General features: G+C 39.3%; 7 protein-coding genes across 14 annotated transcripts; 3 read left to right on the top strand and 4 right to left on the bottom strand.

Moving 5' to 3' along the window:
• Positions 1-290: 290 nt before the first annotated feature.
• On the bottom strand, positions 291-4,030 carry LOC116257961 (pentatricopeptide repeat-containing protein At3g02650, mitochondrial). Of its 5 annotated transcripts, none has more exons than XR_007573942.1 (4): positions 3,818-4,030; positions 1,651-3,676; positions 798-982; positions 292-650 (listed from the first exon to the last, which is right to left on the bottom strand). XR_007573942.1 is itself a non-coding variant. In XM_050078906.1 (2 exons), the coding sequence occupies exons 1-2, from the start codon at positions 4,013-4,015 to the stop codon at positions 1,709-1,711; spliced, it is 2,166 nt and encodes a 721-aa protein (XP_049934863.1). In that variant the 5' UTR covers positions 4,016-4,030; the 3' UTR covers positions 1,369-1,708. The 5 variants fall into 5 exon arrangements, 1 of the variants encoding a protein (XP_049934863.1); XR_007573943.1 differs by having other exon boundaries at positions 292-641; XR_007573944.1 differs by having other exon boundaries at positions 293-545.
• A 2,228-nt stretch (positions 4,031-6,258) lies between these two features.
• LOC116257161 (uncharacterized) lies at positions 6,259-6,636 on the bottom strand. Its single transcript, XM_031633772.1, has one exon. The coding sequence runs from the start codon at positions 6,634-6,636 to the stop codon at positions 6,259-6,261; it is 378 nt and encodes a 125-aa protein (XP_031489632.1).
• Positions 6,637-14,349: 7,713 nt separating this feature from the next.
• LOC116257160 (vegetative cell wall protein gp1-like) lies at positions 14,350-14,745 on the top strand. Its single transcript, XM_031633771.1, has one exon. It carries the CDS (start codon positions 14,350-14,352, stop codon positions 14,743-14,745), a length of 396 nt encoding a protein of 131 aa, XP_031489631.1.
• A 6,348-nt stretch (positions 14,746-21,093) lies between these two features.
• On the bottom strand, positions 21,094-22,427 carry LOC116258042 (mitogen-activated protein kinase kinase kinase 18-like). Its single transcript, XM_031635114.2, has one exon. The coding sequence runs from the start codon at positions 22,350-22,352 to the stop codon at positions 21,147-21,149; it is 1,206 nt and encodes a 401-aa protein (XP_031490974.1). The 5' UTR covers positions 22,353-22,427; the 3' UTR covers positions 21,094-21,146.
• Positions 22,428-25,445: 3,018 nt separating this feature from the next.
• LOC116258100 (uncharacterized) lies at positions 25,446-48,898 on the top strand. 2 transcript variants are annotated; one of them, XM_050078850.1, is made up of 5 exons: positions 25,446-25,572; positions 43,052-43,194; positions 43,860-43,989; positions 45,821-46,012; positions 48,493-48,898. In XM_050078850.1, the coding sequence occupies exons 1-5, from the start codon at positions 25,516-25,518 to the stop codon at positions 48,700-48,702; spliced, it is 732 nt and encodes a 243-aa protein (XP_049934807.1). In that variant the 5' UTR covers positions 25,446-25,515; the 3' UTR covers positions 48,703-48,898. The 2 variants fall into 2 exon arrangements, with proteins under 2 accessions (XP_049934807.1, XP_031491077.1); XM_031635217.2 differs by lacking the exon at positions 25,446-25,572 and adding an exon at positions 42,348-42,546.
• Positions 37,847-38,644, bottom strand: LOC116258001 (dirigent protein 1-like). Its single transcript, XM_031635057.2, has one exon. It carries the CDS (start codon positions 38,583-38,585, stop codon positions 38,043-38,045), a length of 543 nt encoding a protein of 180 aa, XP_031490917.1. The 5' UTR covers positions 38,586-38,644; the 3' UTR covers positions 37,847-38,042.
• Positions 48,899-50,161: 1,263 nt separating the features above from the next.
• On the top strand, positions 50,162-55,863 carry LOC116257369 (uncharacterized). 3 transcript variants are annotated; one of them, XM_031634022.2, is made up of 4 exons: positions 50,162-50,616; positions 52,096-52,235; positions 52,752-53,564; positions 54,183-55,863. In XM_031634022.2, the coding sequence occupies exons 1-4, from the start codon at positions 50,250-50,252 to the stop codon at positions 55,731-55,733; spliced, it is 2,871 nt and encodes a 956-aa protein (XP_031489882.1). In that variant the 5' UTR covers positions 50,162-50,249; the 3' UTR covers positions 55,734-55,863. The 3 variants fall into 3 exon arrangements, with proteins under 3 accessions (XP_031489882.1, XP_031489883.1, XP_031489887.1); XM_031634023.2 differs by lacking the exon at positions 50,162-50,616 and adding an exon at positions 50,651-51,944; XM_031634027.2 differs by lacking the exons at positions 50,162-50,616; positions 52,096-52,235 and adding an exon at positions 52,288-52,499.
• Positions 55,864-70,722: the final 14,859 nt, after the last annotated feature.

Raw genomic sequence — 70,722 nt, 5'->3', positions numbered from 1 at the left:
TGATCTCTTCTGTTAGCCGAGCTTAATGCCAAACTGATCAAACATTGACCAAATTTGCAAAAAGAACTAATAAATCAAAGTGAAATTGCTCTAGGATGGCCCAAAGAAACCTCTTCTCCCCATAAATCAAACAATTCCATGGTGTAAATTCGCACAAACGGTTCCCCCTCTCAGAAATTGACTAAATCCACTTCACCAAAAAGTCTCCACTTAAATTTTTCAGAGGTTGGTCTCTTCCAAATATCACAGCAACCGAAGATCATGATGATGAATAAACTCTAATTGCAAGGAAGAGACACTAACCAAAATTTATGTCCGCACAAAGGAACATTTTTTTGCAGCGGCACAGCATTACACATAAGAGACATCTATCTCATCCAATTACATATAGTGCTATGAGAAGATCGAATTGTTTCCATCTCAATAAACAAAGAACAAACAAAACCAAAAGATCTCCTCCCAGTAGAAGTTACAAAGATTCAAGCGTCGCATGTGGAATTGATAAAATGCACCATGACCAATTTGTGTGCAATATAGATCCATTGCTGCAAGAAGGTAAAGACAAGATCCGACGCAAGTGAAAATTATTTCCTCAGAACATTGTTAAAAACCAGATGTCCGTCCAGCTTTTAGACGTTGCGCTGACACAGCTAAGAGAGAGAGAGAGAGAGAGAGAGAGAGAATTAGTCACCGGAGGAGCTCAGTGGTGGGTGAGGGAAAGAGATGAGACAGCGGTTTCCCAAAATATCTGACCAGGAAGATAAAGACTAAGTTAAGCATATAGAAGCTTTACTCACGTCAGTGCAAATTCTCTCCCTGGTGCCAATCACGGAGTAGCAACACTCTCCATCCCATTTGCCAGCAGTAACAGTGGAACAATTTCACTTCCTCGTGGATGACCAGTGAAAAGAACCGCAAACAGCCTGAATTACTCCAAAACATGCTTTGAGTGATCTGAAGCCTTCTCTCCAAGGCAATGTCTCTACAATCAGATACAGTTGACTTATGGGACAACACCACACAAGCACATAATTTGATGAATTTTACATGCACAATGTGAGTGTATTTGGCCCACTAAAGCAACAGTGTTCCATTTCTAATCTAGTGACGTATAACAATGGACTATAGTTTGCCTATTTGTAATAAACTATGAAAACAGTCTAGAATATCCTTATGCAAAAGAGATCCATCCACAGAAAGGAAAAAGGAAATCTCATCAAGGAAAACGTAAAATCAGTATAGACTACGCTTGATCTATTTGGAGTAACCTATAAGAGCATCCAATAGTTGCCACTGAACAGTACAAGCCTGTCAGCCTAATTAGGATAGCGAGGGTTCAAATACAGGTAAACGGAATGCATAGAAGAATCGAGAACTTAACTGGAGTACGTAAAACCAAAGATGACAAAACCCCCCATGATAGCAAGGGTTCAAATACAGGTCAACGGAATGCATATAAGATCGAGAACTTAACGGAGTATGTAAAACCAAAGATGACAAAGGCCTCCATAGACGGGCTATTTGCAACCCCCAGTCTACCAAAAGCCATTAGACTTTCCCCACAAAGAAGGGCTAAGTATAAATTAAATATTCAAGCAAAACAGCACAAAATTGCATTTATCCCAGGTAGAAGGATGGAGGGATTATTACCTCATACATGTGAAGAACTCCAAGTCTAAACAAACAAGCAAAATGAAAATTCTTTTAGTTATGATGGAACTTCGATGCTTTCACTTCCAAAATTCACTTCTTCCTCAAACAATTCCTTGACTGCAGCCACAAGGCTGCTAGTCAGCCCATCGAGATGCTGTCCATTCTTTTTCATGTCCTCCAATAGCTTCTCTGCCGTTTTCCAGTCCAGTGCTTTTTTGCAAAGTGACTGGATCAGCTTTGTGTACTCATCAGTAGTTGGGGAAACCCCATACTCCTTCATCTCATTCAAAAGCTCGACTGCCTTGTCATAATTCTCCAGCTTCACGTATCCACGAATCATAGCATGATAAGTAACAGGTGTGAGCTTAGAATGTCTCTGTTTTGCCTCTGAGAAATACTTGCAGGCTTCGTCCATTTGACCGTTCTTTGCAAATCCACCCAAAATAACGGTGTAAGTATAAACATCTGGTCTCAACCCTCTCGTCTCCATCAGTCTCATCATTGCAATTGCCTCTTCCAGCTTCCCAGTTCTAGAAAGCCCATTGATGACGGAATTGAATACTGGGTTACCAGGTGGAGGACCCATATCTACCATCTTAAGCAATAAACTTTTAGCCGAATCAAGATCTTTAATCCTACAAAGTCCCCGACTGACAGATGAGAATGGCTTAATTGCATATTTCCTAGCATCTCCAACAAAATCATTTAGTATCTCCTCGCCTAAATGAACCGTCTTATCATCCCTACAGAGACTACTGACCAAGAAACTAACAACAGACTTTTGCAATTGTATGTTCTTCTCTTTTGCCACCAAGTAAATCAAATGAGCATCCTTTGCTCTGCCTCCCCTGCAGAAATAAACGATCAGCTCGCCGATTTTCTGACCACCTGGAAGCTTTCCTAAATTAAGCATCTCCTCACAAAGCAACCATGCATCATCATACATCTTTCGACAGCATAATGCGTCGATTGTAAAGTAATAAGTGTCCGGGTCCCGGTCATAGCCATAATCATCAAACTTGTTGAACACTTCCAGTGCAGCCCTAGCTTTTCCTAATCTCCTAAACACTGAAATCAACTCCTTGAGAGCTTTGGTACTCACTGAGCTCTTATCTTTCTCCATTGATTCTTTGATAAAATCCCACAAGGAATACGCGTCATTCTTCCTAAGATTTACACCAAGTGCACAAACCAAAAGCTCGATAGCTGTAGCCTTTTCCGTGAGTTCCGTTTTCGTCGAAGCCCATTTGAAGAACGCAACGAGACTCTGAGTCATAATATGGGGTTCTCCTAAAACACGAAGGACAAACTCCTCGCTCAAGTCCACATCTATCCCGTCCAGCGACGATTCAATCGACCCATCCGAAGTGCTCTGGAGAATCGACAGAACGCTCTGAACTTGTTCTTCACTAACCTCTAGTGGACTTTCTAGAGTTCCTTCAATTTGGTTCTCTGCCCCGTCATCCAATGGGCGCTCTATGGGCTCCTCGAATGTGTTGTCTGTGACTCCCTCAGAAGGATTATCTTCTATCTTGTTTCCTAGGGTTTCTGTAGTTGGGTTTTCCTCGGGCAACCTTTCCCTGGCGCCTTCGTCAAATAACAAGCTACTTTTTCGGCCACCCCCATCATTTCTCCCTTCTTCCTCATCGTCGATATTGACGGAATTGCTAACAGCGGTATCTGTAAAGCGTGATTCTTCCGAGTGACAGCTTGGACCTCTGTGATCACCACCGACAGGGGAACTTGCATCTCCGGATGCAACTGATTCGATGCGTTGGCTTTCTAGAGAGAGAAACCGATGACTTGGTACAAAGGGATTAGACTGGGTAGCGTCTCTCAAGGGATCAAGCGATGGAAAAGAAGTTGAAATGAGTGTTGGTCGGATGGTGATTACCTCTGCAGCCCATTTCCTCCTGATTGAAGCCCTCCGCAACAGATCCCTCGCCGACAACCTCCACATCTCTCTCCCCGTCCCCCTCTCCCCCACTCTCTCTCTCCTCTTGCCAAAGGGGTTAGGGTTTTTCTGCAAAAAAATTACAGATACACGCTCACACTGTCAGCATATTATAGAAACGGGCTCAGAACATTTTTGATTGGCATTCAAGCGTCTCGTGATTCATGAAGTCGACGATAGAAGCGACGATTTGGCGTTTATCTTATCAACCTGCTCTTTGTTCTTGACTGCGCTAGGGAGGACACGTTCGTTCAGTCTTCCTGTCAATAGTTTGCTGTTTACTGCATAGTTGTCAATACGTCTGTGACTCGGATCCGCTGATAACCAAGTTGTCAATAGCTTACTTGTATCATCTCTGTCAACAAGTAGAACACAAGGAAACAATGGCAGCTCCCCATTATCTTTCATCTCCACCCTTCGCAACCTCTTTGATTAACTTACTTACAGTGCAACTTCCAGCAGAAAGCTAATCCTATCATCTGAGCGGAGGCTGAAGTCCCGCTCCTTCGCGCTATTTTCGACGTCTCAAAGTGCTCTTTATTTCCAAGCATCATCAGAAATAGTGGAATCACTATGAAGAAACATAAATTATATTAGATCGTGAACTGACATAGATGACTTGAGACCGACCCACTTGCTTAGAAGGAGGATCTAAACATTCTGTTAGTTTGCCTCGATCACCATAACCAATGTAAAGTCAGGGTGGGCATCGAGTTTGGTACCCCTTCTTCGTTGGGCCAAGAAAAACCAGTATTGGTGGGGAGGAGGTTCAATTCCGCTCGATATTTTTTAATATTATTTTTTATTTTAATAATATATATATTAAAATTTTATATTTTAAAAATAATTTTTGTTTTAACTGGGTTAAACCGACCGAAGCTTAAGGTTTCCAGTTGTGACCTGGCGAGAGCCCAACTCTTATCAAGCTGGCGCAGCCTGATGTCTAGGCTTAAGTAAAATTTGAATTTGATTACCGCTGTGTGTCATTTAGTCCGCATACAAGAAAGACTGTTACCAGATTTTGTTTGAATTTGACACTCTAAACATGTTAGAATCCTTTATTGAGGAAGGAGAAATGTGATATCAACTATTATAGAATCGGGTCTATTTTTATATAAAGTAAGAAATAAATGGCTTAAATTGCACAAAAAAAATTGATGGTGAAAAAAAATCAAACTTTTTCATTGAATTAATTTGATTGGAAGTATAACTTGCAGTAATTAATTACAGATGGACATATTTACCGGCATGAATTCAACAAAAATCATTATCTACCATGTTTTTTTCTGGGGCTTTGTACCTTATGATCAGCCAGACAACCCTCTTGATTGATTGCAAGGAGGGTCGAAAGAAAAAGTTGAGACAAAGAACGAGGATGGAAGACTATATATATATATATATATATATATATATATATATATATATATATATATATATATAAAGAAAAGAAAGAGATATAAGAAAACTGAAGTATACAGTACACAGTTAAGCTTCTTAAATATTTGTTAAAAAATATAAACACAAGAATATATTTACGAACACTAATTTAACATAAATATTTCCATACCAATTTTGTCATGTTACAAAAGTCGATGTACGTTATAAGTGCTGTTAGTTATTTTAATTAAAAAATGAGTGTTTTGTGCAATCCCTTCACGAGCACCTCGCAAAGCGAATGGTGGAGTCAAAACTATATTCAAACTAAAAAAATAATTTTGATGATAAGACATATGAGCAGTTTATCGTCCAACTTGTTCAGTTACCAGTAATTCCAAAACCTGGCCCTCACTTATCAATTAATTGAAAATAAAAAAGTACCATTTGATTGGAGTCCATCAATTAAGATGCGCGGGAACCGATGGAGACAGAATCATTAAGTTATTGTCAATGTTGTCCATTGATTTTGAAAATTCACCGTTGTTATATGCCACTTAGGTCCGGCACAAAAACCAAGCCTTTCGTTTTTTTTTTCTTCGTTTCAATCTTATAGATGCAATTTTAAGAGCGTGTTGACAAGGAATAAAAAGAAAATGTAAAAAAGAGATTTGAAGATTCGATAACAATACAACTTGTTAGTCTGTATATACCTGTCATTATGACCAAGGTATACCTCTAAACGGTAATATAACATCCTCGTTTTTTTTTTGTCTCGCTTATAGGTTATCTCTTTATTTTATAAATATTTTATTATCTCATAAACATTATCTCACATTTATGTTTAGTGTTATTTTATACATTTGTCATTATCTCATATTTATTTGTTATCTTATCAGTTTCTTATCTCATACATATATGTTATTTCATGCACATGAACATATAATGTTTGGACATAAAAGTAAATATGCATATTGATACTAGAGTTTACATTCACCTTCACCTGACCCACTCCAATTTTACATCCAAAGGACAGTAGCAGATATGTTTATAGTGATACTTGCAAAGATATGTTTATAGTGATACTTGCAAACAACCCTGTTCTTGCATCCAAGATCGAAACCCTTTCAGGAATATGCAACAGGGTAGCAGATGGTGGCACTGAACTTTATAACAGCATTTAATGACGGGTCGACCTCAACCGTCTCTAATACGGCGTAGCCTCTAGCATACCGGAACTCACCCATTCCCGGCGCCACGGACACCTCCCTTTTCTGCTACAAGTAGCGGTCAGCTCCCTGAATCTCCAGTATGCTCCCCTTGTGCTTTCCCTCAGTGAGGTCGTAGAACCCGAGGTGGAAGTCGGAACTGTCCAACGCAGACGCTATGTAGATGTCCACGACGGCAGATCGCCGGTTAGGACATTTCGTCACTGCATCATCAATGGCTACAATTGTGCCGAACCCCATCGAATTGGCCGCCACAGTCATCGGAACCACGGTCACATTTTTGCTGGTCAACAGATCGTGCATGTAACAGACGATGTTGGTCTCTGGCATTTCTTCATCTGAGACATAGCTGCTGGAACTCAACATCATCAGGAGGGGCAGGATGGCCATCACGGTAGCCTTTGTTCCCCTGAAAGAAGCCGCCATGATCTTTGTGTCAAAGACTGAGAAGTTCTGACCTTTTGGTTGTGTTGTAGAGGCTTTGGGTACTAAATCGAGTATTTATAATATAAGCATCTTAGAACTGTAGTTGGTGCCGTCTAGGTCGGAACATTCATCAAAATTTATTTGTTTGGGATTCTTGCCAAAATAGTTCGCTTCTGTGGGCAATATATAAATTGAAGATCATTCTTATCTTCTACAATGGTCCTCATCTGTTTGTTTTTTCTCATGCAATGTGCTATCGGTGGGTATATCAGTGATATAGCGTATTTTAATATATTAATTCAATATATATATATATATATATATATATATATATATATATATATATATATATATATATATATATATAAAGGAAATGGGTAAATACCATATTATTTGGGTAAGTGAGGAAAATTAGAGCCCCTAAATTTGCGTTTGAAAACATCTTAAACAAAATGTGAACCTCTTAGTATGTCTATAAACATTAATTTTATGTAAATCATGTTTTAGTTCAAGTTGTTATTTTGTTCATTTTTTTTCTATTTTCATGAGGTGTTCATTTCAATTATTAAAAATATTAGTAAAGCAGAAAAAAGATTATCTTAAATAAAATTTCTCACTTTTAAAATCATATCTATAAAATTAGGTGGACCCCTTTCTTGTTCATTAGTGCACATGTTTTGTTGGTAGGCAAGGGATCATCTTGGCATGCAGGGGTTCGGCACATGTGTTCGCCAAACACAAACAACGGTGGGTGGTGGGAAGGGTGTCACTAGAGATTTTTAGCTAAAGAACACTCGTTTAAAAATAAATCTTGTACATAATAAAGTTATTAAAGGACAGTAAGCAAATAACTAAAGAGCACTACTATATGAATAGACAAATTGTTGGACACCACCAAAAACACTACTATATGAATAGGCCAAGTAGTGTTTTCATCAATTCATTCACTACTATATGAATAGATGAATTGTTGGACACCACCAATAACACTACTATATGAATAGACCAAGTAGTGTTTACATCAATTCATTCAGAGTTGCCTACATGGCCAACTAAGTAAGGAGCACTACTATATGAATAGAAGAATTGTTGGACACCACCAATAACACTACTATATTAATAGAGCAATGAAACTGAATGAATTGATGTAAAAACTACTTGGTCTATTCATATAGTAGTGTTATTGGTGGTGTCCAACAATTCGTCTATTCATATAATTGTGCTCCTTACTTATTTAGCCATGTAGGCGACTGCAATGAAGCTGAATGAATTGATGTAAACATTACTTAGTCTATTCATATAGTAGTGCTATTGGTGGTGTCCAACAATTCGTCTATTCATATAGTAGTCCTCCTTACCTATTTGGCCGTGTAGACAACAGCTGAATGAATTGATGTAAACACTACTTGGTCTATTCATATAATAGTGTTATTGGTGGTGTCCAACAATTTGTCTATTCATATAGTAGTGCTCCTTAGTCATTTGCTTACTGTCGGAGGAAGGACAGGATTTCCTCGGGAGGTGTTTCTGCCGGAATCCGTCGGAGAGGTCGACGGCAGAGCAGCTGCTGCAACACCCCTTTGTAAATAAATTGAAAAATAAATTGAAGAGCCAGAAAGTGGAAGGGAAGCCGTTTTCCGACTCGCCGAAGAGCATTTTTTACTGTATTCCTTGGGATTCTCTTGGAGACCGCAGCACCCAAACGGGAACCGAGTCAAGCGGTTCCTCCCCTGTTCTTTACCCCGCTCCCTCTGCCGCCAACCGAATCAAAGCCTTGTTCCCTCTTGCTGCTCGAAAGCCAGAATGGTCATGGGGAGAGAATTGGGTGTGAGGGCCAATGTACCGGATAATTGCATTGGAGAATTAGAGTTTGATTAACCATCAACGGATAATTAATATTGTATGCATGAGGGATCTACACATAAAAACTCATAATAATGCCATTGTAAATAATAGTTAATGTTAATAATTTTATTATCTATGTGCAGCTTGGCTAACATGTAGATGACATTCTTGTTTTTTCCCATGCTACTTTTGAGCAGATGACGCTCATATTGTTCACTTCTTAATTAAGGGCTTTTCTCTTTCATATGGATCCTTCACATCAATGAATTGCCAAATGCTCTATTACTTTGTTCAATGTCATGGAGGATGTTCATTGCAATGTAGACAATTTTTTCAATTGTCTCATCTCAATCCTACCAACCACTTTTTTTCTTTTTAACTTTGAAACTGCAGCCCATCACCTTTGCTGACCAGACTATAAACATGGACGATATTCAAACTCATCTTTTGCCATGATATTGACTGGAAGCTCTAATGCAAGCATATAAAAGTTTCGATGCTGAACAAGAAAGGGAATCCATTGGAAGAGAGGAGAGCAAAGCTGTTGATGAATGCCAAGTAGGACGCAGAAACTGGACAATGAGAATAGAAATATGAAGAACCTTCCCCACTATATAAACTTTAAATTTAATTTAAAGGTTTCATTTAACTTATATGGTTATAAGGATAAAGACTAATTATCAGAAATATTGATTTATTTGAAAAGGATACGAAATATGGCACAGAACATAAAATAGGTACTGTCCATTTATCACCTTCATTCATAATCCTAAATACTGGACAAGAAAATTAAAGGAGATGAGAAATTAGTCATAGATAATCCAAGTAGAACACTGATTTTATTACTTTGGGCCTATCAATATGGTTTACAAAACATCAAAAGAACTAATATAATCAAAACCAATTAGTTGATTCTGAGCTAGTACTTATCAATTGACAAGCTGAGAACAAATAAAGATAACACCAATAGTGAAGGTTAAGAAAACAATAGCAAAAGGAGTTATGGTCATTCTATGAGCCGTGGCCATTAATAGATGGTCACTATTGCTACCAACATAGTATATAACAATCCAGCACGAAAAATAACATGTAACATCGGTATATATAGAGAAGTAATCATAAAAAATATCATCAATTTATAGATATTAATTTACAAATTTAAGTTAGATTCTATGAAAGATGATACAAAAAAAAAATGGAGATTTTCTTTTAAAAACTTGTATACGAATACCATATTCAGCTATATTCTGAAGATTCATCTACATATATTTCCTAACATTGAGGTATGTACTTAATATATTAATTAATTTATATATGTACTCATCAATCTAATCAGAAGGAGAAAGAAAGGTAGTGATCCTTTTATAACCATGGATATGGATGTGGACTCTTCAGATTTAATTACGTATATCTGTAATGTATCCATCTCTCTTCCCATCCTCAAGTTGGTTTCCTACTTCTTTTGGCTTACATAACAAAATCTGCATAATATTTTAATTATAGTAAGCCTTTATTAGCAATCAATAATTTTCAAATCCAACTATCTATTTCATGTTTGCCAGTAGAGAATAAATTGTGATGAATACATGTTAATATCGTAGAGATATAAGTATAAATATATATTGGCCTTTTGTAGAGAAATTTACATGTACATTTAGAAAGAAATTATTTATTGTATATAAAAATTTTGAAAAATTATTTTTCAGCCCATGTTAAAATTCTGAAATTAATTTGGCCCCCTCATGAAAAATTTATGGCTTTGCCCCTAATATCTCCTACCCAGGTTGTAGTATAAAATGAGCCTCCCATACATTAGGAATGATGGACGAGCTGAGTCAACTCGAGCTCGACTCATAAGTTAAACGAGTTGAGTTCGAGCTTAATTGATAACTCAAGTTTGTAAACTAGTCGAGTTCGAGTTGGATGAGCCGGACTCGATTAGACTCATTTTTTTGTAATTTAAAAAACTTAAAATGACCAAATAAAAATGTAAAAATTTTAAGCATAAAATATCTATTATGGGACACGAGCTTAAGCAAGTTGAGCTCAAGCTCAGACTTAGTTAAGCGAGTTAAGCTCAAGTCCACCTTGAGCACCTCATAAAGTTTAACTCAACTTTTGCTGATGGGTAGCAGTAAAAGTTTGATTTTCTTATGATCACTATGTGCACAAGGACCTGTCAGAAAGCATTCACATGACTTGCACCATAACCAGCTGGTTGGTAAGATGGTTGCCTGGTAAGAAATTAGAGAGAAAAGGAAAAGAAACAATAGATTTCATTTCTTTAGTTTGGTGCTCAATGATTTTGCTTGATCCGTTCTTGCAGCTTTATCCTTCTAGGGTTGGTGTTTCACTTTGTTGGTTAACTCAACAAGGCCAGACTCATCCTCACATAGTTAGTATAATTTTTATGTGAAATGTCTCTGCCCCCTGGACCTTTTATGTCAAATGTCTCCATGTTTTAACTAACACATACACATACACACACACATACATAAATGCATATAGGTTGACTCTTTCTCTATTGAAAGGTTTTTAATTTTTAGTCAACTAGAAAGATTCAATATACTGTATTTTGCATTCCCATATATACAATGTATATGTATATGTACGCACTAAAAAGTTGATGCAGCCAACTATCTTAACTTTCAATTGCAAACTATTGCAGAGAGATGGTCTTTCTATGTGAGAGAGAGAGGAGAGAGATAGAGCTAAAATTTTAAAATTTGGCAATAAGTAATAGATATGCAGAGAAGTTTTTTGAATATATATATATATATATGTGTGTGTGTGTGTATTTAATCTACATGCCATGTGCATGCATCATTTTAAGTGCTTGAAGGGTCATATAGAAGGTGTTTGGTATAGGAACATTTTGTTAGTGTTTCGTCTGAACTTATCCATGTCATGTGCATCACCTTAAGTGACTTGAGGAGCCGTTTGAAAAATCGAGGAATGTGTGAGTAATTTCATGAATTTGTTCTATAGATTACGGCAGATTCATGGAATACTAGTTTTAATGTCTAATAAATTTGCTTCAATTTTTAAGGTAAATTTATAAAACACTCACATATTAGCAGTTACTAAACAGCCCTTGAAGGGTAATATGAGCATTTTGTTAGCATTCCAGGAACTTGTTCTAAGATTAGGGCAAATTTATGAACTACTGACAAAGTGTTCTACAAAAGAACATTGCGTTCATGAACTTTTTGAAAATTATTTTAGAATGTGGCCTTCTTATTACTAAACGCCCCCATAGGACACAAAAAATCATTAGAATTTTGCAAAAAGACTCGGTTTTATTTTCAGAAAGTTATAAATCAATCTTTGAAATGACCTAATGCCCTCATCAAGCTTTAACAATCCTTGTTTCAACGGAAAATCCATCTGCATATTTCACTTTAAGTATTTCAAATCAGTCTTTTGATGTTAAGATTCTGAATAAAGATTTATTTTTTTTAATGAAAAAATGGCAAAAGCACCATTAAAATAAAGAAGCAGCAGACTGGTAGAATGATATACAATGACATGGATATTTGTTATCTCATACATATCATATTTGTTACTTCATGCACATAAACATATAATGTTTGGATATGCATATTGATAGTAGAGTCTACATTTGGCATGTACTCGGCATACAAAACTTGGTCTCGATTGGATCGATTGGAGGACCTGACCCACTCCAATTTTACATCCAAATGACAGTAGCAGATATGTATATAGTGATACTTGCAAACAACCCCGTTCTTGCATCCAACTTGTAAACCCTTTTAGTAATCTGCAATGGGGTAGCGGATGGTGACATTGAACTTTATAACAGCATTTAACGGTGGGTCGACCTCAACCATCTCTAATACGGCGTAGCCTCTAGCGTACCGGAACTCAGCCCGTTCCCGACGCCACGGACACCTCCCTTTCCTGCTGCAAGTAGTGGTCGGCTCCCTGTATCTCCAGCGTGCTCCCCTTGTGCTTTCCCTCTCTGAAGACCACCGAGAACACGAGGTGGAAGTCGGAACTGTCCAACGCAGACACTAGTAGATGCCCTAAGCCCTGCCCACGACGGCAGATCGCCGGTCAGGACTTTCCGTCACTGCATCATCAATGGCTACAATTGTGCCGAACCCCGTCGAATTGGCTGCCGCAGTCACTAGAACCGCGGTCACATTCTTGCCGGTCAACAGATTGTGCTTGTAACAGACGATGTTGGTCTCTGCCGTTTCTTCATCCGAGGCAAAGCTGCTGGAACTCAACATCATCAGGAGGCGCAGGATGGCCTTGACGGTTGCCTTTGTTCCCCTGAAAGAAGCCGCCATGATCTTGTCTGGAAGACTGAGAAGTTCTGGCCTTTTGGTTGTGTTGTAGAGGCTCTGGGTTTTGGTGGGTCGAGTATTTAGAATATAAGCATATTAGAACTGTAGTTGGTGCTGTCTAGGTGAGAAAGGTTTGTTCATTCATGGAAATTTATTTGTTAGGGATTCTTGCCAAATAGTTCGCTTCTGTGGGCAATATATAAATTGAAGGCCATTCTTATCTTCTACATTGGTCCTTATCTGTTTGTTTTTTTCTCATGCAATGTGCTATCGGTGTGGTGTGTATATCAGTGGTATAGTGTACTTTAATATATTAAATCAATATATATATATATATATATATATATATATATATATATATATATATATATATATAGGGAAATGGGTAAATACCATATTATTTGGGTAAGGGAGGAAAATTAGACACCCTAAATATGTGTTTAAAAACATCTTAAACAAAATGTGAACCTCTTAGTATGTCTATAAACATTAATTTTATGTAAATCATGTTTTAGTTCAAGTTGTTTTTTTATTAATTTTTTTTTATTATCAATAGGTGTTCATTTCAATTATTAAAAAATATTAGTAAAGTAGCCAAGGATCCTCCTGGCATGCAGGGGTTCGGCACATATGTTCGCCAAACATGAACAACAGTGGGTGGTGGGAAGGGTGGAGCTAGAGATTTTTAGCTAAAGGACACTCATTTAAAAAGAAATCTTGTACATAATAAAGTTATTAAAGGACAGTAAGCAAATAACTAAGGAGCACTACTATATGAATAGACAAATTGTTGGACAACACCAATGTGCCATGTAGGCAACTGCCCACACATGGAAGGTGGGACACGTAATGCTTCTTTTCTACAAAATGGAAATGGTTGCAGGCCTGCGTATGGAGCTGAAAGAGCTAGTTTTTTGTGTGGATGCAAGTCTTTAGGGTCACTGGGTTGGACACCGTTCAGAGTAGCCGAGTTTTCCACCTCAACCGGGCATTCATCGACCTGCTCGATTGTAATCGATTCAATCACCACTCCTCGCCCGAAATGCAAGGCGACGGCAAATTCTCCGGTGCATTGGCCCTCACAGACAACCCATTCTTTCACAGCTTCATTGCTTAAGTAGCACTACTTGGCCAATGTACATGGCATGTAGATGAAACTCTTTAACTCTATGGCATTTTCAGCAAGGAAATATATATATATATATATATATATATATATATATATATATAGACAAAAATTTCTCTGCATATCTATTTTCTTATTGCCATATTTTAAAACTTTACTCTCTCTCTCTCTCTCTCTCTCTCTCTCTCTCTCACACACACACACATGCCTCTCTCTCTCTCTCTCTCTCTCACCGCCCTTCTCTCCCGCCGCCTGTCTCCCTGGTTTCGCCCGCCCGACCGCCCTCCTCTCTCGCCCGCCCGACCCCTCACTCTCCTCTCTCGCCTGCCCGTCCTCGCCGACCGTCCTCCTGCTCCTCCAGCTCTCCCCCCTGCTCCTCACTCACTCTCTCTCTCTCCCGTCGGCCCCACCGCCTGCCCGTCTCTCCGTATGCCCCCACCGCCCGCTCGTCCGGCCTCCTCGCCCGCCCGTCCGGCCTCCTCGCCCACCCGTCCGGCCTCCTCTCCCACCCCTCCTTGCCGACCGACCGCCCGTCTCCCTGGTTTCGCCCGCCCGTCCTCGCCGCCCGACCGCCCTCCTCTCTCGCCCGCCCGTCCTCGCCGACCGTCTGGGGCTCCTCTCCCCAAGCGAGACCGGCGCCCTCCCGCACGGCGTCCCCCTTTCACCAAGCGAGCAGTTCCTCTCCCCAAGCGCGACCGGCGCCCTCCCGCACGGCGTCCCCCTTTCCCCGAGCAATGCAGCTCTTCCCCCTACCCTCTCTGTCGCTTGGGGCGCGCTGGAGCCGTGGGACGTTTCTCCCTACACCTTGAGCGAGCTGCACTGTAACTGTTTGTTGAATAGTGTGTGAGAAACAGGTTTCTTTTTCCTTTACTCTTGCACTGTGGGGGTGTCATGGCAGCCCTTCCTCCTCCCCCGCCTTCGGGGGCTTGGGTTGGGGGTCCTAGTCTTTGTGGTATCAGGCCGGGTAACCCCCTCCCTCTTAATCGCTTGCTTTGTCGTGCGGCGATCGGTTTTTTTTGCTCGCCTGAGGGGGTCCGTCAAGCTAGGGCATTGTTTTTCAGTTGGCAGTCTACTATCTTCAATTGCGTTTTCGCCGGCACACTTCAGCTGACAGATGCTCGCGGACTCCTCCAGGCCTTCCTCCCGCCAGCGCGATGTTGTTTTCTCATGGGTGACTGTTCCTTGCGGCCAAGGCTCCCCAAGGTGGTCTCCGTTGGTAGGCCAGCCCCCTCACCGTGGTGTGTCCCCCCTTCTCGGCGTGCTTCCAGGCTTCGTCACCTTCTCCAGTCTGTTGCTTCTATCCGCGTCAGATGGGGCCAGTGGTGGTGTCAGAGGTGTGCTTCCTTGAACGGCCGTCGGGCCGTCACGTGTTCTCGATGTCGTTTTCCTGTTTGTCAGAATGATCGCCACCTTTTTGCTCGACGGCATGGTTTTGCAGCGGTCACTGCTTCCTTCTGGGTCCAGGTTACTCTGCAAGTTGTTCAGCGGTCACCTTCTTTGGGCGAGAGCTCTATATTCTTTGGCTCTATCAGACTTCCTTGGCCTGGGCCTACTTGTCCTGGTACGCGGGGTCCTCCTTTTTCGGTACAGGTTTCGCAGGTTTTCAGTCCAGGTGATCCGTCGCACCAGTGCTCTTCGGTGGTAGAGCTACCGCCTTCTCAGCTTCGGCCCTTGCTTCCCTCACCGCGGGCGCCAGCCTCTCCTCAGCGAAGGAGTCTAGCCTGCTCTCTGCCACGCTCCTCTGAGGTACCCTGCTCACCCTTTCCTTTTCCTGCTTTGCGAGCTGGGGCTCCATGCGAGTCCACCTCTGGATGCCCCGACCCGATGCTGGTTGCTGCTCAGTCTGACCTTGGCGACGTCCGGTCGTCCGCACCGTCTCTTTCGGCTGCCCGCACGTCGGCAGGGGGTCTTCCCCTTGAGGCTGCTGTTGTTGCTCGCTCTTGTCCGACTGCGGCCTGCGTTGTCTTGGCCTCTGGAGTCTCGGCACCCCCAGTCAGTCATTCTCCCTCTGTTGCCTGTACGTTGCTCTTTACCTTGGTTACTGGCCCCCCTATGCCCCCCCTTATACCCAGGACCTCCTCCTTTGCCTATCTGCCTTGGGTTTTTTCTGTTTCTTTTGGCAGCAGCTTTAGCTCTTACTGGCCTTCCCTGCATATTCTGCTCCCTAGACTCAGTCGCTACTCGCCTCTAAACCCCACCTACCTGCCTCTCCCACCGGTTAGCCCTGCCCTCTCCCGCATCCCTTATGTGGGCTCTTTTTCCCCTGCCCTGTGGTCTGAGTCTGCGTTCACCTCTGCCCCCTCGTCCTCCCCTATTCAGTTGTCTGGCCCCACCACGAGTCCTGTGGGTCGTCACTCCCTGCCCGATAGGTTGCCACCTGTTGCCCCCTTGTTGGATGTTGAGTTGGGCATCTCCCTCTCGGATGCGCTTGACGCTCTTAAGGTCTCTCTTCCTCCTGAGCAACTTGATTTGTTGCGTTCCTCTTTTGCTGCCGCTGTGGCACTGGTCTTTCGCTCCAGCCTGGCCAGATTGCGGCGGGAGTTGCGTAGGATTGGGGCTTCCGCAGCCTCCATTCTCCCTCCTGGTGCCGCCAGGGCGGCCAGACGTTCGTCGCTTCACGTGGTTTCCCCATGAGGGTTGCATGTTGGAATGTGCGGGGCCTCAGTGCCCGTTATCGGCATAGGTATCTCTCTTCTTGGATCCGTCAGCATGGGCCTTCGGTGCTTATTGTGATTGAGACCAAGATGTCTGTCATCTCTCACGCTTGTGTTCATACTTTGTTGCGCCAACCGTCCTTTGGGTTCATTCTAATTTGTGGAGCAGCTGGCGACATCCTGCTGGCTTGGTCTCCACCCCTTACGGGGGCTGTTGTGCATGTCGAAGGTACTCTATCTCTGTTTCTCTCAGCGGATTCTGGCCTAATGGTCCGGTCTTGGTTACTGCGGTTTATGGCCCTTGCGTTGGGGCTTTGCGTGGGCAGCTGTGGGCTGAGCTGCATCAGGTTCGCCAGCTTGCAGCTTCCCCTTGGTTTCTGGCAGGAGACTTCGACTGTTTGCTTAGCCTTGCTGACTCATCCTCCCCTGTCACTTCTGGCCCGTCTATGTCTGCTTTTCGATCATTCATTGATGAGTTCAGTCTTTTTGACGTGCCTTCGACTAACGGTACGTTTACTTGGTCTAATAATAGGAACCCTCTGATCCTTCGTAGGTTGGACCGTATCTTCCTCTCGCCTAAGTTGTTCTCTGCTTTTCCTTCATCCTCCTTGGTTCTTGGTCCGAGGCACCTGTCTGATCATGCTCCGCTGCTCATTTCCCTTCTTCGCGGTAGGGCTGGTATCGGGCACGCCAGGTTTCATTTTGAGATTTGGTGGCTCCGTGATGAATCCTTTGTAGCTACCATCCCTAATTGGTGGGCTCGTGCAGTCAATGGTAGGTGGGTTGCTTTCAGGCTCTCGCGGAAGTTGCACTCCATCAGGAGGGAGGCGCTCGCCTGGAAGCGCATTTTCTGAAGCAGCAAATTTTTAGAAGTGGCCGATTGGGATGAGGAGATCATGTCCCTTCAGGCCTCTGATAATATTTCTGCGGATCAGTCTTCCCGTCTCCTTTGTCTGCAGTGCCTTGCCCAGGAGTGGCGGATTAGAGAGTCTATCCATTGGCAGCAACGCTCTAGGCTGGGTTGGCTCACGCATGGGGACCAGAACTCTAGATTCTTCCACTTGGCCGCCTCTCAGAGGCGCCGTCAAACGTTGCTTCAGTCCATGGGTATCGGGGGCAGGATTTTTCTTGGTGATGACATCCTCCCGGCCTTGAGCGCTCATTTCTAGGATTTCTACTCTAAACCTCTTCGCTTTTGTGCCACGCTGCCGGATTTTCACCTCTCCTCTCTCTCTGTCTCTTGTGCGATCGCTCTTGAGCGGCCCTTCCAACACCAAGAGATCAAGAACGCGGACTGGGCCCTTCGCTCTGGTAAGGCGCCCGGCATTGATGGTTTCCCAGTCGAATTTTTTCGTACTTTTTGGGAGGTTTGTAGCGCGTATGTGTTTGCGTTTTGTGATGAGTTCGCCTCCAATTCTGTTTTCTTAAAGGAATTCAATCAAGCTACCTGCGTCCTGGTGCCTAAGCGCCCTAACCCTACAGACGTCAGTCACCCACTTTCGCCCGATCTCCATCCTAGGCACGCCTTACAAGATTATTGCTAAGCTGCTCTCTTTGCGGCTTGCGCCTGTCATGCCTTCAGTCATTAACCCTTTCCAGGTTGTTTTCGTCAAAGGTTCATAGCCAATGAGGTTGTTCACTCCCTTTACTGTCTACGGCTACCTTCATTCATCCTGAAGTTGGACATCTCTAAGGCTTTTGACTCGATTAGTTGGGAGTTCCTTTCTGACCTCCTCACCCGTCTTGCGTTTGGTCCTTCGTTTAGGCAGTGGATCATGTCGCTTGTCACTGGGGCCCAGCTTGCGGTCTCCTTCAATGGGAAGTGTGGTGATTTCTTCTGTCTCGAGCGTGGCCTCCGTCAAGGTTGCCCGTTATCGCCCTTGCTTTTCAACTTGGTTGCTGAGAGCTTTTCTGCGCTTTTCCATCACGCAACGGTCGTTGGCTTCCTCACACCCCATTCGCTCCCCCACTTACCGTCCTTCTCCAACCTTCAGTATGCTGATGATTTTCTCCTGTTCGGCAGTGCTTCCCGCCAGCAGATTATGAGAACGTGGCTCATCCTTCGGGTCTTTGAGCTCATCTCGGGTCTTTCTATCAATTCCGCCAAGTGTCAGCTCTCCCTCATTCACGCGGATCCGGCCACGGTACTTCTCGCGGAAGCTTGCTTTGGGTGTAAGGCTATTAGCTTGCCCATGGACTATCTGGGGCTTCAGATTAAGTTGTCGCCTCCTGCTCTCTCTTTTTGGGATGGGGTGGAGTAGAAGCTTACAGATCGCCTTCAGTGTTGGCAGGGAAAGCTGTTTTCTTTTCCAGGTCGGATTACTCTCGCTGAGCACTGCCTTGCGTCGGTTCCTCTCCATGTTTTGTCTGTCTTTCGGCCTCCTGTGGCTGTTTTGCGTAGGTTTGATAAGCTTATTCGTAAGTTTGTTTGGGATGGTGATCGACCTTCAGATCGCCTTGCGCATTGGGATGTGGTTGCCTTTCCACGTCTTCTTGGGGGTGCTGGGGTTACCAACCTTAGTCGGACTTGCGAGTCTTCCCTGTGTTCTTGGTAGTGGCGATTAGCAACTGAACATTCTCCCATCACCCAATTCATTAGTTCAAAATTTGACCTGCCTTCCCCTAGCGTCTGGCATAGTTCTATCTCTCACACCTCCCCTTCTCACTTTTGGTCTGACATGCTTTCTGTCCTTCCTCTTTTCCTCCGCCTTGCTGACCTCTCATCGTCCACGTCCCCATCCTGGCCCCTTTCACCTACCCGTGAGTTCACTTTTTCTTCTTGCTACCTGGCCTCCTTTGATCCTTCTGTCGCGTCACTCCCCCCCTAGTCTCTTTGGTCTCCTAGCCCATCTCCTCGAGCCATTGCTTTTGTCTGTCTTCTTCTGACTGGCAATATCAACACTTTTGATCACCTACAGCGCCTTGGCATCAGTTTGGCTAACCAATGTCCCCTATGTCTTGTTGCGACTGAGTCTCGGGTCCACCTTTTTACTTCTTGCCCTTTTTTCTCTAGTGTCCTTGCTTCTACTTAGCCTTCCCTTGTTAGTAATCTTTCAAACCCACCATCCATTCGTCTTTTCTTCCTCTTTTGTCCTTCCCCCACCTGACTGCTTCCTGGGGTCATGTCTGGAGGCCGTGGCTCATTTCAGCTTGGTGGCGCATTTGGGTGGAGCGCAACAACAGGGTCTTCAGGGGCACCTTCTCTTCACCAGATTCTGTGGCTCGTCTTGTGCAAGAGGATATCCAGTTCGCCATTCGGTTAAAGCACCGCCGCCTGACTGCGGTTGGGTGATTGTGCCGTTTCGTCTTTCTTCTTCTTTCCTATTTTTCTGTGCGTTGTATTGTATATTTGTTCTTCTTGCTTGTGTTTTTTGCGTTAATTTTGTTTTTTGCGGATTGTTTTTGTATTTAGGGGACCTCTTGTCCCCAAATTTTGTTATATATTCTCATTTTATCGGCTCTCTCTCTCCCTCTCTCTCTCTTTCCTCTCTCTCTTTCACATAGACCTTCTCTCTATTTACCATCTCTCTCAAATAGTTTGCAATTGAAAGTTATGCATAGTTGGCTGCAACAACTTTTTATATTGCGTATACGCACACATATACATATACATATACATTGTATATGTGGGAGTTCAAAATACAGGATATTGTATCTGTATCTTTCCAGTTGACTAAAAATTAAAAACCTTTCCTTAGAGAGACAGTCAACCTATATGCCCTAAACCCTAAATCTTAGCCCTAAACCCTAAGAGTGTGTGAGTTTTTGTAATAAAAAATTAAGTTTCTTCTCCCATCGTCAGCTTTGGATCGTTCACCGTTGGCTTAACCCTGGTTTGCTTTTGGGACATGGAGATGTAGTTGGATAGGATATGAGAACCGATTATTTATCCCAGTTTAAAAACACTCCCTATGGGATCCGGTAAAGAAATTCAATACCTGATTACTAGCTGGATTTGGATTGGTATGCAAGCAGTTTTGATAACGGAATCCGATTGAGATATATCCGATGAAAAAGTGATTCAATTACATATATATGTGTATTAGATCTGAATCAGAGTCCAGATTTGAATCTGACTGCATACGATCTGATTAATTTACCCAAGTCGGTGACGGCAAGATTTTCAATATCGTATGTGGCAATATCGTATGTGTGGCCTTTCATGACCCTGCCGGTGGTATTGAACAGCCTGTTGGATCCTTTTATAGAATTTGTTTGTTATGTACACATGCCCATCGACATTCTCTCGTTTATCTATCGTGCCCCTCATTCATTTTATTATTAATTTAAATCTAATTTTTTTTTGAATAATTTAAAATTTAGTAACTTTGTATGAGTGCTCCTCAAATTTATATATATATATATGTATGTATAAAATTGAAAAAACTAATTATTATTGGAGCAACACAAACAACTCTTCATACTCTCCACGTTAAACCACTTGCTGAGAAATTCAATAGATTGTTTGAAATGCAATTAGTGTATAGACTGTACTCAAAATGCTTCCACGGCTGTCCATTAATTTCTCATACAACACTGATCTGTTTCGGCCTACTTTTTTAGGTGCTAATCTTATGGAAGTTGCCTTCTGTGAAAGGCATCAAACGCTGCAGTTGTTTCGACGTCGATGTTGTCATCAATATTCCTGCCGGTGGTCGATTCAATTGCCGGCTGTTCAAAATCCGGCTCGCCTGAAATACTCGGCATTGGCAAATTATCCGGCGCCTCTGCCCTCACGCAAACCCAATTCTCCCCCCAAGACCAATCTGGCCGCCGAGAAGCCGGAGAAATCAAAGACTTGATTCGACCGGCGGCAGTAGATGCAGGGGCAAGAACCGGCATGGAATCGTTCGTTTCGCTTCCCATTTTAGTGCTGCGGCTTTCTAGAGAATCCCAAAGATCACGATCAAGAATGCTCTTGGGTGAGTGGGAAACTGACTTCCCCTCGATGTCCACCTCCTTCACTTTACTGACGAGAGGGTGTTGCAGCAGCTGCTCTGCCGTCCACCTCTCCGACGGATTCCGGCAGAAACACTTCGCGAGAAAATCCTGCCCTTCCTCCGACAAATTTCCCGGCATCTCCGGGACCGCGTCCGTGCACCCAATCCGGTAAAGAGCCGAGACCGGGTCGGTGACCTCTGCAGCCCAAGGAGGCCGCCCCGTGGCCATCTCCACCATGGTACATCCTAGCGCCCAGACGTCGGCCGCGCTCCCTTGGCTCTCCCCCCTGGCCACCTCCGGTGCCATGAAAAGCGGCGTGCCCGCCAAGCCGCCCGCTTCGGCGGTGACGCCCGTCCGCAACGCGCAGCCGAGGTCGCCAATCCTAACCTCGCCATCGCAACCCACGAGCAAATTGCTCCCCTTGATGTCGCTGTGGACGATTCCAATCCCGTGGAGGTAGCGGAGGCCCAGCAGCACCGACCTCGCGTGGCGACTGATCTCCGGCTCCGGCAGACGGCCGCCCTGGCGCCTGATCTCGTCGCAGAGCGTGCCGCGGGGGAAGTACTCCATGAAGAGGTTATAGAACTCTTTGCCACCTTCGCGGGTGACATCAGTGCCGAGGCAGCGGACGATGTGGGGGGAGGAAAGGGAGGAGAGGATGGAGTGCTCGCGGCGGAGGTGGGCGGCGAAGGGGAGCTGGGCGGACTTGACGGCGAAGAGGGCGCCGGATTCGTGGAGTGTAGCGAGGGAGACGGTGGCGGAGGAACCGCAGCCTACGGTTGCTCCTCTGCGCCAGCCTGAAGCCATTGCGGCAACTTGTTCGAACTTAACATGCATTGCTTAAGTAGTGCTATGCACCCTCGAGGAGTCCCAAAGAAATTAAACGTTCCACTCGAAATATCCTTGTTACAGTTCTTTCTCTTGCTTGAAAAAAAAACAAAGCGGATTAAATAAAAAATCAATGCGTTGCGGATCATGATATCACAAGCCATTATAGACTTACTCACACTCTTCGTAGAAACCGCATGCACTGGCATCCGTTGAATGAACAATATGAGCGCCATCTGATCAATTGTGGCATAGGAAGAACCAAGAATGTCATCTGCATGTTAGCGAAGCTGTTTACAATGGCATTATTATGAGTTTTTTGTGTGTAGATGCATACAATATTAATTATCCGTTGATGATTAAGTTTCTCTTATCCATAATCGTAGGTACTATACGGGTGACGTTTCATTCACACAACATTTTTTCTTTTATAATGCCCAACAGCACGACAACCCAAACAGCACATATATATCAACTGATATCTTCATCCATTAAACTTATAGAAGATATCAGTTGATATATATGTGATGTTTGGGTTGTTGTGCTATAAAAGAAAAAATGTTGTGTGAATAGAACGTCAACCGTATAGTGCTACGGTTATGGATAAGAGAAACTTAATCATCAACGGATAATTAATATTGTATTCATCTACACACAAAAAACTCATAATAATGCCATTGTAAATAATAGTTATTGTTAATAATTTTATTATCTATGAGCATATGTCAGCTTGGCTAACATGCAGATGACATTCTTGTTTTTTCCCATGCTACTTTTGAGCAGATGGCGCTCATATTGTTCATTCTTAATTAAGGTCTTTTCTCTTTCATCTGGATCCTTCACATCAAGTTCAATGTCATATAAAAGTTTCAATGCTGGAGAAGCAGCAAGCATGAAAGTGAAACAGATTACATGCTACAACATAAAAAACAGGAGGGACGAGCACAAGCCACTTTTGGCGCTGAATAAAACCCATAAACAAGAAAGAGAATCCATTGGAAGAAAGAAGAACAAAGCTGCTGATGAATGCTAAGTAGGACTTAGAAACTGGACAATGAGAACAGAAATATGAACAACCTGCCCCACCATATAAACTTTAAGTTTAATTTAAAGGTTTAATTCAACTTATAAGGTTACAAAGGTAAAGACTAACTTATCAGAACTATTCATTTATTTGAAAAGGATACAAAATATGGCGCAAAACATAAAATAGTATTGTCCATTTATCACCTTCATTCATAATCCTAAATGCTGGACAAGAAAATTAAAGGAGATGAGAAATTAGTCATAGATAATCCAAGTAGAACACTAATTTTATTATTTTGCGACTATCAATATGGTTTACAAAACAAAAAAGGAACTAATAATCAAAACCAATTAGTTGATTCTGAACTAGTATTTGTGGATTGACAAGCAAAGAGAATAGTTTATATATGGATAAAAAAAACTTGAACATAGAAAGATAACACCAATAGTGAAGGTTAGGAAAACAATGGTGAAAGCAGTTAGCGTCACTCTATGAGCGGTCGCCTTTGATCGATGGTCATTGTTTCTACCTAGATGGTATATAACAATCCAGCAAGGAAGAAAGCATGTACTATCTCTATATATAGAGAAATAATAATTAAAAACATAATCAATTTATAGATATTAATTTACAAATTTAAGTTAGATTCTATGACAGATGAGGCAAAAAAAAAAACTATGGAGATTTCTTTTAAAAACTTGTATACGAATACCATATTTAGCTCTATCCTGAAGATTCATGATGATATGTTGTAGATGTATTTTCTAATATTAAGGTATGTACTTAACATATTAATTAATTTATGTATGTACTCATCAATCTAATAAGGAGGTGAAAGAAAGATAGTGATCCTTTTATAACCATGGATATGGATGTAGACTCTTCAGGTCGAATTGTCGAATTATGTATATCTGTAATCTATCCATCTGTCTTCCCATCCTCAAGTTGGTTTCCTACTTTTTTTGGCGGAGTGTCGGTGCGGGTGCCGGCGTGACACATCTCAAAACATTTAAGTGCGGCGATGCGGTGATAGTATTTATCATTATTATTAATTTATTATTATAATATATTAATAATATCAAATTTGTTAAAAAAAAATGAACTGAAATGAATGTGATGCGAATGAGTGTGAATCTGAATCGCACCCACACCCGCGTCCTGTCGACCCGGATGCTTTTTCCTTTTTGCCGAACACTATAAAAAAATGAAAGCTTTTTTGTTAACTGTAGAATGAACAGGGGTACCCGGTCCAATGCCCAGTCCGTGTGTTAGAATGCAATCGTATCCTCAGGATGGCCCACCCATAAGCCCTGCACCCATAATCTAGTAAACGTTGAAAAAAAGACAATGTAACGTTTTATAGTTTTTAAATTAATAATGAAAGTTCACTTCAAGCCTTAATTTAACAATTTCTATGAAAAAGAGATAAGTTTAAGAAAATTACAAAAGTTGTACTCTCTTTTAAAATCATGAGCAAAAGATTGGTATGAATATGACACTTTCTCTTTCTTTCATTTTTTTTTTCCAATTTTTTTGCATAACCTTATTGAGTCGTGTCCTGGCTAGCTCAGGCTTTACATCGCAGGAGGTCATCAATTCAATGAGAGCAGTTTCGATGTTATGCTGTTAACAGGGGGAGCCGCGTTGAGACTTTTTCGGTTCTACTTAATGAGAAATCATTTTCATCACAACCATCAAACACATTTTGGTATTTGCTTTTGGTTATAGTTTTCAAAAAATTACTTTCTATAATTTTTCTAAAGAACTAGAGTCCTTATAAAACTATCGAAATCAAATGTTCAAGCGAAATTCTGTTAACAAGAAAAACTCAAAAAACTTAGCTACACTATTTCTTAATATTATTTTGCGTGTTTATGATCTTGACTGACATTTTTTGCTTTCAAGTTCCACAAAAGTTTACTTCAAATCCTTATTCTTTGTTTTCACAAAATTATAACTTTAGTCAATAAGCAGAAAAATAAAATTTTAAAATGATTATATTTAAAAAATAAGCTTGAAAAACACCCTAATTTACATGCCTGAAGATACATCCTTCTCCATAAACCCTTGTTGAGTCCTGCTCTGCCCACGCATCTCCCTCGCGTGGCTTTTTCCAAGCTTCCATCCTCCTTTTCCATTCGATCAATGGCGACCTCCCCATCTGCCGAATTCCAGAAAATCCAAATCCAAAGAGATGACACTGTTAGAAACCATAATCGTCACTCCTCCATTTCCGCTTTTTGTATCTTCGATTTGTGTAATTCTTTTGTTTTTGTTTTCTTTAATTTTATGTTTTGTTTCTCTTTTTGGGTGTTCACATTTGTCGGTTTTGTTGCTGCTATGTCCTTTCTTTTTCATTTATGTTCCAAGTTTGTGGTCATTCTGGGTGTCCTCTTGGTGCCTTTTCTCTTTCTCCACGATTGTGGGAAAAGCTCATGTCTTCTAATTATATGGAGCAGTCGGTGTAAACGAGCAGCTAAGGAATAGAAGAATTGTAGCTATCCTTATCCTTCGTGAAGTTCTAATATTTACTTCGAAGTTTTTGATCTTGGTGTTGTTTTATTTGGAGAATGGAAATGGAGAACGGTTTCCGCTTTCTTGTTGTTTCTGCTCCGTTGATTATGTTTGGCTTGAATTTTTTGGTTTACCAGAGTTTTGATGCCTACCTCATCGGGAAAGAAGATGGACCAGGGATAGTCGTTCTGCAGGAGTGGTGGGGTGTTGATTTTGAGATCAAAAACCATGCTCGCCATATTGCTAATCTGGAACCTGGTTTTAAAGCTCTTATCCCAGAGTAAGCTCATCTTTAAATTCAGGTTATTGCGAACGAAAGCTCTCCATATTCTTCGGTTTCTGGACTAATCATTCTGTCCTGCAGTGGATGCACTTGGTTTTAGCAATATTTGTAACAGTGCAGAGTGAGATTTAGTTTTCTTGAAACCTGCGATAGTCCCTGTCTCTTGTCTCTGTCTGAAAACCAACATTCACAACTTGAGCACTAAAGCGTTAGTGTGATCAAGGGGCCTTGTGCTACTAAGTGAATAACAGGGGACGTCTTCTCATGAAGCAAACTAGATAAGCTGGGATATTGTGAATGTAGGTGTTGGGATCTATCTTGTTTTATCTGAGACACATTCTTAGATAAGAATCTTGGAACAAGCTGGACAAGCGATAAGGGACATTCGTAGATTCTTGTTCTTTGGTGTTTTGCCTTGGTTAAAATACGCTGTATCACTGATGAAGCACACCGATAGCACATTGCATGAGAAAAAACAAACAGGTAAGGGCCATTGTAGAAGATAAGAATGTTCTTCAATTGATATATTGCCCATTATTTTGGCAAGAATCCCTAACAAATAAATTTTCATGAATGAACAGACCTTTTCGACCTACACAGCACCAACTACAGTTCTAATATGCTTATATTATAAATACTCGACCCACCAGAACCCAGAGCCTCTACAATATAACCAATAGGCCAGAACTTCTCAGTCTTCCACACAAGATCATGGCGGCTTCTTTCAGGGGAACAAAGGCTACCGTCATGGCCATGTTGGGATTTCTCCTCATAACACATATACAAAACCAAACGTATATACCCTAAAACAGGATCATGCTCATGCTAAATCATTGAAATAAACGAAACCTTAAACTGAAAGCGGAAGCGTACCTGAATCCATCTGAACTGATGCACGGGAAGATCGCAGTAGGGTCTTCCAGGGTACGTGCGGCGCGCTTGAGGTCTCTCTCAAATGGGGAAGAGGAAAACCCTAGAAACCAATGTTTCAGGCAACCCTTGCACGACCCCAGGGACCACTACCATTTTATAATAAGGACAATTACGGATTCCACCCATCAAAGAGTCTGTAATTCCGTACTGGTATCTATACATTTCAAAATTACCCCATACCATCTAAAATGACGTTAAGACAGCCATAATGTCTGAAATTCTTCATAGACATATGCCGGCCCACCAAATGATCTTACAATCTCCCACTTGGGCCAAATATGTCTTAATACATTCAGACATTACATAAAACTTTAGGAGTTCATAATTGCTATCTTATAAACGTCATTTTCACCAATCTCGTCCATGACCATATCAACACAGAACCAAAGCGGCTTTCGCTATAATAAAATTAGCTAAACCTTCAATGATCACAAATGTTAACATAATCAATGACATAGATCTGATATGGATGTATAGCATGAGAATTACATGTAATGTGATTACAACATGTCTATTCTCAACTGGTCCAACTTTAAAACCTTATGGAGATCAAAACCTAACACATAAACACAGAATGGAACCAAAGAACTTTAAACTTTATTCTGCAGAAAACTGAATATGTGTCCATACATAAGAGCAAACAAAATACAAACTCCCACTAAACCAGCACATCATCCAAGGATAACACCCCCATATGAACAACATGTTCGTGAAAGATCTTATGTGTTAAACCCTTGGTAAGCGGATCCGCAATCATAGAGTTTGTCCCAATATGCTCTAAAGACACCTGACCATTCTGTATCCCCTCTTTAACAGTCCAAAAACTTAATGTCAATGTGCTTCGACTTTGACAAATTGTGGCTGTTATAAGAGTACATGACTGCTGAATTATTGTCACACAACAACCTTAGTGGTATTTCTATACCATACATAATGCGCAGCCTCGTGACAAAATTCTGCAATCACAAAACCTGATTGAATGCCATTATCTTGGCACCCAACAAAGTCAGAATCTGAATACCTAATGATCTTCCACTGGTCTGACTTCCTGTATGTGAGCATAAAATCTTATGTTCTTTTTAAGTACCTCAAAACTCTTGTGACTGCTTTCCAATGACCCATACCAGAATCACTTAAGTATCCGCCTAACATTCCAATGATAAATGCAATATCCAAACGAGTACAAACCTGAACATACATAAGGCTTCCCACAACAGACAAATAGGGAATCATTTCCATTACTTTAGATTCGATTTTACTTTTAGGGCACTGTTTGAGACTAAACTTGTCTCCTTTAGCAACTGGAGTCTTTCATGGTTTACAATCCTTCATGTCATATCACTGAAGCACCTTATCAATGTAGGCCTTTTGTGATTATCCAAGAATACCCCGAGAACGATCTCGAAATATTTGGATCCCCAATATAAAAGATGCACAACCAAGATCCTTCATGTCAAACTTTGTTGACTAAAAATCTTAGTTTCATGCAATATGCCAACATCATTACTTGCCAACAATATATCATCGACATATAAAACCAGAAAGATAAATTTGCCCCCACTGAACTTTTAGTATACACATTCATCAACCATATTAATTTCGAAACCAAATGAAACTATAACTTGATGAAGTTTGTAATACCATTGACTGGAAAACTTGCTTTAGTCCATATATGGATTTCCTATGTGACACCTCTACTTAATTTTCTTGAGGTTGTTGAGTTTGTTCTTCACTATGGAGATCGACATCATTGCCTTCTTCTGAATAGAGTGGACTCAGGTCCCTCTTCAAAAGCAATGTTCATAACCTGATTACCTCCCAAACTCAATATCCTCAAAGAAATGAGCGTTTCCCTTTCAAAGAAAGACTTACTGAATGGAAAAAAAAACTTATAACCCCTTAATGTTTGTTCATTTTCCCTTTATACATTCAGTGCAGACATTAAAGTTTGCAAAATCAAGGGACTCAAGAATTCCTTTTGACATAAGTCTTTATATTCTCTTTTCAGAGATATGTCTTAAGCGCCAATGTCATAACATAGCAGAATTCTCTTTGGCTAATTTTCTTTTAATACCACTAAACGTAACATGCAAGGTTTCATTATATGAAGCAACCGTATCAAACAAATAAAGGTTATCGCTACTAGACAAAGAACCAGTGGAATTCAAATTTGAATGCAGAAACTAATTAAATTTATTTCCTCCAAATGAACAATAATAACCAAATTTGTTCAGTAAGGAAATAACAACCAAATTCCGTCTAAAAGGCGGTATTACATAAGTTTCTATCAAATTCAAATAACAACCAGTCTTTAACAATAACTCAAAAATCTGCTATGGCTTCAATCTTCGCCTTCATGTCATCGCCCTCATAGATGAATCTTTCAGCATCAATTGACATCCGACAATTTAGGCAGCCCTGCACAGAAACACTTATGTGAGTAGTAGCAACCGAATCTACCCACAAGTGCCTTGGTACTGAAATTAAATTAACCTCAGAACAAACCAAAGTAAGAATCGTACCTTTCTTTTCACGTCATGCGTGATACTTAGTACAATCCTTCTTCATATGACCTTCATCCTTGCAAAAGAAGCAGCTTGATTTGCCTTCCTTATGCTTTTTCTGTTTCTTAATGGATGCGTGATCAACTGCAATTTCTTTAATAGCCTTCCTTTTCTTACTTTTAGGCGTAGTAGCCAAGTGAGCACTTTCTATCCTATCATGCTTCAATCTCTCCTCTTCTTCCACACAGTGCGAAATGAGCTCATTAAGAGTCCATTTCTCCTTCTGACAGTTATAACTAACTTTAAACTGTCCAAACTGTGGTGGAAGAGAAAGAAGAACCATATGCACTATAAAGTCTTCGGGTAACCTCAGACCTAGCGCCTGTAATTTTGAAGCAAGATGAGACATTTCCATAATGTGCTCCCGTATGTTCCCCTTTTATACTTCAGTGTCACAAGTTTACTCAAAAGAGTGTTTGTTTCAGCCTTTTCATTTTTAGCAAAACGTTTTTCAATCTCTTCAAGGAACGCCTTGGCACTAGCCTTTTCAGTAATAGATCCCCGAAAATTTTCTGGAATTGATCTCTTCATGATCATTAGACACATGCGGTTTGAGCGTTCCCACCATTCAAAGTACCGCTTATCCTCATGGGAATTTTGATCTGTTGGATGAGGTGGGCACAACTCCCTAAATGCAAGGTCTAAATCCATACAACCCAGAACAATGATAACAGTTTCTTTTCAGTCCTTAAAATTCGAACCATTTAACTCAGGAACAGTACTCAAATTTGCAGATATCATAGAAGCAGAACTCACTGTACAAAGAACAACAAAAATACCAAACATGCTCACAATCAATACATGTACAAAGATGAAATAACAAATATAAATGAATTTAAATACAATGGCCTGAATCTCATCACAAGGTACCGGTGCAACATTAATATCCAATCTTTGGATTGAAATACTAACTGCAAGTGGTATTCTTGGTCAACAATGAATATAAATAATTAACCCTGTCAAACAATGAGCCTATCTTTGGATTGACTCGCTATTCACATGGAAACCTGAAAAATTATCACATATTCATTGCCCTGTATACTTAAACCTGACCAAACAACAATCCTCCTTTGGGCTGATCATTGTCTGCATGGATCAAGTATACTATCATCTAATGTTTAAAACAAGCAAATTCGTACAACAGAGGTCACTTTGGCGACATAAAGTACAAACGTACTCATTTCAAACAACAGACATGGCCAAAGATCAAAATTCATAATCCAAACATTCATCTAAAGTACACCCATAAATTTAAAAAACATGCAAAACATGATACATGAATTAAAATTTACATATAAAATTGTCATTCATTGAATCTAAAACCAAATGATTCAATGACGTGACACATACAAAATTGTCTTACATGAATCCAAAACTTGATGCATAAACCAAATTACATACAAATTTGCCCTACATTAAATCCAAAACCAAATGATTCAATGATATGGGCCCAAAAGAGTCCAAAATTTTATAAACTGATACCATAATTGTGCTTAAGTGGGTCAATAACCACTGAATCGGCCTTAAAGTTGCCCTTATTGTTCTTAAACCGCAACTAGAACACCCACATGCCCCTAAATAGGCTGAACCGGTCTAAAAATTAGACAAACCGGTCAAAAATAGACCGTATCGGTTCTAAAACCCACTGAACCGGTTAAAACTGGCTAAAAATGGTTCCATAACTCAATGAACCGATCTGAAAAGCCCTGAATCGGTCTAAATATCAAGTGAAGCGGTCTGAAAATGCCCGAATCGGTTCAAAAATCAACTTAATCGGTTCTGAAATGCTAGAATCGATTCCAAAACTGAATGAACCGGTTCTGAAAAGCCCTGAATGGTTCGAATCGGTTCTGAAATGAATGAACCGGTCCCCAAATGGTCCGAATCGGATCTGAAAGGTTCGAACCGGTCCCTAGAAGGTTCGAACCGGTCTGAATCGGACCGAATCGATTCTGAATCGTATTGAACCGGTCTGAAACCGAATGAACCGGTTCGAGTTTTTTAAAACCAGGCCGTATGGATACGGGTCGGGTCCTGTCGGCCCCGACCCGGTCCAAAATCTTTTAACTGCGAGGCGCGGGCGGGCGGCAAAATGAAATTTTTTTTTTTTAAATCTGATGGATCCGGATCGGGTCTGCAAGACCCGACCCGGGCCGACCCGCCCGCTCGACCGCGCGAGCGGTCGCGGGCGTCGTCTCCACCGCTCGCCTGCCGAACGGCAGGCGGGCGGTGGCCTTCCACCGGCAGGCCATCCAACTCCGTGGGTGGCCGCCGGCGAATGCCGCCAGGACGGCCGGACGTCGGCGGTGGCGATGGCGGGCCGATGCCTGCCGGAAGCCGACAGATTCCACCGGTTTTTCTCTGTTTTGAACATCTGCCCCTTTTCTGGTTTTGGGTGGCTGAAACGGTAGCCAGAAAGCCGCCGGCAAGGGAGTGGGTGGGCATCAGTTCGTCGCACGGAGCCATCCGGCGACGGTGGACTCCCCGGCGAGGCTGGATGTGGCCAGACGGAGGTGGGCGAAGCCCTTTTCTCCCGCCATCGTCCCTCACTGCCCTTCCTTCAAAACAAAAAACGAAGGTAGGGCGCACAGAAGGCGGTCGGTCGTCGCCCGAACCGGCCGTCGCAGCCCTCCTACCCCGCCAGAACGCCTGACTCCAGCCGTTGCGCCCCTCCCATCTCTCCCTTTCTCCGGTTGCAACGGAAGCCGACGCCTTCCATCGCCCACGCGATGGAGGCCGTCGCCCCCTGTCCTTTTTTTTTTTTTTTTTTTTTTTTTTTTTTTTTTTTTTTTTGAAAACTTGCAGCCCAAGAACAGGGAAGAAACCAATGAGGAGACGCACAAAATCATTCAAAAAAAATTCAACGATTTAACGAAGAACATAGGCTCTGATACCAAATGTTGGGATTTCTCCCCATAACGCATATACAAAACCAAACGTATATACCCTAAAACAGGATCATGCTCATGCTAAATCATTGAAATAAACGAAACCTTAAACTGAAAGCGGAAGCGTACCTGAATCCATCTGAACTGATGCACGGGAAGATCGCAATAGGGTCTTCCAGGGTACGTGCGGCGCGCTTGAGGTCTCTCTCAAATGGGGAAGAGGAAAACCCTAGAAACTAATGTTTCAGGAAACCCTTGCACGACCCCAGGGACCACTACCATTTTATAATAAGGACAATTACGGATTCCACCCATCAAAGAGTCCGTAATTCCGTACTGGTATCTATACATTTCAAAATTACCCCATACCATCTAAAATGACGTAATATCCCAAAATGCAATCACTTAAGCGGATATTTACGTTAAGACAGCCATAATGTCTGAAATTCCTCATAGACATATGCGGGCCCACCAAATGATCTTACAGGCCATGCTACCCTTCATGATGATGTTGAGTTCCAGCAGTTTTGCCTCGAATGAAGAAATGGCAAAGACCAACATCGTCTGTTACATGCACGATCTGTTGACCGGCAAGAATGTGACCGCGGTTCCGGTGACTGCAACGGCCAATTCGACGGGGTTCGGCACAATCGTTGCCATTGATGATGCAGAGACAAAAGGTCCTAACGGGCGATCTGCCGTCGTGCAGGGTTCAAGGTATCTACATAGCTTCTGCGTTGGACAGTTCCGACTTCCACCTCATGTTCTCGGGTGCATTGGCCCTCACAGACACCCAATTCTTTCCCCCATGACCATTCTGGCTTTCGAGCTGCAGGAGAGAACAAGACTCTAATTGGGTTGGCGGCAGCGGGAGGGGTGCCAAGAACAGGGGGAGAAACTGCACGACTCGGTTTCCGTTTGGGTGATGCGGTCTCCGAGAGAATCCCAAAGAATACCGTCAAGAATGCTCTTCGGCGAGTCGGAAAACGGCTTCCCTTCCACGTCCTCGCTCTTCAATTTATTTACAAAAGAATGTTGCTGCAGCTGGTCCGCCGTCGACCTCTCCGACGGATTCCGGTGGACACACCTACCGAGGAAATCCTGTCCTTCCTCCGACAAATTCTCTGGCATTTCCGGGACCGCGTCCGTGCACCCAATTCGGTAAAGAGCAGAAACCGGGTCGGTGACGTCCCCCGCCCAAGGAGGCCGCCCCGTGGCCATCTCATCCCAGCGCCCAGACATCGGCCGCGCTCCCTTGGCTCTGCCCCCGCCCCCTGGCCACCTCCGGCGCCATGAAAAGCGGCGTAGCCCGCCTCGGCGGCGACGCCCGTCCGCAACGCGCAGCCGAGGTTGCCAATCCTGACCTCGCCGTCCGTACCCATGAGCAAATTGCTCCCCTTGATGTTGCGGTGAACGATTCCAATCCCGTGGAGGTAGCAAAGGCCCAGCAGCACCGACCTCGCGTGGCGACTGATCTCCGGCTCCGGCAGACGGCCGCCCTGGCGCCTGATCTCGTCGCAGAGCATGCCGCGGGGGAAGTACTCCATGAAGAGGTTATAGAACTCTTTGCCACCTTCGCGGGTGACATCAGTGCCGAGGCAGCGGACGATGTGGGGGGAGGAAAAAGAGGAGAAGATGGAGTGCTCGCGGCGGAGGTGGGCGGCGAAGGGGAGCTGGGCAGACTTGACGGCGAAGAGGGCGCCGGATTCGTGGAGTGTAGCGAGGGAGACGGTGGCGGAGGAACCGCGGCCTACGGTTGCTCCTCTGCTCCAGCCTGAAGCCATTGTGACGTCCACTTTTCAAATTTGTTCGAACTGAATGCATATGGTTCAAATTTTATTGGTGCAGTTGGGCACTATATGTATTCAGTTCGAACAAATTTGAAAAGTGGACGTCACAAAATTTGAAAAGTGGACGTCACAATGGCTGCAATGGCTTCAGGCTGGAGCAAAGGAGCAACCATAGGCCGCGGTTCCTCCGCCACCGTCTCCCTTGCTACCAACCACTTTTTTTTTTTTTTAACTCAGAAACTGCACCCAATCACCTTTGCTGACCAACTATAAACATGGACAAGATTCAAACTCTTCTTTTGTCATGATATGGACTGGAAGCTCTAATGGAGACATATAAAAGTTCCGATGCTGTAGAAGCAGCAAAAATGAAAGAACAAGAAATCCATTGGAAGAGAGGAGAGCAAAGCTGCTCATGAATGCTAAGTAAGGACGTAGAAACTGGACAATGAGAACAGAAATATGAACAACCTGTCCCATTATATAAACTTTAAATTTAATTTAAAGGTTTCATTCAATTTATAAGTTACAAGGATAAAGCCTAATTTATCAAAACTATTCATTTATTTGAAAAGGATACGAAATATGGCGCAAAACATAAAATATAAATGTCCATTTATCACCTTCATTCATAATCCTAAATACTGGACAAGAAAATTAAAGGAGAAGAGAAATTAGTCATAGATAATCCAAGTAGAACACTAATTTTATCATTTTATGCCTATCAATATGGTTTACAAAACATCAAAAGAACTAATATAATCAAAACCAATTAGTTGATTCTGAACAAAAAAAAACTTGAACAGAGAAAGATAACGCCAATAGTGAAGGTTAGGAAAACAATAGCAAAAGGAGTTATGGTCATTTTATAAGCCGTGGCCTTTGATAGATCGTCACTATTGCTACCTACATGGTATATAACAATCCAGCATGAAAGAAAACATGTACTATCTGTATATATAGAAAAGTAATCATAAAAAACATCATCAATTTTTAGATATTAATTACAAATTTAAGTTAGATTCTATGACAGATGAGGCAAAAAAAAAAACAATGGAGATTTTCTTTTAAAAACTTCTATACGAATTCCATATTCAGCTCTATCCTGAAGATTCATGATGATATGTTGTAGATGTATTTCCTAACATTGAGGTATGTACATAACATATTAATCAATTTATATATGTACTCATCAATCTAATAAGGAGGAGAAAGAAAGGTAGTGATCCTTTTATAACCACAGATATGGATGTAGACTCTTCAGGTCGAATTATGTATATCTGTAATCTATCCATCTATCTTCCCATCATCAAGTTGTTTCCTACTTTTTTTTGGCTTACGTAACAAAATCTGCATAATATTTTAAGTATAGAAAGCTTCATTAGCAATCAATAATTTTCAAATCCAACAATTTATTTCACGTTTGCAAATAGAGAATAAATTGTGATGAATACATGTTAAAAACATCAAGATATATGTATAAATATATATTGGCCTTTTGTAGAGAAATTTACTTGTAAATTTAGAAAAAAAATTATTGTACATAAAAATTTTGAAAAATTATATTTCATCCCATGTTAAAATTTTGAAATTATAATTTGGCCACCTCATGAAAAATTTATGGCTCTGCACCTACTATCTCCTACCCAGGTTGCAGTATAAAATGAGCCTCCTATATCAATAGAAATGTTGGACGAGCTGAGTCAACTCGAGCTCGACTCATAAGTTAAACGAGTCGAGTTCGAGCTTAATTGATAACTCAAGTTTGTAAACTAATCGAGTTCGAGTTGGATGAGCTCAACTCGATTAGACTCGTTTTTTTGCAATTTAAAAAACTTAAAATGACTAAATAAAAATGTAAAAATTTTAAGCATAAAACATCTATTAAGGGACACGGGCTTATGCGAGTTGAGCTCAAACTCAAACTCAGTTAAGCGAGTTAAGCTCAAGTCGACCTTGAGCACCTCATAAAGTTTGACTCAACTTTTGCTGATGGGTAGATGGAAAGCCATCAGTAAAAGTTTGATTTTCTTATGATCACTATGTGCACAAGGACCTGTCACTGAGCATTCACATGACTTGCACCATAACCAGCTGGTTGGTAAGATGGTTGCCAGTCTGGTAAGAAATTAGAGTGAAAAGTAAAAGAAACAATAGATTTCATTTCTTTAGTTTGGTGCTCAATGATTTTGCTTGATCCGTTTTTGCTGCTTTTTCCTTTTAGGGTTGGTGTTTCACTTTGTTGGTTAACTCAACATGGCCTGACTCATCCTCACATAGTTACTATAATTTTTATATGAAATGTCTCTGCCCCCTGGACCTTTTATGTCAAATGTCTCCTAGTTTTAACTAACACATACACTCACACATACATACATGCATATAGGTTGACTCTTTCTCTAATGAAAGGATTTTAATTTTTAGTCAACTGGAAAGATTCAATATTCTGTATTTTGCATTCCCATATATACAATGTATATGTATATGTACTCACTAAAAAGTTGATGCAGCGAACCCTGCTTAACTTTCAAATGCAAACTATTGCAGAGAGATGGCCTTTTTATGTGAGAGAGAGAGGAGAGAGATAGAGCTAGTCTTAAAATTTGGCAATAAGTGATAGATATGCAGATAAAATTTTTGTACATATATATATATATATATATATATATATATATGTGTGTGTGTGTGTGTGTTTAATCTACATGCCATGTGCATGCATCATTTTAAGTGCTTGAAGGGTCATATAGAAGGTGTTTGCTATAGGAACATTTTGTTTAGTGTTTCTTGAACTTATCCATGTCATGTGCATCACCTTAAGTGACTTGAGGTGTGTGAGTAATTCCATAAATTTGTTCTATAGATTACGACAGATTCATGAAACACTAGTTTTAATGTCTAATAAATATGCTTCAATTTTTAGGGTAAATTTATAAAACACTCACATATTGTTGGAGTTACCAAACAGCTCTTGATATATATATATATATATATATATATATATATATATATATATATATATATATATATATATATTGGGTATTTGGTAATATGAGCATTTTGTTAGCATTCCATGAACTTGTTCTAAGATTAGGGCAAATTTATGAACTACTAACAAAGTGTTCCACCAAAAGAACATTGCATTCATCATTATTAAATTTGGTATATACCTTTTTATTAATTTTTGCAAATTAATAAAAAAACTTTTTTTTTGTCTTGGTCATAATGTTATCTCGTTATCTCATTATCTCATAAATATTTTATTATCTCATAAACATTATCTTACTTTTATGTTTAGTGTTATCTTATACATGAGTTTGTTATTTTATTCTCTCATAAATCATTTGTATCTCGTAGACATTATTTCATATTTATGTTTTACGTTATCTCATACACCATTATTACATCATATCTATTTGTTATCTCATATACATTATCTCATACATGTTTTTTATCTTATATCTATTTGTCACATACATATGTAATGTTTGGGCATGAAAATAAATATATACATAATAATAATAAGGCCTATATTTGACATATGCTTGTCATATACACAAAACAACATATGAAACAAATATAAAACTTTGTTTCGATTGAAGGACCTGACTCACACCAATTCTACATCCAAAGGACAGTAGGAGGTACTTTTTTAGTGATACTTGCAATCAACGCTGTTCTTGCATCCAAGATGGAAACCCTTTTAAGAATCTGCAACGGGGTAGCGGATGGTAAGATTGAACTTTATAACAGCATTTAGCGGTGGGTCAAGCTCAACCGTCTCTAATACGGCGTAGCCTCTAGCGTACCGGAACTCGCCTGTTCCCGAAACCACGGACACCTCCCTTTTTTGCTGCAAGTAGCGGTCGGCTCCCTGTATCTCCAGCGTGCTCCCCTTGTGCTTTCCCTCGGTGAAGACGACCGAGAACACGAGGTGGAAGTCGGAACTGTCCAATGCAGAAGCTATGTAGATGCCCTGAGCCCTGCCCACGATGGCAGATCGCCGGTCAGGACCTTCCGTCACTGCATCATCAATGGCGACTATTGTGCCGAACCCCGTCGAATTGGCCGCCAAAGTCACCGGAACCGCGGTCACATTCTTGCCTGTCAACAAATCATGCATGTAACAGACGATGTTGGTCTCTCCCATTTCTTCCTCCGAGGCAAAGCTGCTGGAACTCAACATCATCAGGAGGGGCAGGATGGCCATCACGGTAGCCTTTGTTCCCCTGAAAGAAGCCGCCATGATCTTGTGTGGAAGACTGAGAAGTTTTGGCGCTTTGGTTGTGTTGTAGAGGCTATGGGTTCTGGATTGAGTATTTATAATATAAGCATATTCGAACTGTAGTTGGTGTTGTTTAGGTCGGAAAGTTTTGTTCATTCATGGAAATTTATTAGTTACGGGTTCTTGCCAAAATAGTTCGCTTATGTGGCCAATATATAAATTGAACATCATTATTGTCTTCTACATTGGTCCTGATCTGTTTGTTTTATCTCATGCAATGTGCTATCGGTGTCAATATCAGTGATATGGCGTATTATATATATATATATATATATATATATATATATATATATATATATATATATATATATATATATATATATATATATATATATATATATATATATACATATATATGCCAGACTATATAGGGAAATGGGTAAATACCATACTATTTGGTTAAGAGATGAAAATTGGACCCCCTATTTGCCTTTAAACAAAATGTGAGCCTCTTAGTATGTTTATACACATTAATTTTATATAAATCATGTTATAGTTCAAGTTGGTTTTTTTTATTCATCTTTTCTATTATCAAGTGTTGTTCATTTCAATTATTAAAAAATATTATTAAAGTAGAAAAACGATTAACTTAAATAAAAATTTCTCACTTTTAAGATCATATCTATAAAAATAGGTTTAGAAGAAATACTTAACAATTGATTTTAATTTTCTATATATATATATATATAAGCATTTCTAGACATATCTATAAAATCCCCCCATCTACTTCCTAATGGCACCCATTATCGACTAATTATTGGTAATATATATATATATGTGTGTGCGTGTGTGTGTGTGTGTGTGCACACACACACACACACACACACACACACACCCCTTTCTTGTCCATTAGTGCACATGCTTTGTTGGTAGGCAAGGCTCCTCCTGGCATGCAGGGGTTCGGAACATGTGTTCACCAAACACAAACGGTGGGTGGTGGGAAGGGTTTAGCTAGAGTTTTTTAGCTAAAGAACACTCATTTAAAAAAAAATCTTGTACATAACAAAGTTTAGTTATTAAGGGACAGTAACCAAATAACTAAGGAGTACTACTATATGAATAGATGAATTATTGGCGACCACCAACCGTGTAGGCAACTGCCCACACATGAATGGTGGGACACGTAATGCTTCTTTTCTACAAAATGGAAATGGTTGCAGGCTGCGTATGGAACTGAAAGGGCTAGCTTTTGTGTGGATGCAAGTCCTTGGGGTCATTGGGTTGGAGCCATCATATTGGGAATTTTCTGAGATGGACAACCAGCTGGTTGGTAAGATGGCTGTCAGTCCGGTAAGAAAGTAGAGAGAAAAGGAAAAGAAACAATAGATTCCCTTTCCTTAGTTTGGTGCTCAATTATTTTGCTTGATCCGTTCTTGCTGCTTTTTCCCTCTAAGGTTAGTGCTTAACTTTGTTGGTTAACCTATATATACATGCATGCATATAGGTTGACTGTCTCTTTAACGAAATGTTTTTAATTTTTAGTCAACTGGAAAGATACAATATCATGTATTTTGAACTCCCATATATACAATGTATATGTATATGTGTGCGTATACGCACTCTAAAAAGTTGATGCAGCCAACTATGCATAACTTTCAATTGCAAACTATTTCAAGGAAATGGTCTTACTATGTGTGAGAGAGAGAGGGAGAGAGCGAGAGCGTAAAGTTTTAAAATATGGCAATAATTAAATAGATATGCAGAGAAATTTTTGTCTATATATATATCCCTGCTGAAAATGCTATAGAGTTAAAGAGTTTCATCTACATGCCATGTGCATGCATCATTTCAACTGCTTGAAGGGTCATGTAAAAGGTGTTTGGTATATGAACATCTTGCTAGTGTTTCATGAATTTTTCCATGTCATGTGCATCACTTTTAAGTTACTTGAAGAGCCGTTTGAAAGACCAAACAATGTGTGAGTATTTCATGAATATATTTTAAAGATTAAGGCAGGTTCATGGAACACTAGTTTTAGTGTCTAATGAATTATTAGATTTATAAAACAGTCATATACTGTTGCCGCTACCAAACAGCCCTTGAAGGGTCATATACAAGGTGTTTGGTAATATGAGCATTTTGTTAGTGTTCTATGAACTTGTCCTAATATTAGGGCAAATTTATGAAATATTAACAAAATGTTCATATTACCCAATACCAAAAAGAACATTGCATTCATCATTATTAAATTTGGTTTATAACCTTTTTGAAAATGATTTTGGACTGCAGCCTTCTTGTTACCAAACGCCCCCAAAGGACACCACAAGTCATTAGAACTTTGCAAAAGGCGCAGTTTTATTTTCAGAAAGTTATAAATCAATCTTTGAAATGACATCATGCTCTCATCAAGCTTTAACAATCCTTCTTTCAACGCCAAGTTCATCTCCATATTTCACTTTAAGTATTTCAAATTAGTCATTTGATGTTAAGATTCTGAATAAAGTTTTTTTTAAAAGAAAAAATGGCAAAAGTACCATTAAAATAAAGAAGAAGCAAACTGGTAGAAAGATATACAATGAGATGGATATTTTTCCCGACGTTTATTGATATGGTAAGCTTATAACTAATAGTGAATAAAGTAATAAAATGATGAAATTGATCTTAACACTGCAAATGATAGGTCATGATTTGTAGATCACAATAAGTCAGAATTATATGAACATATCACATATATATCAGTTTACTTATAACTATAAAAAAACAAAAGTTTTTTTGCTTACTGTGGAAAGAGTGACATGAATGGCCTCTCGGGTATCCGGCCCAATGCTCAGTCCTACGTGGTGTCCTTCAGTGCAATCTGTCGACAGGAAGGCCCATTAGGTAGGCCAGAAACCCTGCTTATGCAATGAGACCCTGTAACTGTTGAAAAAAAAAACAATGTAACGTTTTATAATTTTTAAATTAATAATCAAAGTTCACTTCAAGCCTTAATTTAACAATTTCTATGATATAACTTTAAGAAAACCACAAAAGTTATACTCTCTTTTAAAATTATGGGCAAAAGATTGCGATGAATATAACAATTTCTCTTTCTTTTTTTTTTCCCAATCTTTTGCGTAACCTTATTGAGTCATGTCTTTGGCTAGCTCAGGCTTTAAATTGCAGGAGGTCATGAATTCAATGAGAGCAGTTTCGATGTTATACTGTTAACACGGGGAGCCGCGTTGAGACGTTTTCTGTTCTACTTAATGAGTAACAATTTTCATAGGAACCATCAAATACATTTTGGCACTTGCTTTTGGCTATAGTTTTCAAAAACTTACTTTCTATAATTTTTCTAAAGAACTAGAGTCTTTATAAAACTATAAAAATCAAAGCTTAAAGCGAAATTCTGTTAACACGAAAAACTCAAAAAACTTAGCTACACAATTTCTTAATATTATTTTGCGTGTGACATTTTTTGCTGTTCAGGTCCACAAAAGTTTACTTCAAATCCTTATTCTTTCTTTTAATAGAATTATAACTTCGGTCAATAGGCAAAAAAATAAAAATTTGAAATGATTATATTTTAAAAATAAGCTTGAAAAATACCCCAATTTACATGCCTGAAGATACATTAACCGGTTACTTTTTTTTTTTTATAATTTCACTGCAGTTTTAGAATTAAGATCGACGTATGGAGTAAATATTCGTGCAAATTCCCTTAAACTTTTACTGGTAGTTGCTAGAAGGCGAATATGCCCAACGCGTCTTAGCTAAGACCAAAGGAGTAGTTGGTGTGTGATTTATGCTGTATTACGAAATGGGACTTGTCCTACTAGCAAGGAACGTCCTTCTCCATAAACCCTTGTTGAGTCCTGCTCTGCCCAGGCATCTCCCTCGCGTGGCTTTTTCCAAGCTTCCATCCTCCTTCTCCATTCGATCAATGGCCACCTCCCCATCTGCCGAATTCCAGAAAATCCAAATCCAAAGAGATGACACTGTTAGGAACCATAATCTTCACTCCTCCATTTCCGCTTTTTGTATCTTCGATTTGTGTAATTCTTTTGTTTTTGTATTCTTTAATTTTATGTTTTGTTTCTCTTGTTGGGTGTTCATATTTCTTGGTTTTCTTGCTGCTATGTCCTTTCTTTTTCATTTATGTTCCAAGTTTGTGGTCATTCTGGGTGTCCTCTTGGTGCCTTTTCTCTTTCTCCACGATTGTGGGAAAAGCTCATGTCTTCTAATTATATGGAGCAGTCGGTGTAAACGAGCAGCTAAGGAATAGAAGAATTGTAGTTATCCTTATCCTTCGTGAAGTTCTAATATTTACTTCGAAGTTTTTTATCTTGGTGTTGTTTTATTTGGAGAATGGAAACAGACGACGGTTTCCGCTTTTTTGCTGTTTCTGCTCCGTGATCTCACGCCTTTTCACTCTTTGTTCTTGGTGGTAAATCTATATACAGTCGGCATTGATTATGTATGGCTTGAATTTTTTGGTTGACCAGACTTTTGATGCTTACGTCATCGGGAAAGAAGATGGCCCAGGGATAGTGGTTCTGCAGGAGTGGTGGGGTGTTGATTTTGAGATCAAAAACCATGCTCGCCATATTGCTAATCTGGAACCTGGTTTTAAAGCTCTTATCCCAGAGTAAGCTCATCCTTAAATTCAGGTTATTGCGAATGAAAGCTCTTCATATTCTTCTGTTTCGCGACTAATCATTCTGTCCTGCTGTGGATGCACTTGGTTTTACCAATATTTGTAACAATGCCGAGTGAGATTCAGTTTTCTTGAAACCTGCGATTGCTAATCTGGAACCTGGTTTTAAAGCTCTTATCCCAGAGTAAGCTCATCCTTAAATTCAGGTTATTGCGAATGAAAGCTCTTCATATTCTTCGGTTTCGCGACTAATCATTCTGTCCTGCTGTGGATGCACTTGGTTTTACCAATATTTGTAACAATGCCGAGTGAGATTCAGTTTTCTTGAAACCTGCGATAGTCCCTGTCTCTGTCTGAAAACCAACATTCACAACTTGAGCGCTAAAGCATTAGTGAGATCAAGGGGCCTTGTGCTACTAAGTGAATAACAGGGGACGTCTTCTCATGAACAAAACTAGATAAGCTGGGATATTGTGAATGTAGGTGCTGGGTATAAAGCGAATCCCCTAACTATCTTGTTTTATCTGAAGCTTATGTCTACAAACACATTCTTAGATAAGAATCTTGAAACAAGCTGGACAAGCGATAAGGGACATTCCTAGTTTCTTGTTCTTTGGTGTTTTGCTATGGTGATATGTTTATCTCTTTAAATTCAGTTTGTACCGTGGGAAGGTTGGCCTGGATGCTGCAGAAGCACAACATCTGATGGATGGTCTTGACTGGCAAGGTGCAGTTAAGGACATTCGTGCATCTGTTAATTGGCTTAAGGCGAATGGCTCACAGAAGGTTACTTCCTCATGCATTTCTTCTATGTCTCTTATAGGCACACCTTTAACTTTCTCATGGTTTCAAGAATAGGATTGTTTACAGGTAATATGGAATATGTTGTAAATATGGTTTTATTTTTCATGAATATGCTCTTAAGTTTATTTGTGTATGTATGTTGGGTAGATGTGTAAAAATAAGATCTATGCAACACTGGAATTGAGTTTATGTGAAATTCTTTTTTTTTTTTTCCCATTTCTATTGCTTAGGATCATTGCTGAAAAATACTTTAGTCACTCAACTGTTCTCTTATTCTTTGTTGGTACTCATAATGTAATATAGCAATTAAGCTTTCTGATAGATAAGAATCCAAAATCAGTACCACTTGTGTTGAGTCAGTGAGCTGCTCTTCAGGATGCTGAAATGGGTTTGGCTTGAAATTTCTGGTTCCTGCTTTCTATATTGCTTGATTCCTGATGTCCAATATCATATGCGTTAAATATACTTTTAAATTGCCATGGATATGCACTAGATAGCAATTGCTGAAACTGGATGAATCAGTATTTTACCTGAAATATTAAGCCCTTGTAGTTTATTAAACCTGCAAAATTTTATTTTTTATTTTCTTTGAAGAAGAAAATTATTCAGATATATAGGCTGGGGAAGTTAAAGCAAACTGGGCAACGATTTGTCCTAGTCCAGTAAGTACAGGAAATCTTTGATAACTACTAGTTTTCACTCTATTATGCCAGAAAAAATGTATGTATTTGAGAAGGATAAAATTATAAATTTCACTAACTTCAATAAGATCAACTTTTTAAAAACAAATGGCTGGGTACCTGTTGTCTAAATGTTTCATTCTGAAATTTTGTAGCCAAAGCAATCATTTGACTTTGACCACCAGTCTCATTCCTTTCATCTTAAGACCACCAATCCAACTGTGGTAGCTAAAATATATGTAGGAAATGATGTTCTATAACTTTTTTCTTAATGTTGACAAGAGGAAAATAATATGTATACATGTTCTTTCTGTATGTGTGTGTATGAGATACCGAGGGAGGGAGAGAGAGAGTCCTCTAAGTGTTCATTCTGAAATTTCCTGCTACAGCAATCATTTGACTTTGGCAACCTGTCTCATTCTGTGGCTCTTAAGAGAACCACTCTATCCCTACTAGCTAACATGTAGTTGAGAAAAATAAAACTCTGTTTATTCCTTGTTGTCTTATTGTTAGCAAGAGGAACATAAAAAATTATATATAGAAGAGAGCATGACATGGTAAGGAGCTTGTAACTGTTTATAGGACATCCTGGCTGATGCATTTACTGCTTTTGTATTTAGTCTGCAGTATCATATTCCTAATGAAGGAAGAGGGTTAAAAGAAAAGGCAATATTCTAAACATAATTCAGTTTTTACTTGTACAGTCTTTATTTCTATGTATCATACATTCATAATAATAGCTAAATGATAGTCTCCTTGCTATTGCAGGAGACTCTCTTTATATAACTTGCATAACAATTATACGTCAGATTGACTGGACAATTAGAAGCTTCTGTTTTCAAAAGGAAATCACAGATTAGCACTACTATATGCATTTTTCAGCAAAGCAACTATTAGCTGTGTTGCCTCAAAACATTTAGTGTGTGTGGGTAGCAGTTTTGTGCACTTCAGGCACTGCAATATTTGCTGTTAAGACAAACTGCCATCCTAAATTATGGGAAAACAAGCAACTCCTCACATTTAATTTGCGAATTATATTGTATGAAATTATGAATTTACTATATTGTTTGTCAACTCAACTTCCTGAGCAATTTCTTTCTTCTAATATCATAGTATAAAAATGTGCTCCCCAGGTAGGAGTTACAGGCTATTGCATGGGTGGTGCATTGTCAATTGCAAGTGCTGTTTTGGTCCCAGAAGTTGATGCTGTGGTGGCATTCTATGGTGTTCCTTCTTCAGAGCTTGCAGATCCTTCATCCGTTAAAGCCCCTGTTCAAGCACATTTTGGAGAGCTTGATAACTTTGTTGGGTTCTCAGACATTACGGTATGATGCTCTGTGTGTGCACTTTTCAGAGCTGTATTTGACTATTTTCCTATCTTCAAGTTAATTGGATTTCCTTTTCCTTTGTCTTTCGGTCAATTTGCTGTTCGAATTTTTCCTCCATTGAAGTTATGGTCTGTCTTTTGTCCTCTTAGTTTTTGGAAATAGAAAGTCAATTACATATTCTGTGATGTTTAAATTAACAAAACTTAATATTAAATGTACATGAAATGATGCTAAGTATTAATGATAACATATTTCTGATGTCTATGACATGCAAAATTCAGACCTTATCCACTAAAGGTAACAAAGTTCAGATTACAATTTTGGCTATGTAAAATACTATTGCAACCCAAGTACATGTAACTGAAGCTTTTGCCTATGAGACGGGCTAGGAAATTGTATTTTTGCTTCAATATGTTTGAAAAGATTTTGTCAAATTGACAATAACATACTCAAGCTTCCAAAATTTTTACTTAACAACCTCATAACTGACATATACTTCTTGTATCCAGTGGCAAATGAGAAGATTTTCATGCTTGAGTGTGTGTTTTTTTGTTATTCAGTTCTGAATGTTTACATTTTTTTTTTCATGTCAAACCAATAGCTCTTTGTATGATATGCTAGTTGTTTATGGCTTTATGCAACACTTCTCAAACTGGCGCTCATTTCATTTTTAATTAATTATTTCTCTTCCATTCTGATTTTCTTCTTCATGCATTTCCTTTTTTTAATCTAATATGATTTTTGTTATGATGTTAATACTTGCTATCAATTATGTAGCTTACTTTACAGTCTTAGTCTGATAAATTATCTATTTCGGACTCATCCCATTCTCAAAAATTGGTGGTGTAGCATCAATACCTGTTTGCATGGCAAATGGACTAAGCGATCTATGTTTCTTAAGCCTGTGGACATTGTGGATCTTTGATGATTCAGTTTCATTCCTATAAAGCATGTATCTGGTAGTCATTCAGTAAAATATTGCTATATATTACATGTTCGAGAATAGGCTATGATAGGCTAAACCAGAAAGAAGTTAAGCAAGCTGGATGTTCTGCAAGTTGCACTAAGTCTACTACAAGTGTTCTAACTTCTCTTCACATATCATTAACTGGCGTTTCCAATTAGGCAACTGGTTTTTTTTCAATGACTGCAAAAGGCACCTGTAAGTTGGCTGAACTGTCGTGGACAATCTCTTTAATCCCATGTTACAGTTGAAACAGTAAAAATTGAGGATGAGGTTTGTTTTTATTGTTGAAATGCGAGCTGTAATAGTCTTGAAGTAGGCAAGTAACATGACCTAACATGAGAACAACAATATATGGTGAAACATCCAAGTTGCTTGCTTGTGAAGGGTTGTACCTTGCCCACATGTTGATGAATGGCCAACACAAAATTATTCTCTTGGGGGTCCTTCACTAATCAAGAGGTTGCTATAATTTGATGATTCTTGGACGAAATGATCCCCTGGAGTGGCTACTGACCCCTAGAGCTATGGTTGCTACAATTCATAGAGCTTGTGAAGTTTGTTCATTAGTGATCATTAGTGATTCATACCAAGTTTGCAAGCCATGACATGATGCCAAAAGTAGAACTGTAAAATAATCAGTACATCTCTTACATGTTGATAGACGCAAATTCATGAGCTACTACTGGCCAATTTGTTTGAACTAAATGGGTCTAGATCAGTCTCTTCAGCATCATACTGCTCAGCTAGGCCTTGGGGGTCTAATGTTGGTGAGAACTGTCCCTGCCATGTCCGAATGATGCGTGTTTCCTTGCTTTAAGTTTCATTTTTTTGCTTGTTACGTATTCATTTGCTCATGGCTATTCATATGGACACATTTTTCAAGGATAAGATATGGATAAAATTTATAGATAGAAAAGAAAAAATTCTCGTACTTTCTTCACTTTAATTTTCTCCAGATGGTTCAGTGAGTCTTCCAGCATCCTCCATTGAGAACACATTTATGGTGCACTCATTAACTACTGAAGATCATGTGTATCTGTTGATGCATGCTTGATTATTGGGATCCTTTCGTAGAGAGTTTTTTTCAACTTCCTAGCTTTTTGTACTGTAGGCATCAGTCTGTAAAGGACTTTAACAAGTGCAATAGAAGCACTGCTAGTGGGATCCTTATATGGTGCCGACCTGCAGACCATCGATGAGGCCTTTAGTGATGCCAAAATCAACCCCATTTCCCTCAATCTTAGCCAATTCATTGTTGCTATAATTGAATAGTACCAACGGATGTTGGTCCTCTTCAACATTTTCTTCCGGGCTCCAAAGTCCAAACAATGCCTCATTCTTAAGGGTGAACATAGGGTTCTTTTTGCAATCCTCCTCTGCTTGTAACGTTGCCTCAATGTAAATCGTTAAAATGCAGTATATAGTTAAGATAAAAAATGCAAGTGATGAAGGTTTTACCATATATACACCATGCTGCAACTTGTAAAATCATTACTCTTGTGTCTTTCAGGCTGCCAAGGCTCTTGAGGAAAAGCTAAAGGCAAGTGGAGTTCCTTACGAGGTCCACATTTATCCAGGCAATGGTCATGCATTCATGAATGCTTCTCCAGAAGGGGTTGAAAGGAGGAAGAAAATGGGATTAACAGACCCAGATGACGCAGCAGTTAATCTTGCTTGGTCTCGCTTCAAGTCCTGGATGCAGAAGTACCTGTGCCCGTGATCCCAGAGTTCTTGCTGTCAACATGGTCACGAGTTATCTGTCTGTTGATGTGAATAAGAACTGGTGTTCGTGTCGAACCTTTTGGTGACAACGAACCTTTTAGGTACCAGTAAGAACTCTAGAGACAACGTCAGGTGTTGATTGTAGTGTGCAAGTTTATGGATTTCAAGTTTTCTGTTTGGTGGTGGCACTGCTATGATCTTTGTGAAAGGTTTTCTGTCTCTGTTATCCTTCCGAAAATCCAAGGCAAAACAGCAAACCTGAATATAGACGTTGGCAAGAAAATTCTTGACAAAGGTCATATAATCTAGCAAATGATCTTTTCAATCAGATCTATGATCTCTACCACCAAGTAGTCAAAATCACAAGTTGATAAAGTCTCTAAAACTAGTCGAAATTAGTTGGTTGAAACAGTTGATTAAGATAAAATTAATAAAGAATATATGAAAGGTCTTAAATTTACAAAATTTATGAAAGTATCACTGTGAATCAAGTAATTGATTAAGATAAAATTAATAAAGAATATATGAAAGGTCTTAAAGTAACAAAATTTATAAAAATATCACTGTGAATCAAGTAATCTACATAGTTCATTGGCTGCCACACAATGGGAAATTGAATTCCTTGTATCCAAATATTAACATAAGAGCTGTCATGACTGTCAAGTGTAGTTGACAACCAAATATTAATCGATATCAAGGTATGCTTGATTTCTTGTATAGCTTTTATTTCATATAAATATTTTGTTTACTGTGCACACACCAAAGTTTAGGACTCCTGAATTTCCTTCTCTTAAACCTCCAAATTAAAAAAGAAAGAAAAAAAAAATCAAGAGTTGACTTTGTCTTCTTTTGCTTTTTTTTTTTTTGACCAGATTGGTACGAAGGGGTTTCCTTTAGGACGGGCCGAGGCCTGAACGGAAATCGGAACGGGTTTGGACTTAATATTTTTTTGTTAATTTTACACACATTTTATATATATATATATATATATATATATAATTTTTTTTTACTAAAAGTACACAAGGGCCTGGGGCCCTGGTTGAGCCCAAGCTCAAACCTAATCCAACTTGGCAGACGTTGGTGCACTACCCATTTGCTTTTTAGTGCTTTTTCATTTTTCAACAATAGAGTTTTTACAAAAGTAAGCTCAATATTTCATAGAATAACAAACACATTTAAATTTTAAATTATTTATTTAAAGCTGTAAAATGAAAAATATTCTACCATAAAAAAAACATCTTTCTCACAGTGTGTTTTTAATGTTTTATGTCAATGGCCTCTTTTTCATAATTATCAAAAGTTGAGTGTCTATTTATTTATTTTTAAAAAATGGGTGGTAATTTGTTATTCCCTTTAAAGTTTTCAACACTTTGGACCGTTTTTACTCGCGTTCAAACCGACCCATCTCGTAATCTCTCTCTCTCTCTCTCTCTCTCTCTCTCTCTCTCTTCTTTCGAGTGTATAAATACGAACATCAAAACCTAGCCACCGGGCATGATTGCGTAACCTGACGGAAAGCCACAGGATCGAAAAAATTTTCCGGCGATGTCGACGATGCGTTTTCCCGCGACCAGCGAGAGGGAGAGGCGGCGGAATCTCTCCCCCGAGCCCTCCGCGGTTGCGGACCTCCGGCTCTGCGGCCGCCATGCCCTTCTCTTTGACGACGACGCCTCCGCTGCTTTCATTAACTCCGTCGATGCCCTCCTTCCCTGGAGCGCTCACCCATCCCTTCTCCTTGACCGGTACGATGTTCGGCACCTCCTCACTGATCTTCCCCCTCGCCGGAAGAGCGGGTCCGCTTCTCTTCCCCCTCTGGAATCCGGCGTCTCGGAGTCTGACCTAGAGCGCGAGCGGTATCAGGATCTCCCTGAATGCGATGAGGGCGGCGACGATGGCGTGGCAGAGTGTCGAGGTTCGTATCGTGATCTTTTGCGCTAATTCTCTTACCTTTCCCTTCTGTTTACATTTCCCAGAGATATTTTCAGGTTGACTTACCATATTTCGACTGTTTATGGGTTCTTCGTTTGGACACAATTATTTTGTTTGGATGATTGATCATATTTTAGTAAAAGTGGATTGGATATCCACGGTATCCATCACAACTGGGTTTTATTTTTCCCCTCCTTTTTATAAGGTTCAACTTTTCAATGTGAATTCCTTATGTACAGAACAATATTGAAATTGGGTTTTTAAGTTTTGATTCCGCATCGATGTCATGTTTTCCTAGTTGCGTATTGGTTTTCTTTTTACAATTGTAGTTGCTTCTTGTTCTAGCTCTTAGTGTCTCTATCGGGACTTTATCGTATTGTTTTTAAACTTTAGTTTTGCTTTGAATTCTTTTTTGAGTTTCGCTTTACCCTATCGCCCGTGGCTTCTTGTTCTAGCTCTTAGTGTCTTAATTGGGATTTTAGCGTATTGCTAGGCTTTATTTATTTATTTATTTATTTTACATTAGTTTTGATTTGAATTCTTTTTCGAGTTCCTAGCTTTCTCCTATCGCCCGTGGTTAGCGAGGAACTAGACAAAATTGATCCAGATTGATGCATTGTTTCATTGCGGTGTTTCAATTAGATAGAGTTGAACTCATTAACCGAGTCAAGATAAAACTGGATATGTGATTCAATTAGTTGATATACCGTTTCTCCGTTTTCTTTGGGAACACCTGTGGTTGCAAGCTTCGTGTACGTATCTGTTTTATTCTATGGGGATTGGGATTTTTCTGTATAATATGATATGTATGTACCTATAGTATATATTTGTACAATAACTCTTTAGGAGCTGAGCTAAGATGAGCATCATTTGTTTGGGCTTGGCTCATCCATGTAGAAGATCATGATAATTGCTGAGCTGAGTTGAGACAGATGTCACCTGTTCAGACTTGGCTCATCTATGTAGAAGTAGAAGATCAAGATAATCACTGTTCATAGAGCTCTTTTAGGTCAATGGATGAATTTCTGTTCATCTCATGATTATGCTGTCATTTTTTGTCCATTCGAAATTTCTGGCTTTACTCGGATGGCATTATTGCACAATCATTCTTGGTTGATCTAAGACTTTTTGGCCTTCTGTAGGGGATTTGTAGACACCTTTTTCTTCACTCTTTTCTTTTTTCTTCTTTTTTCTTTGATTTTGTTTTTGTGAGGTGGGCATGGTTTATATGAAATCAGTGTGTTGTTATCCATATTTCAAGCTTGCAGGAAGGATGTCTATTTACTTCATCACCTCTTCTCAGTGAGACAAGTAAGAGAGCTTTAAACTGTATCTAACTTTGTTCATTTTCTATTTATTGTGCATAGAACTACTGGTAGCACTTTTTGTATGTATTTTCAAGCCCTCTGGTTGGAGTGCAGCATGTTGGCTAAAACCAGTTGCCTTTTATTGTTATTTACAGAGTCAAGTAAATCTGGTGCCTATGGGGCGGTTGCTTTCTCATATGGAAATGGTCTTGATGCATCGAATGCTCCAGGGATGTCTGAAACTGTGGGTTATCACCCACCTTTTTCTGTACCCGAGAACCTACTTCATAGCCTAGTAAGTGTACACATGTTTGCTTGTTTGTGTTGCAATTTTTGTTACTTTGTCTAAATTATTATGGAAAGGATATAATGGCTTAATCGTTATGTCAGGTGTTGCCAAATGATGATTAAGATTGTCCTGGTGCATTTAGTTTTCTATCTAAGGCTTACTGTGTCTAAGTTTCAGATATATGGAGCAGGAATCGAATACTTTTCTGACACAAGGTTGCCATCATGGGCGCCTTGTTTTTTGGTGATTCGTGACTGAAGCAATTTGCAGGTGGGATTAGAATCGTAGGATTTCAGTGCTTGAAGATGGCCTATGTCAGCTGAATATGTGGGAGGGAATTGGGTTGCCTTCAACAGGCAGACTTCTCGTGAAGTCCGTTTGAGATATATATTACATGAGACATAATGCTGCTGTTTTTAAGATATTCTATCCGCTTTCACCAATTAAATTGTTTCTTATATCTTGCTTAGTGCAAATATGCATTAGTTGAGAGGATGTTTGTTTCTGCATATGTTGTTGCAGCCTCCATCAGAGAAGCTTCATCAGATAATGTCCAGAACAGCTCTCTTTGTGAATAAGCATGGAGGGCAGTCGGAGATCATCCTGAGGGTGAAGCAAGGAGACAATCCAACATTTGGTTTTTTAATGCCTGATCATAATCTTCATCCATACTTCAGATTTTTAGTTGATCATCCAGAATTGTTACTAGCTGATACAGGCAGTGCGAATCTTCAAGAACCTGCTCAGAAGGCAGATGCTGTGGAAGATAATACTGTTTCAGCAGGTGCTCTCTCATTGCTTGGATCTATGTATGGTAATGAGGAGGAGGAGGATAGATCCCAAAAGGTTGCTTCTGATACCAAAAGTTTGTTGTCGCCTGAAGTTGCTGCTGCTGCAAGTGTCAGCTGTTCTGATTCACCAGATGCGCAGGAGCATTCTGCTGAAATCACTAAGAAAAATGAGGTAGCTACATCCATGATTAGTGATAAGAAAAAATTCCTCTCTCCTGAGAAGAAAAGCACTCCAGTTGAAGTCCAGACATCTGATGTACATGGAAAGAAGCGAGTGCCTGAAGTCCCAAAGACAGCTTTTGCATCCACCAGTAACCATCAAGCACTGGCTTCAAGTATTCTAGAAGATAACCTTCCAATTTTGGAGCCACCAAATTTTCTCAAAAGTGCTGTGGAAAAGGTTGTTGAGTTCATTGTGAGGAATGGAAAGCAATTTGAAGCAGTTCTCATAGAGCAGGATAAACCACATGGGAGATTTCCATTTCTTCTGAAGTCTAACCCATTTCATCGTTATTATCTAAAGGTTCTTCAAGAAGTACAAGAGGTATGTAGCAGCAGATCCATTTTGCATTCATCAACTTCTTATATCTATGTATTTCTTATTGTATCCTCGTCTTTTGGTTCTCAAGATTAGGGATCTCTTAGCTTGTCATTTCTGCCCATGCTTTATTGAAGCTGCAGCTAGTAACCATTAGTGATGCACTTCTAAATTTCTAATAACGACTACATGGTAGGAATGCTAGTACAAACATTTTGAAGTTGAAAATTCAATTGAATTTGCAAAGAGCTGATGTTGAATAAATCAAATGTAGGAATGAAATTGTTCAGATGCAAACAATCTAACTATATTGGGAAATGGATTTGATTGGTTACTGTATGGCCAGAATACTGAAAGTTCAAATCCATATCCTACATGGTTACATCTCTAATGATTTTTTGTATGCTGACTAGTTCATAATGAGCATCTGGTGTGACTGGTTTCGGTTTCATTTCTGAAATATAGATTGTGTTGGTGTGTTTGACTGGTGGTTGGAGAATGTCATCTTTGTATGTGGTTCAATCATTCAAATCATGTTAGTTATTCAATCGGCGACTCAATTGCAGGTTGATTTTATGTTTGCATTCTCTCTTTTTCATCTTCAACTTTATCTGGCTATTGCAGTCCAAGACTTCTGGGAAGAGTTCAAAAACTCGGAAACATGATCCAGAAGGGCATTCAAGTGGCAGTAAAAGAATCAAAGAAGTTAGTAAGTCAAAAGACTCTGATGATTCACAAAATGGTAGATCTATTGGTAGAGAATCTGCTATTGCTGGCCAATCGATAGTTGCATCTGATTTAGACAAGAAAGAGAAGTTCAAGATGGTAATTGGTGGGCCTTCTTCAAAGAAGGACACATCGGATCAGTCTTCTAAACCAGTGCAACGTCATTGTGGCATGAGTGTTGATGCAGCTGCTGAAATAGTTTTAGCAGCAACAAGGGGTCTTAGGAACCAGAAATCAAATGTTTCCATGAGCTGCTCAAGTATTCTAGAGAATGGTGCTCAAACTGCAACTAATGTTATGCACCAAACAAAAAGTATTGGCAGCCATTCTATTTCATCTCATGGTCATGATTCCCACACTAAACCAAATTCAGATATGGAGTCTGGCAAAATTCCTTCTGGATATGCATCTGGCATGAAAGCTATTGGCAGCGGTAATGTCTTAGCTGCAAAAGCCATGGCAAAAACTGCAGCTCTTGCGGCGGCTGATGAGGCAGACTCTTCTGAAGCATGTTTAACCAAGGCCGAAAAGCAGAAAGCAGAAAGGTTGAGGAGAGCAAAAATGTTTTCAGCAATGCTGAAAAGTGACAGCCATCAGAGTACTGGGTCGATACCTCGTCTGTCACCACCACTTTCAAATTCAGGACTTTCTTCTGGTAAACTTGCTCCACTAGGCAATCTTCCACAAGTTGCTGCTCAACCAACCACCTCAGTAGCAGAGCCTGTGGATGCCATGTACAGAGAACTTGATGGTAGCATAGTTTTGGTTGATGGTGATCCTTCTACGATGAAGTTGGAGTTGCAGGGGAAAGATTCTGCTGGACAGTCTGAGGAGAGATCAACAGAGAAGCAGCATTTGGGGTCCAAGAGGCACGACAAAGACCCCAGTGGTCATAAGCACTCGAGGAGTAAGCACCGAAGGAAGGAATCATCTCGATATGATGAAGAGGATGACTCAGAGGAATCAGAGGAAGATTCTTACGGAAAAAGGTCAAGGTACAGGTCCCAGGAGAAAGACAGATCAATATCTGGAAAGCATGACCATGAAGATCTGGATGAACATAAGCATTCAAGGAAGAGGCATCGGCACAGTGGATCGTCACAGCATGCTGAAGAAGATAACGATGGTGGCCATTCCTCACACAAAGACAGGGAAACTGAATCTAGACACAAGAGCAAGCATCACAGGCACTCTGAACGCAGGCATCGACATCGACATGAAAGCAGAGCTGAAAGCACGAGTAGGCCTGAAAAGCATAGGACAAAATCCCATTCAGAAAGAGAGGTAGACGATAATGCTATATGCATAACCACAGTGGATAATGATGGTACAACATTATCTTTGAATCACCCCAATAATTTGGAGGCACAAGACAACTCCCATACTGTTACAGAGGTTTCTGACGAGCTAAGACAAAAGGTCCGAGCGATGTTGTTGGCCAACATGTAATTCACATTCCGTGCACGGTCATTTTATTTCCAGATGATCGTGCTTTATTCTTTATTGTTGTAGATCTATGCAAAAGTTGATTACAATTGTACTTTAGTTTCTCCTGATAGTATTACTTGTTGCTGTCTCATCATTAAAAAGTGTAAAGTGTACTGAGGCTTTTCTGCCTTTTCATGTGCGCGTGCCTATGCCCTAAGCATGTCTTCTTCTCTCCTGAAAGGCAAACCAGGGTGTGATTGCACATTACCGTACCTGCTAGGCTGTGTTAGGTTGTTCTTGCAATTCTAACACATGCCAGTACAGTTCGACTTGAACATTCTTTAGGGCTTGCAGGCTAGTACAAGTCCTTTAGCCGCCTAGGTAAGTTGAATCTTATCGATTCCTCGGCTGGCGACTGGAGCTGGCTCTTTTTACAGATGTCTTTTTTTAGTGACATATAATTGCAATTGATCCTTTTTTTTTTTCATAAATCGTTTGAAATCCATCAAACCTTGATGACTTGATGTCCTGAAAAACTTGATGACCTTGATGATCCGGAACAACCAAAAGCTTTGAATGCTTTGGTTTGGCTTTGCCTATAAAAGCACAAAAAGCACTCGCAAAGCCCAAAGCAAATTTTCAAAAATAACTCATTTCAATATGATCTTGAAGGTCATGTTACGCAGAATCAAACATTTGCTTATCAAATTAGCTCATACCTTAAAAAAGCACTCGAAATTATGAGGAACTTTCAAAGAAATGCAAAGCAAAGTCATGTCCGCTGACAATATCGCTGGGTTGCCATTTAAGGAGATCGACAGACCTTGTAAGGTTATTATATCACACATTGCTGACCATGTCAATAGGAAAACCAGATGTTAAGTCATGATATATACGACCATTAAGGTCTTCAATTAAACAATCCGAAACTTAAAAATTTGTTTCCAGAATTTTTAGGGGAGCCATGGGGAGGCTTCCAGAGGAAAAGCGAAAAGGAATCTAAGAAGTGTTTGGTTCTTTGAAGTCTTTCAGTTCTACATGCGTCACGTTATTTTTGAATTTTTTTCTCCCGGTCAGTTCTACCTGCATTTTTGGATGTTCCCCAGATTCGGATTCAAATTAATATTAGAATTCAAATGAAGAAAAGTTTATCTGAACCGAAACTGAAACCCAGATTTCACAATTCCGACCCCATCCAAATCAGATTTTTAAGTTGACATCCAAATCTGAATACTAATTTTAAACCGAATTCGGCCGACATTCAAAATGTAAGGGTATTGGGTATAACATATTTATTTAAAACAAAATCAGACCTGAACCTGAATACAAATCTCATCGAATATCTTTGTATGTCCAAATCTAAATCTGACCAGATGTCATTTCTTAAGTCTGAATCCGATCTGATTTCTCCATGGGACATCAAATGTTTATCATAACTGTTTCTTTTCTAAATGATTTGAGCAGACATCCAATCCAAATTCGATATATTGACTTCTTTAGCAGGGCTTTACTTCCTACCTACATCAAAAGCATATTTCTGCATGATTTATTTTATTTCACATTTGCTGAGAGAGGAACATTTTCGGAGATGACACAGCCCTCGTGTCTACAGTATTGTAGACTACAAAAGTATCTTGAATTCCAATTTTGTTTGGTTAACCCGAATTTTGCAAGCCCAACTTGAAGCAGAAGCCTTCTTACATTCCTAGCTCGGATTTTACTGCACTAACATCCATCTTAATTGACAGAAGTCAGATCTTCCAGTTGGAAGTATAAAAGAAAAGTTGTTTTCGTTGAAACTGCAAGCACAAGACTTTGCCTGATCCTCTCCCAACTTTCTTTCTATTGTCATAACGCTTGGAGAATAGTTCAGCGACAAATTTTCATCAAACATCTCTTACTTTGCATAGATTAACTGACAGGATCAGGGGGAGAACCAAAAATTTTTCATTGGAAGAGTCGAGCTATAGTTTCAAAATTTTGACAAGAACCGAACTATAATTTTTCAAAATTTTTTTATAGGCCAAACTAAAAGTTTTTAAAATCACAAATATAAATTTTCTTCTTAATTTTTTTTTTTTTTTTAATGAAGGGGGTTGGGTGCATACGCCCCCCTTGCTAGCCTTCTCTTGGCTCCGCCCTTGGTTACAAACTTACGATGGTAATCATGCTGGTATTACTTGCACTTCTGCATCCCATGTTCACTGATCTTTGAGAAGGTTAGATATTTGTTGTCGTGGTTTTATTTCAGCCAGTGAAGAGTCCCCTTCCTTGTCAAGATAGATGCGAGTGCTCATTCCCGCATGCGATGTGTAATTTTCTCAATCGACATTAAGACTATCTTTCGAATGAGGATTGCAAAGTGCTCATATTTGGGGTGGTTTGAAAGGCTAACTTGGCTTTATATTGTAAAGAGCATGGGGTGGAGCCAGAAATTGTTTATAAGGGAGACCAAATTAAAGTTTTTAAATTTTGATACAAGTTGAAGTATCATTTTTCAAAATTTTTATACAAAACAAATAATTTTTTTTTAAATTTATATGTAATTTTTCTTTTTCAAAAATTGAGGTTGGGCTAGGGTCATGCAAGTCCTTCCTTAGCTCCGCCCCTAGTAAAGAGAATGATGGATCATTAGATTCATTAGGAAGACAATAACTTGGAACATGGAGAAAGCGGGCATGATTGCCGATGCATCCCCACCCCAGTATTGGGAAGTGGGTATAGAATACGCCTTTAGAAATTGGAAAGGTAGCATTAATGTTTTTGAGACCGATAATCATGAAAGTTTACATGCATCATTAGACGAATATATTCCATGTTTTTTTATCCATACTTACGGGCCATGTGTTTCTTCAACTATCGGGCGGTTCTTCTATTGAATATGTGTATGCAAACTTACGTGCCATAGATGATGTACACCTCCAGGTCAGGTGCTGATGAGCACATTCAAACTATCTAAGCATCCATGATTCAGGTAGCTGAGATCTGCTTAAATATTGCCCTCTAAAGTATACGTAGCTTTTATAATTTCTTGTACTTTTGGAATAGATAAAGTATGTATTCGGAAAACTGCAAAGTACATCTTGGTTCTTGTTAAATTAATTTGATTGTGATGGAAGAGACCAAGTGGTAATAGGAACTAATCTGCTCCAACGACAGTGTTTCACAAATCCGCTTCAATCTTTGGTGCAGATTTACTGTCACTAAACAACTCCGAAATGAATTTTTATTTGCTTTGACAAGAATCGCCAACTTTACTACAGTCAAGTTAAGTTGGAAGTGATTACTGGTTAGGCTTTTAGCTGCAACTTGGACTGACTGTTTCTGTGTCAAGAACAACAGTTTTTGGATGGTGACCCTTCTGACAGCTTACCAGTGATCACATATCTGTCTCGGATTGGCTTTTTGTTGTCTTGTTGATGGGATAATGGTGATCATGATGTGTGTGGTACTGGTTCTCACACACCATATTACCTGATCAGGTTTCTTGTTAATTTATTCCTTCTTTATTCTATACCATATATATATATATGGCAAATAGATGTCCAAAACGTGTAAAGGTTGTTTTACATACAAGAATCAATCCGAGGATCATGCTTTTGATTTTATCTGGTGATACAAGAAATTCTCCTTTTAGAGACTAGAGGCTTGGAGTGATATTGGCATCTTTCCTTCACCTGGAGGCTTATTTAAACGTATCGATATGAAGTATTTCAATTTTGGTTTGCCATTATTTGTCAAGCAGCTAGCGCAGTTTTCATGGCATAGAATTATTAATCTCTATTCTTGTGTGGTATTTTTCATGACATAGAATTATTAATCGCTTTGCTTATGTGGTATCTCGAACATCTTATATAGTGAATTTTGCAGAGCTAAGAAGCTAGTTTTGAACGGAACTAACACATTCTCTTACATGTATATCCAACAGTGTTTTTCCATTTTATCGATCGGACAAAAGACATGAGCAGAGCTAAGAAACTTGTTTTGAACGGAACTAACACATTCTCTTACATGTATATCCAACGGTGTTTTTCCATTTTTATCGATCGGACAAAAGACATGAAGGCAATAATTGAATTGGAAGCCATCTGATCAGGACCAGCAGAAATATCATTCTTTGGGCCTACAATAAAGAGAACCCTGTTCTTCGATGCTGCATTGATTTTTCAAAGCAAAAGAAGAAATTCTAGACTTCACAGGCCTTGTGCTGATGTTAGGTAGCGATTCTTTTTTCATGACTAATCTTCTTCAGTTTCTAAACAAGTTGGACAAGACACAAAGGAAAACGATTGGTCAAAAGATGAAAAAGAAGTAAGCTTTGAGGTCTATCCAGTTATACAAGAAAACATTTCTTTTTAAGTACTTGCTAATTTTTGTATAAGGTTTTCATGTTTTTTTAACATGAAAACATTTCAACAGTGTTTTCATGTTCTTTTAGTGGTAACATAATCATGGTGTAAGCTTTGAGGTCTCTCCAGTTATACAAGAAAACATTTCTTTTTAAGTACTTGCTAATTTTTGTATAAGGTTTTCATGTTTTTTTAACATGAAAACATTTCAACAGTGTTTTCATGTTTTTTTTAGTGGTAACATAATCATGGTCTTCTTAAATGTTACCTTGACTAGTTCATAAACTATATAAATACAAGCAATCAAGTTATTGGCATGATAACCTTTTAATATTTTAAATTGCAAGTTATATAGTGTTTTTCTTTCTAAAACAATAGTTAACAAAACCCAGCCCAAGTCACCGAGTTGACTAACCTTGTCACACAGGTGGATAATGGATCATCAATTGAGTCCAAGTCAGAAGATTTCGAAACATTGGATGGCAGCCACACTGACACTTGACCTCTGACCAGAGTCCCTTGTCATTACCATGGCGACGAGAACAAACATATACTAAAAGAAGACCTTATTCTACCACTATATATATCTGCATTTCTGCTACGTTAAACCAGCGTTTCCATCCAAGTGATCAAAGATTCAAAGGTAAGCAGAAGGCATCCGCAACTTCTGATTCCTCTTAATGGTCGGCCTCGTAGCCTTTCTTGGTACATGTTCTCCGGCCTCTGGATCCACGTCTGATGAAATTTTCCGGCGCATATGTTGAATAAAATCAGAGGAGCGCTTGTTGAGATCAGCTTCAACAGGCTTCACACGATCCACACTCAGGGCTGTCGGCTTCTCCACTATGTCAGGCTCCATCAGGTACGCCGGCTGCTTCGAGCTCGCTTTGACGGGTTTCAGCAGCGGCGATCCAACGGCGAACTCACCCGCCGGCCTCACCTTGCCGTTGCCGTGCACTCCAAGCTGGTTGACGGTCAGGTGCGAGAGAGTAACGGCTGAAATTTTGAGGATGCTGAGCATCACGGTCATGGACTTCTCACAGACGGAGAGGTTCGCCTTCTCGTCCTTAGTCATGCTGTGGTTCTCTCTGAGAGAGCAGGTCGATGAGATGGGAGTGAATAAATAGAAAAGCTTCCCTAAGGCAAAAGGATGGCAGATGATCACTGTTCTTTGGGGATTCTTATGTGTGCTTTCTGGTTCCGATCGTCTGAAAAGAATTTCCAGATAAAGAGCATAGATGCTTTGTCCATTAATTATCATTGTTAAAAACGACATAGAGTCAGTCGACTATCTATTATGAAATATCAGGCCATTTTCCTGAAACATGTGTTCCACTTTTTCTTTTTACAAAGGGGGAATCAAAATTGAACGGGACCGGTCTGAACTTTTAGGTGGTATAAGTTATTTCCATGGCCAAGTTTCGTTGTGTTTAGAGGGAGGGGGGGGGCTGCCTAGGTCATGGCCTTACCCAACCCAACGAAAAAAATAAAAAAAAGTGTAAAGATTGATTTTTTTTTTTGCTTTTATGTATTTTTTGAATGTGTCAAATCCAACCCACAAAACCAAGCCTCCATTTGGTTCGCGTTTGAAAAAAATCCTGGCTTTGCCCCTGATACCTTGTATGCTAAGAGAGCGAGAGGTTGAGTGGAAGCTTCTAACTTTAGTGGGATGGTAGGGTCTCATTTGCTCACTAAAAGTTTTATTGTGTTTGAATGAGAGAATTCTATAACTAAAGATGCCTTATATGCTAAGAGAAGGAGAAGTTGGGGGGAAACTTATGACTTTAGTGAGATGATGGGTCTCTTTCGCTCACCTGAAAGTTTTATTGCGTTTGAACGAGAGAATTCTCTCATTAAATATGGTTGGTCTTGTACCTTAAGAGAAAAAGGGGTCAGATGGAAGCTTCAGCCTTTAGGAGGATTGCTTGTGTTTGAATGAAAGAATGCTCTAACTAAAGATGGGATATTATAGACATGAACATATTCATCTAAGCATGAGAGACTTTGCATCCTCAGCGATTACTGGACGGGGGAGACAATGCATCCGTATGAAAATTTCACCTCATTTAATTGGTACAGGTGAAAAGTTAACTTATTAATTTAATCAAACATGTACACCCAGGGAGACAATTACCACGTCACTCAGCAAATGCTTTTTTGGGCCTCCTGTATGTTTATAATCACAAAAACGAACCATCTTCTGTGATTGTCTTAACAACAACAATGCTTAAGCTAACTTCTGACTTGAGAAGCAACAACCATTGGCTGGCAGCATTTTTTTTGTTATTACTCTTTGTTACTAAATTACAATTCTTTGGTACAATATTTTTTACCAGATAGTTTTTTTTTTTTCACTTCTCATGAGGTCAATAGATGCATACTAGCTTCATATATATTCTTCTATAATAGTTTGTATGGAACATATTGCCCTTTCATTAAAAAGTAACACAGTGTGATTCTTTTAACTAATAGGTACGTAGGTTAGAGATAGGTTTTTAGAAAGAAATGATCTGATTTCACTGCAAACAAAGAAAAAAAAAAGGTGTTGAAAGATTGATAGGGTAACATAGAAGTAATTTGCTGGTAATTTTATGTTGTTTCAGTGATGACACTTTTCCTTGCTGTTTTTTCAAACATGGGCGCTTGATATGGAAGAACTAACGACGCTCCAATGGGCATTTTGTATGCTTGTTCTGTGTGAACAGGAGAAACCGCAACATCTGAAAAAGACTTAACTTTCAAATGGGACATAGTCTACAAATTTCTTTTGTTTATGGAAAGTACAACCTATAGATACCTGGGTCGCTTTATTTGAATGAACGACTAAAGAGTTAAATTTCTCCACTGGGAGCTAAATTTTTGCCCGTAATTTAAAAAAGTGATCACTTTTTGTGATTTTCCTGGTAAGGGCATGTAGTCTTCACGCAACTAAACTGTCAATGAAGGCTTAAGTGAATTTTGATTAACTTGAAACACAACAAATTAGTAGTTAAAACGATAAAATTTACATACGCGCCCTTTGACCCCTTAACATTTTCCCTTTCGCGTCAATGGAAGTTCATCTTGACTGACATGCTACGGCCATTTTTTTTTGTAGTGCTAGCAATAATAAAATGTAATATCGAAAAACAATGTAGCTAACGTTTTTTATTTTTAAGTTAATGGAGATTTGTTTCAACTATCAACCCGGCCTTAGTAGTTTTCATGAAAAAAAAATACCTACAGTTAAAGGCATAATAAAGGAAATTAACTGTTTTTGGGGTTGAGACAAATAGCAGTGACTTTCTAATTTATCGTACCACTGAATGTGCAAAGGATGACATCAAATATTATGGAAAGGATGACATCAAATATTATGGAATTCGCACTAACGTAATGTTTTTAGCTGCGACACCAATATGCAAGTTAAACTATAATGAAACATAAAAAATAGTACCTAAGAGGTTGTTTGGCAATAAAGACACAATGTGAGTGTCATAAATCTGCCATAAAAAGTTATGTCAGATTCATAAAATAATGGATATTCACAAAGTATCCTACTGCCAAACAGCATCTAATGGATGGGAACGATAGGGGCTTCGGCTCTCAGCCAAGTAATAATGTTTTTTCGGTAGGGAAGATAGTAGTTGTCATTTAGTTTATTAATTGAATCATCTTTAGCACTCTCATGGTATTGTTTTGTAATGCTTGATAGACCTGTATGGCACCAGAAAACTGCATTCAGATTGAGAGACTTTCTCAATAAAACCATTGCTTCACATGAAGGGCTGGTATGTACCCACGAACATCAGAACCAGCTACTGGGGGCTTCATAGTCGCCACAGGTAGTGGAAAACTCACCCATGTCAATATTTTTTGAGAAAGAAAAAAAAAATGTGTTTTATTATCTAAGCTGGTTATGTGCACAACCTCGTACATGAAAATATACAATGTGCAATGACCAGAATACCCTCATTAAAATAAAAAAGAAAATTTTTCAAAAAGATAAGTGAAAAAGTTAAAAAAGTCTAAAATACTCATTATTTCATAGAAAATTCAAAAATACCCTCTACTCCTTTTGGTGCATACTTGTTGCATGCACGGGCATAGCACCATGCCCCCTCAAAAAAAAAATTACATGTAAATTTAAAAAAAATTCACTTGTCTAATGATATAAAAACTTTGTAAAATGATATTTTAGCCCCGATTAAAATTTTAAAACTATAATTTGACATTTTTCTAGCGATGCCCATGGTTGAGTGCACAAAAAAAAGTGTGCATGCAACTTGATCTCTGCCGTTATCAGGTCATGTAAGTCAAATCTCTACACGCAATTAAAATTGTATAAAAAAAAACTGAAGATTGACTTGTAAAATGCGCTGTGGCAATTTCAGAGCAATTGACATTTTTAGTTGATCTAAATTCTTATCCTGCTCCTGGTTCTATAGGTGGGTCCAACGTCCATTATGTACCATGACCCTGTTACGAAGTGGTCGGTGGTCAAGTCATGAAATATCTTTTGTTCCCTATACAATATCACATACTTTATTTCCCTATACAATATCACATACTTTATTCTTTCATATGCATGCAATCTCCAAACATACATGAAAAATGAGATGGAGAAAAGAATCATCGACATTATGTTTGCATGGCCCTGCACCTGCGTCTTTTGCTTCGTCTGCTTGATATTTATTTTGCTTAATATATAAGCAAGCCTATGAGGGAATACGAAGAGGTGCACATTCCCCCTCGAACTGCCTCTTTCGAGTGATTCCTCTTGCCTTTCTCGACGTGCGCAAAGATTGTCCTTAAATATTTTGATGGTTATATTAAATAGTCCATGGTCACAAATATATCATGTAGATGCATATGAAATCTTCAAAGTCTACCAGAATATAAGTTTGTGGTATTTTTCCAGAAACATATTTTCTTCTTTGACTTTGATTGGCTTTTTAGAGTTTATGCTAACATTTTCGTTAACTAGTTTTGAACTTTTGTCGAGGTTTTTGAAGAAAATCAATAGGAAACTTATGATTCCACAATTATTTATTATTTTGTGTATTTTTTGTTTTTACACTCTCAAGATCTATCTGAGGAAAACAGCTTCTCATGAACAGCGCCCTAAAGTGTTAACCATGCAAATAAAATCTCATAACAACTTGTGTGACTGCTTTAAACATATCTTTCTTCATTTGAAAAAGGAAGTTTAAATATGTTTGATTACACCAGTATATATGGAATGCCCAAAGTTGTTATATATATTTTCTTTTGCAGGTGAAGATATTACTACAAGGAGCCAACAGAGAAAACAAAAATTTCATTGCTTTCTCACAGTTTAAGGGGAGCTAAATTTTAAAATAATGTTTGATATAGATTTTTTTTAGGGGGAAAATTCAAGGAGGGCCACTCCCGGCCTGTGGTAATGAAGTTTTACGCGGAAATTGGCATTTGACTTCATCGCTAAGCAAGTGATAAGAATGAATAGTGAAGTTTGTCAGGCTGAACATTTTGTATTGAGTCCTACTTTCTGTCTTCCACTTTCTTTGAGTCCATCAAGATGACTTTCTAAACGCTAGATTTCTCTGAAATCTGCTTGCCTGATCTTCTGGGAGATGTGATTATAGATCTTATGAAAAGAACTGGAAGTTCTAAAGTGTGCTAATAACAAGAGAATGCATATGGCTCACATTTTTTTGAAGAACAGTTATGGGGCTAGAATTTTTGGCTGAGGAGCACTTTGAGTTGCGGACCCAGGTTTGATGTGGGCATAGCATGTGACTGAAGCTGGGTTTATCTCAATGGGATTTTTGAAGAATACAACAGTCACATTGCAGCTCCGCTACGGTAGAAGAATCGAGTCATGAGTCAAGAAATTGTACCGTGTCATCTCTATATTTCTTCATTCAGAATTTACTTGGAAACCAAGAAAAGTCATGATATGTCTGTGGAAACCAAGACTTTGATACCTTGAAATCGATTATCATCCACTCCTAAAGAAAAGCGGTAATCTAAGAGAAAAGTTAGATTTATTCCTATTTCAGGAAAATTAATATGCATTTTTCGACATCTAGGTGTGCAGAGAGTTGCATCACTATATATATATATATATATATATATATATATATAATATATATATATATATATATATATATATATAAATATATATATATATATATATATATATATATATATATATATATATTATATATATATTTATATATATATTTTTATATATATATATATATATATTTATATATACGAATTGAAATCCACTGGCTACCGGATAGTCTTTTTGTTTACTTTGTGTCGCTAAAGCGGTCACAAAAAGTTGCATTTGCAACTAACAATTCTTGACTATGGTTTTTAGCCACAAAAGCAAATTTTTGCGATGGTTTTTTAGCAATACAACATAAAAAAAATTATTAATCATTAAGCCATAGAGATAGCCGGTTGATTTATATATATATATATATATTAATTGGTAGGTACTAGACCACTTGGATAAGGGATAAAAACCAAATCTCTTAAATTCATGTTTAAGAGTCTTTTAAACAAAATAAAAACCTTCTAAAGTGTTTCTAAATACTAAGTTAATATAAATCACGCTTTAGTTCAAGTCATTTAAAAAAAATTGATTTTATAATACCAATTTTTTTTACTATTAAGAAAACATGATTTAAGTAAGAAAACTACTAATTTAATATATGTTTATCATCAAATTACTCTTAAGATCGTATCTATAAGGTTAGATTTAAAAAAAAAATCAATAGGTATGGTTTTTTTGTCTCTTAAGTCTGGTTTTACCAACTTTCTTTTATATATATATATATATATATATATATATATATATAGAGAGAGAGAGAGAGAGAGAGAGAGAGAGAGAGAGATTTCCCCTTGCTTAGATCATAAAAAAGGAATGAGAACAATAAGTGGATGCTTATTATAATTATTGTCACAAGGACAGGGTGCTGTAAGACTCCTTATTTCAAGCAGTACCATGCAGATGCTACAGCTATGGTTTTAAAAGAAAGAAAAATGTCCCCTGCAAACCGAGAAATTACTTGCAACTGAACTGCGCCTCTGTTTCACCACCTTCTTCTAGTATGTGACTGACCTCAACGCTTCCTCCACAGATCCCCACAATCTCCTCCCCCAGCATTTTCCGGTGCACTTTTTGAATGTACTCATCTGCGCGCTCGTCGACATCGCCCGTCGCTGTGGACTTCCTAGTTCTCGGCATAGCCGGGTCGACGTCCGCCGGCTGCCCTTCCATCTGCGGTTTTGGGCTTGCGCGTCCCTGCTCCGGCAGCTGCGGTTCATCGACCAATCCGTTCCCCGGCAACGGCTTGCCGGCGTCGCCGCTATTGTTCTGACCACGCCGTTTACCACCCATACGTGCCAATGGAAGAGCTGAAACCTTGAGGATGTTAACCATTGTGGACATGGTCTTCTCACAAGGAGAGAGATCTGCCTTTTCACTTGTAGTCATCTCCACTCTTGGTGCAATCCAGAGTCCCAGACTTAATTTGAGTAGTCGGGCCGTGAATGAGTAGGAAGCAAGCTCCCCTGAGAGCGGCAGGAATTTGAAGGATGGCAGCCTTAGGGGGGCCGGGCTTTCCTGGTTGCTTTCTCGGTTTCTTCCTTCCATATGAAAGGAATTGTTCTCAAAAGAAATTTGAGTGGAAAAGAGTAGATTCTTTGACAATTCCGTCATCGACCAGATGACCTTCCAGCAGATGCGCAACTGAGTTGTTGGGATTGCATGAAGAGACTTTTAAAGTTTGGGGGCCCCAAAAGTTTAAGCCGGTTCACTGTGCACAGCTTGGTGGTCGGCGAGAAGTTTCCTCTTGAAGGTTGCCTTTCGCTTCATACAAAAGTTCACAAACAAGTAGCATATAATGAATTCTATATACACGAGCAGCCTACGCTGAGGACCCCATTACCAATATGTGTATTTATTTTAATATCTCTACATTGCATTAACCTATTATTATCTTATATTCATAACTTAGATAACTAAATGAGTATGAGATAAACATGAGTGAGTAGGACAAGAAAAAGACACTTTTTGTCATTGAAATGAGTAAATTTGATCCAGTGGCCTGAGCTTGAGCCAGGCCTAGAAGAACTGACCCGAACCCAACTCATGAAGAAGCGTGTTGGTTACCAGGTCCAGCGTGACTAGTAAAAAAAATGTCATTCTTTAATACAACATTATGCTTATACCATTTAAAAAGATCTAACAAGTTTGTTTTAATGGGGCTTAAATGGGAAATTCAGATCGAAGTCACAAAATGGATGATCTATTAGCTCGAGTTAAGTACTAGACTTCTAATTGAGTCAGTGTGTTTAGATTTTAGGTACTGAACTTGCGCCTGCTGATTTTATGGATCGGGTGCCATGACAAGCCCAAGCCCTGATTGGTTCACAAATATCCATAAATTCTTTGATCTTCTTGAACATGAAGTTCTTATTCTATATCCTTAGCCAAGCGGATGGAACATTTACGAGATGTTTTATAGATCTTATAAAAGAACTGCAAGTTCTAAAAATGTACCACAACCAATTTTCTTTGCCCATAGATCCTGCTCTCTCTGAACAGAAGCTGAGTCATGTGTCACAAAAAATTTCTATCATGTCAACATCTGTGGAAGAATACAACCGGTGGATGAGGAATCCTACCAAACTTTCCTTAGGACTTGGTGTTTTGTTGGTCGATAGAAGTGGATTGGCTAATAGATATTTGGACCAATTTGAGATGACCAGCTATATGCTATTATTTTTAACAAAAATGAACCGTGGAAATGAAATGAAGTATATGTCAGCCATGATCAAACAAGCACAGGACACAAATTTCTGCATTTCATCAGTGGGTACTCTTAAGCCAGTTTGAAATTGTTCGATCAAGAATTGAATTATGTATTCTGGTTGCGACCACTTTCAGGATTGCATGAGGTATAATTGCATTATGGCTTCAGTTCCCCTGTAAAACTGTGCTATGTGGAGTTAACATACTTGAAATTCCACGTAACTAAGCAGAAATAACATTGGATAAAAATATTGCTGACTTCGCCCACAAACAGGGATGTCAACAGATGCGGTTCGGATGTACTCTTAACCATATCCACTTTTTTGGATATTACATACTCATATTTGAATTTGGATTTAAATATAAACAAAAAACCAGTCATATATAAATCTGAATCCGAATTTTGAACAGAATCCGGCTGATTTTCAAAATGTAAGAGCATTGGACATAAGATATTTGTTGAAAACAAAATTTGATATTAATCTAAATTTGAATCTGATCGGATATCTATGTATATCCTCGCGTCCGATTGGTTGCCATTTCTTAAATTTAAATCCAATCTGATTTCTTAATCATATATATATATATATATATATATATATATATTTGAATGGCTCAGTCAAATTATCCGATCCAAACAAGAGAAAGGATCGGAAAAAACTTCATAGGTTAGTTAACTTAAGATGTTCAAGTTAAAAGAGCTTCAGAGTTTGACGCCAAAATGTAATCTCCTACCTAAGAAAGTAGCTTGATGCCAAACCTTCAAGATTCTATATTTTCTTCCGATTTTTTTTAATTTTGAGAATTTTTGTGGATTATTATACATATAATATATATTTATATAGAGTCTACCATACCCTGAACCTTAAATTTCTTAAATCTAATGACTGTACTTACATCTTTATACCCATACCCTTACCCATGTGACTTAGATTGACATTATATTGCAAAGAGAATGATGTCTCATAAGGGAAGAAACACTTGGAACATGCAGAATGGGGTATGATTGCCAGTCTCCCCACCCCATTATTGGGGAATGGGTATAGAATATGCCTATGGAAATTCGAAAGGCAGCCGCTAAAGAAATGGTATGACGATTTGGACCTTCTTAATGGATTAGTGATTATGAGAAAGATAATAATGGAAGTTTAGGTGCATCATGAGATGAATATATTCCAAGATTTTATGCCATTTAAATGGTCACAAATATTGAAAACATCAGATGTTCTTGTGATTCTTTGTGACAAAGGTAGAATCGTATATTTGTTTTTTCTCTTCTACTCTCGGCCTTGGCTCTTATCTTTTTGAGAAATTTCATTCCAGGCTTACCTTTTAATTTACCTTTGGAAAAAGGAATCAGAATAATGGTTGTACTTTTCTTGGAAATTATCATGTGAGAGACTATATTACGCTCAATCACTAAATTTCACATTTATCCTTTCAAATGACATGTCACAAATTTATAAAAGTGAAGAAGTGTACAAATATAAGAGAGTGGATGATAATATAGAGATTGAGGCAAATTTATGAAATACTCACGGTGTGTTCCTGGAGCCAAACAAGCCTTACGGGCTCTATTTTCTCAATATCAAGGCTGAATTTAAAATTATACAAGAGAAATAGCTGTCTATACACCGATAAAGAATCCATAGATTCTCAAGGGAGAGGGGGGCATGGTGTCTTTCATGGACAGCCCATGTTCTCACAGAGTGAATCGGAAGTTAGATCTACAAAATTGCTCCATCTATGTTCTTCAATGGACAAAGTTTGATTTCAACTTCCCCTTTGAATATGTGTACGCCATACTTATGTGCCATAGATGATCAATATTTCTGGTGCTTGTAGCTAAGCAATATCTTCAATTCAGGTA

This window comes from Nymphaea colorata, chromosome 7 (assembly GCF_008831285.2).
Source record: "Nymphaea colorata isolate Beijing-Zhang1983 chromosome 7, ASM883128v2, whole genome shotgun sequence".
In the NCBI taxonomy this organism is placed as follows: domain Eukaryota; kingdom Viridiplantae; phylum Streptophyta; class Magnoliopsida; order Nymphaeales; family Nymphaeaceae; genus Nymphaea; species Nymphaea colorata.
Note: the sequence above shows the minus strand (reverse complement) of the source record. Positions and strands in the feature narration are given on the sequence as shown.

What these genes read in the sequence shown, in the direction of transcription:
- LOC116257961 (XM_050078906.1), bottom strand. Translation starts at nt 4,015, where the DNA reads ATGAAAGATAATGGGGAGCTGCCATTGTTTCCTTGTGTTCTACTTGTT. An exon ending in CAGTCAAGAACAAAGAGCAG is followed by an intron (nt 3,677 to 3,817) that starts GTTGATAAGATA and finishes ATTTTTTTGCAG; the next exon opens with AAAAACCCTAACCCCTTTGG.
- LOC116257161 (XM_031633772.1), bottom strand. Translation starts at nt 6,636, where the DNA reads ATGGCGGCTTCTTTCAGGGGAACAAAGGCTACCGTGATGGCCATCCTG.
- LOC116257160 (XM_031633771.1), top strand. Translation starts at nt 14,350, where the DNA reads ATGCCCCCACCGCCCGCTCGTCCGGCCTCCTCGCCCGCCCGTCCGGCC.
- LOC116258042 (XM_031635114.2), bottom strand. Translation starts at nt 22,352, where the DNA reads ATGCATGTTAAGTTCGAACAAGTTGCCGCAATGGCTTCAGGCTGGCGC.
- LOC116258001 (XM_031635057.2), bottom strand. Translation starts at nt 38,585, where the DNA reads ATGGCGGCTTCTTTCAGGGGAACAAAGGCTACCGTGATGGCCATCCTG.
- LOC116258100 (XM_031635217.2), top strand. Translation starts at nt 42,352, where the DNA reads ATGCTGTATTACGAAATGGGACTTGTCCTACTAGCAAGGAACGTCCTT. An exon ending in TTTAAAGCTCTTATCCCAGA is followed by an intron (nt 43,195 to 43,859) that starts GTAAGCTCATCC and finishes CTTTAAATTCAG; the next exon opens with TTTGTACCGTGGGAAGGTTG. An exon ending in TTGGGTTCTCAGACATTACG is followed by an intron (nt 46,013 to 48,492) that starts GTATGATGCTCT and finishes TGTGTCTTTCAG; the next exon opens with GCTGCCAAGGCTCTTGAGGA.
- LOC116257369 (XM_031634022.2), top strand. Translation starts at nt 50,250, where the DNA reads ATGTCGACGATGCGTTTTCCCGCGACCAGCGAGAGGGAGAGGCGGCGG. An exon ending in TGGCGTGGCAGAGTGTCGAG is followed by an intron (nt 50,617 to 52,095) that starts GTTCGTATCGTG and finishes TGTTATTTACAG; the next exon opens with AGTCAAGTAAATCTGGTGCC. An exon ending in AGAACCTACTTCATAGCCTA is followed by an intron (nt 52,236 to 52,751) that starts GTAAGTGTACAC and finishes ATGTTGTTGCAG; the next exon opens with CCTCCATCAGAGAAGCTTCA.